This window comes from Neomonachus schauinslandi, chromosome 10 (genome assembly GCF_002201575.2).
Source record: "Neomonachus schauinslandi chromosome 10, ASM220157v2, whole genome shotgun sequence".
NCBI classification, from domain to species: domain Eukaryota; kingdom Metazoa; phylum Chordata; class Mammalia; order Carnivora; family Phocidae; genus Neomonachus; species Neomonachus schauinslandi.
The window spans coordinates 109,657,601-109,728,733 of NC_058412.1; the positions used below are offsets into that span (position 1 = coordinate 109,657,601).

General features: G+C 49.3%; 1 protein-coding gene across 1 annotated transcript; it reads right to left on the minus strand.

Annotated features, from left to right (window-relative positions):
- Window positions 1-12,416: 12,416 nt before the first annotated feature.
- TGM3 (transglutaminase 3) lies at window positions 12,417-51,487 on the minus strand. Its single transcript, XM_021689127.2, has 13 exons — window positions 51,434-51,487; window positions 40,420-40,593; window positions 39,791-40,033; window positions 39,050-39,168; window positions 37,548-37,676; window positions 34,773-34,950; window positions 34,543-34,678; window positions 26,051-26,154; window positions 23,405-23,650; window positions 19,754-20,062; window positions 17,513-17,670; window positions 13,434-13,567; window positions 12,417-13,058 (listed from the first exon to the last, which is right to left on the minus strand). Exons 1-13 carry the CDS (start codon window positions 51,438-51,440, stop codon window positions 12,911-12,913), a joined length of 2,085 nt encoding a protein of 694 aa, XP_021544802.2. The 5' UTR covers window positions 51,441-51,487; the 3' UTR covers window positions 12,417-12,910.
- Between the last annotated feature and the right edge of the window lie 19,646 nt (window positions 51,488-71,133).

Below are 71,133 nucleotides of genomic sequence, written 5' to 3' on the forward strand. Positions count from 1 at the left end.
TCCTAACCCACCGATGTGATGGTAATTGGGAGGTGGAGCTTCTGGGAGGTCATTAGGTCACGGGGACTGAGACATCGTGGATGGGATTAGCGCCCTTATAAAAAGAGAGACCCCAGAGAGCCCCCTGGCCCCTCCTGCCATGTGTGGATGTAATGGGAAGTCAGTAGTCTGCAACCTGAGAGAAGGCCCTTACCCGAACCTGGGCATACTGGTACCCTGATCTCGGACTTCAGTCTCCAGAACTGTGAGAAATGAATTTCTGCTGTTTATAAGTCACCTGGTCTCTGGTACTTTGCTAGAGTGGCCTGAATGGACTAAGACAATTACTAGGGGCGACTGGGGCTTAATCCTGCTGGGCACTTTCTGAAGAACCGTATGGAAAACACCTGAGGACTGTCCCTCCAGAAGATGGTAGGCCTGATCCCAAAGTATGGGCCAAATTACAACCTTTATAGGCCTACTACAGACACCGGTGGTTCTTAAACATGAGTGTTCAAGAGAACCTTCTAGAGTGAAGGTAAGTAAGTATGTCTATTTCTAGGCTTTGCCTACAAAGATCCTGCACTGAAGTAGGCATTACTCTGTCTCCAGTAAGAATGTTTGTCTTAAAGTCTATTTTGTCTAGGGGGCGCCTGGGTGGCTCAGTTGTTAAGCGTCTGCCTTGGGCTCAGGTCATGATCCCAGGGTCCTGGGATCAAGTCCCACATCGGGCTCCCTGCTCATCAGGAAGTCTGCTTCTCCCTCTCCCTCTCCCCCTGCTCGTGTTCCCTCTCTCGCTGTGTCTCTCTCTATCAAATAAATAAATAAAATAAAATAAAATCTTAAAAAAAAGGTCTATTTTGTCTAACATAAGTATAGCCCCTCCAGCTCTCCTTTGGTGGTTGTTTGCATGGTATATATTTGAGCATCCTTTACCTTCAACATTTTTGTGTCTTTGAAGCTGAAGTGGTGTCTTGTAGACAGCATAGAGTTTGGTCATGTTCTTTTACTTACTTATTTTTTATCCATTTTGCCAACCTCTGCCTTTCTGTGGGGGGGAAATCGCAGGGATGGACACTGAGAGCATTTAATGCAATTACCATTAAGATATGATTCACATCTGCCATTTGGCTATTTGTTTTCTGTTTTGTGTCTTCCTTCCTGTATTATTGATTTCTTCTGTGTTGAATAGGTGTTTTCTAGTATACCATTTCCATTCCCTTGTTGTTTCTTTCACTGTAATTTTTAACTTACTTTCTTCATGATTGCCCGGGGGTTACAATTAGTGTCTTAAAACAATCCTGTTTGGATTAATATTGACTTACTGTGAATGGCCTATGGAAACAAGTAGCTTTCTTTCTTTCCTCCTCAGTCCTTTGTGTCACCATTTTTATACATTATGAACACATCAACGTAGTTTTATAATTCTTTCTTCATGAATTTGCTAAAGGTTTGTCAGTTTCATTAATTCTTTTCAATAAACCAATATTTTGCTTTGTTCAGTCTTTCTACTGAGCGTTTTCTTTTTCATTTATTTTTGCTCTTTTTATTCTGTCCTTTATTCTAGGCAGCCTGGTATTGTTTTATGCTGTTGTCTTTTTAAAAAATCCATACTGGATTAATACATGCAGCTATAACAAGCTCCCCTGGTGCTTTTTTTTTTTTTTTTTAAGATTTTATTTATTTTTATTTGACACAGAGACAGAGAGCACAAGCACAAGCAGGGGCAGAGGCAGGCAGAGGGAGAGGGAGAAGCAGACTCCCCGCTGAGCAGGGAGCCTGATGTGGGACTCGATCCCAGGACCCCGGGATCATGACCTGAGTCGAAGGCAGCCGCTTAACCAACTGAGCCACCCAGGCGCGCGCCCCCCCCCCCCCCCCGTGCTTTTGATGCACTCACTCTCTGTGGTGCTGATTCTGTCTTACTGCCCATTGAAACCACCTGGTTTCCTGGGTCCCTCCTTTCCGAGTTGCCGAATTTTGGAGGCCAGTTCCAGTCTAGGGCTCCCTCTGTTGGTTATCCTTAAGATTGCAGCAGGCCATCCCCAGCCCTCATCACCCTTGGGTCTTGCCTTACTATTCAGGGCGCAGCTCTCAGTGTCTATCCCTGTGATCCCCCAGAGAAAGGGGGTCTCTGCTTTATTCTAGGCAAACCCTCAGGCTCTGAGCTGAGCCTCAGCCTGGCCACTCAGCCCTGATTAGACCACCCTGACTGGAGGGGAGGTCAAATCTCCTCCGCTTCAAAAGCCCTCCCGCTTACCTCTAGGCAGAATGATTGTGTCCTCCCTAGTACTCTCAAACCCTAGTGCTCGGATATGGGCGGGGAAGCTTAGGCTAGGATGATGCTTGGACCAATACTTGGCTCTGGCAATAATAAAGCTGCCCTTTCCTGAACATTTACTCTGCCAGGCACCAACCGTTCTAAGAGCTCAGCATGATTAACTCAGCTCTATGAAGCGGGGCACCAATATCATCTTCATTGTACAAATGAAGAAACTGAGGCACAGAGAGTTTAAGTCATTTGCCAAAGTCATATAGTCAGTGAAGAGGCAGAACTGGGATTCCCTAGGCAGTCTGGTGCAATAAATAATAGTATGTATTATTTTAAATAATTTTATTCATTTAATAATTTAAATAATCGGCTTAATGATTAATTTATTATTAATCATTTATTTTGTTGTTTCGGTGTTCCGGGCACTGTGAATTGCTTGATATTCATGACCACATTTAGTTTTGCAGATGAAAAGTCAGAACTCAGAGCGGGAGCCAGAGAATGGAACGGACTTGCATTGCCTGCCCTGAAGCTCCTCTGAGCCGGGTGTCTGTGTGGGCAGAATTCATCAAGGATGCTCAGTGCAGGGCCTAAATCAGATCCATCTGGATGGCACAAAATGTGTATGCCTCACGGTTGTGAGCCAGCGAGTTTGGAGGTTGAGCTGTGAGAATCTGCGTTTAACAAGCACTCCTAGTTGATCCTGATTTAGTATGAAATGTGAGAAACGTTACTGCCCTGCCTCTTCCACCCACTAGAGCACATCCGACCGGTCATCTTAGATGCAAGTGACTTGAGCATGCGTCTCTTTCCCTCGACAACAGTTAAAAGTGTGTTTGCTGCAAGTAATAGAATCTCTGATAACAGTGGCTCAAGTTCTAAAGACCTTTATTGTCTGTTTAATAAAGTGTCCAGAATTAGACATTCTCAAGACTGGTGTAGCAGTTCAGCCAAAGCTTTCTCCTACATTATCTTTGGCTGTTGGCTTTTCTTCTTCTTCACGCTTGTTGTTTCATAGTGACAAGATGGCTGCTGCAGATCCAGGTATCTTGTCCAAAGTCCCCAGACTTTGATGCAGCATGAGCACAGTCACATGACTTAGGCTCAGCCAAGCACATGTTCTCACCTGGAATTTTTAATTGGGAGCTGGTGACGAGAAGTGGGGACAATGAGGACTCCATTCTGGGGGACGATGGTGATGGTTCTGGTGGTCAAAATAGATTCTAGTGCTACCTTATTCTCAGGTCACCAATCGTGTGCTCACTCCACGGGTTGTGTGATGCAATTTTGTCTGTGATGTTCCCCCTGCTTTCTAAGCCTGGTCCTCCGTCTTCTCCACCCAGGTCTGTGAGTTCCCCGACGTCCTTTCGAGATTTCCTCCTCTCCTTGATCCAGCCAGAGCCGGTTTCCATTGCGTGCAGATGGGGCTACCAAGCTTGGCTCCTTCCGGTCTTAGCTGCAAGACAACTCCTCAGAGAGAGCTTCTCTGGCTCGGGGACAAGGCAGCCTGTTATTCCCCAGGGCAACACCATGTCTTTCCTTCATCACACTCATCACAAACTGTATTTTATTTGTTCGCTTGTTCTGTCTGGCTCCGCATGAGGATGTAAAAACTCCACGAGGTCATGGACCATTGTGTTCTGTGTTTGTGGCACAGTGCCAGACACAAAGCAGGTGTTCAAGGGGGTTGTGATGGGCTGAGCAGATGCAGAGATGACAGGTGGATGGTATATTTGGGATGAGGCTGACGTGGGAGGAACCTGATGAGCAGAGTAGCCCCTTACCTCGGATCTCATCCTTCAGCCCCCCACATCTCCCCCTTCGTGAGGAGCAGGCACCTCGTCGACTATGAGAGAGCATCATGAAGAGAAATCCCTGCTCTTCAACAGAATCACAAGGGCTGTCCTTGCCCTGGGTGGGAAGGGTGCCTGCATCCCCGACAAACAGGTACTGGTCAAGCACAATGGGGAACAAAAATAAACTAGTATTTAGATAAAAGGCTATAATTAGCCCTAATGCCTGTGCCTAATGCCTACTTAGACATGGATAACCCTGGAAATGATAGGGAGACATAAATGACCCTAGGAAATTATTCACCGGGCTGACATGTGTTGGAGCTTGTTCCGGTTACTACTGATGAACAACAAACTACCCCCAAACTCAGTGGTGTAAAACATCCATTAATCGTTCTTATGAGTGAGGATTTCGGACAGGGCATCAGGGGGATGGCTCGCCTCTGCTCCATAATGTCTGGGGCCTCAACTGGAAGTCAAGAGAGAGGGGTAACTCAATGTCTGGGGCTGAAGCCACCGAAGGTTCCTTGCCTCATATGGTTGGTAGTTGACACCAGCTGGTGGTAGGAAACCTTAGCTGGCCTTTAGGCTGGCCCGCCTCCGGGGGGCCCCTCCATGTGGCCCTGCCTCACTCCAGAGAGGCTGGGTTCCAAAGGTGAGTGCCCTGAGCGAGAAAGCCAGGCAAAAGCCATGCTGTCTTGTATGATTTATTAGAAGTCAAATAGCATCACTTCTACTGCAATCTGTTCATCAAGACAGTCTCAAAGGACAACCCTTTGAAAGGGAGGAAATTAGACTCCACGTTTTGATTGAGTCTGGAAGAGCATATGGAATTCTAATTAGTATGTGGCCCTTTTTGGAAAATGGAAAATTTAATCTGCCACAGGGCTCCTCCCCCTTCTCGGTCCCCACCAAACTGAAATTGACTCTGGCCAGTCAGGGTCAGGTTCTCCCCAGTCCTTGTCATTCTCACATTTAGCAACACATCCTCCTTCTCTTGTCTCCCCCTGCAGGGATCCCAGGCCCCCTGTCTGAACAAGAGGGAGTCCTAACATCCTTCCAGGTGAGCTCTCCTCTGAGAAGTCTTCCCTGATTGCCCCAGCCTCCCAGCTGGACCTCAAGCCTTCTTCCCCTACCCACCCTGCCCCCAACCCTGCTCCTCCTTCCAGGACTGGCATGGAGCTCTCGGCACCTGGGACCTCGACTGAAAAAGATGCTTCTTGAGCTTAGGAAGGGGTCCCAGCACAGTGGTTAGGGGGTTGGACGCAGAAAGGTGGCCGATGGGGGGCAGGAGTGAGCCTGGAGGGGGAGGTAAAGAACCTCCCACTTCAGTTTCCCAGGGCTCACATGGTGGAGGAAGAGCAAAACAGCTGTCCTCCAGGAAGGTTGGAATCATTGAAAGGTTCGGGTTACCAGAGAATGGTGTTCATGCCTCCTTTCTTCATAGCCCACATCCAATCCCTGGGGATATCTGGTGGGCTCTGCCTTCTTCACCACTTCTCACCCCAGAGCCAGAGAGTTTCTTGAAAAACACAAGTCAGATGCTGTCATTTCTCTGCTCAAAACCATCCTGGGCTCCTCATTCAGTGTAGGAGCCTAAATCCTTACAGTGGCCTTATGGTGTTATCTCTTCCCGCTCCTGCACTGCTCAGTCTCTGTCCTGATTCCTCCCAGCCTCCACTGCTCACTGCAGGAACATTGTTTCTTCTGTGCTCCAGGGATACTCCCCCCTTGGGGTTTTGTCCCACTGTTCCTGGAACTCACTCCTTTAGATCTTCACACGGCTCTCCCTCATAGTCCACGCTGGGTTTCTACCCAAATATCACCTGTCAGAGGGCCTCCCCTACCCACACCCTCCCCAACACATACCCACATCCTGGATTTTATTCATCCATTACACTTCTGTGTTTATTTGATTATTCCTTTGAATACCTATCTCCCCACATTCACCCCTGTACCTCTGCCTCCCCATGATGACAAACTTCCAGAAAGTACAGATCATCTGTGCTGAATCCCTAGAACCTGGTCACAGGAGGGGCTCATTAATCATCTGTGATTCGGTGAGATCTTGGCCATGGAATTTTTAATGGCTTGGTGACCCTGAGAGGTCACATCTTCCGGGATCAGGTGAGTCAGATTGCCAATGTCATACACAAAAATATCAAAATCTCTCTGTAGAGTGATGCCCCCAGTCCCCACAGGCATTTCAAATTTAAACAGAAGGCTAGGCCTTCAGTCTGAAACATGGGCCATCAGCTGTTTTTACAAAAGCCTGCAATTACACAGTGGGACAGTAGGAGGCACCCCACTCTCATCCCTCAAGGGCTCAGAAAAATCTGGAAGGGTGCACTCCAATCTCAAAACTCGCTTGTGCTCTGGGGGAAAAAGTGGACGAGGAGTGGGGAAAGGAAACTGTTTTTTCATTCTTCTGTGCTTTTGCATTTAAGCAATTTTTTGGTGACTATTTGTATAAAAATATATATATATTTTTTAAAGTAGATGAGTTACTGAATCACCTGACTTGTTTTGTTTTTTTTTTAAAGATTTTATTTATTTATTCATGAGAGAGAGAGAGAGGCAGAGCGAGAAGCAGGCTCCCAAGGAGCAGGGAGCCCGATGTGGGACTCGATCCCAGGACCCTGAGATCATGACCTGAGCCGAAGGCAGATGCTTAACCATCTGAGCCACCCAGGCGCCCCGGTATAAAAATATTTTAATAAATGTGTCTGTATGTATTTTAAATTTTTTTATTTTATAAGAGAGAAAGCTAACTTACTACACAGTGGCCATAAACTCAGAAGACATAAGTAATATTATTTTATTTTGTTCCAGATTGAACCCCCTTGATTACATCTTCTGAAACATGCTAAGTGTGGGTTTATCCCATGAAAATCAGAGACATAGATCATCCAAGGCAGCATGCAGGATTAATGGAATCACTGTGTTAACACTCCAACAACAAATTATGCTGTGCAATAATTCGAACACCTTGGATTTATCAGGTAATGTCATCGAACGTATCATATATTCTAATGTGATATCAATACATCATTTTTATGCACATTTGCTTATGTTTCCACCCTGTAGATGGGCAACCATTGACAGATAAATGATTGCAATAAAATATTGTAGGTGATCATAAAGGCATATGAAGGCTAGAATGAGAGCAAAGAATGGAGAGAACTTGCTCTGGCCTCTGTTGGTACACAAGGGTGGGTAAATAATGTCCCTTTTTGAAGGTTGCCAGGAGGAGAAACAACATACCGGGGGAACCCCTCCTACTGGGCAGGCTCCTAGAGATGCTGGTTGAATCCATTGGTCTAAGGCTGACTTCTGAGGCACATATGATCTAGGTCAGGAGGAGGAATGGCTGAGAGCCAGGAGCAGGGCAGATGAAGAGGCTGCTTCTGGGAAAGGGGCCCTCGGGGCCCCTGCTGATGGCACCTCCTCGGTATGGGAATGTCAGAGCCGGTAAATAAGCAGTTGTGGGAAGGTAGGTTGGGAGGAGGCATCCAAGAATGCCTCTCCAGGGTTGGGTGCCACGGCAGAGACATGCTTCCTTGAGTTTCTGTATCATTTACCTCCCTGTCTCTTTGTAAACCTGTGATAGAATTTATCACTGGATACCTTTCGAGAATTTGTGTAGTAACACTGCATAACACCCAGGCTGGGCCCTGGAGCCAGCCTGCCTGGGTACTGCCTTTACTAACTCTCCCGTGACCTAATTAACTGTCCGAGTCTTAGTTGTCTCGTCTGTAAAATGAAGGCAATATTAGTCTTTTCCTCAAAAGATTGTTGGAAGGAGTAAATCCACAAATACCAAAAAATGCTTAGAACAGGTTTCTGGCTTCTGGTCTGGCAAGTACAAAGCTTGAACATCGTCACTCCATCCTAACAGGTACAAAGCTGAACCAACCAACTCTTTTTAGAACCATGAAAGAAGCGAGGTCACAGTGCAAACCCCAAAATTGGAGACACTGATGGGTGAATATAGAGTCATAACTTACAGGAGCAGAAACCCCCTGAGCAGCATCTTCTGTGGACACCAGTGCTGGGGTAGGGAAACCTGTACTGTGGTTGATGAATTGCTGGAGGCTCAGTGTTGACAAGTCTGAGCATTAAAAACTCCAAAGCGTCCTCCAAGGGCACTCCACAACTTTGTGACTTTTACCCCCAGGAGCCCTACTAGATTCTCCCAGTGAAGATCAGAGAAAAATACCCTCATGCTTCAGGAGGAGGAAGGGAACATGAAGAAGGGTTTTGAAATACTTTGAAATATGCCAGAATATTCTGTTCTTCTTAACAAGGTCTGCCCTCAGGAGAAATTGTTTAACCAGAACCTGATCTGTTGGGGTTTTGTCAGCATCTAACTGACCCAGAGGAAGGGAAATACCCAACCTCAGCCCCCTCTCACCTTCCACGTGGGCAAAGGGAAATACACATCTCCAGTACACTCTAGCCATACAGTCCCCCCTGTGGAGGAGGGGCAGGAACTGAGAAGCATGTGTAAAGTTCACAGTTCAGGGGCACAGACTCGTGAAAAAACAGACCTAATCATAGGACTATAGGATGCTTCCCTTCTTCCCACACCTGATCACCACATTACTAAAGGTTATTTTCAGCAGCTCATGTTACCCAGTGCATCATGTCTGGCTCTCGAGAAAAAATTACAAGGCTTACTACAAGGCAAAAACACAGCTTAAAGAGACAGAGCAAGCATTGAAACCAGACCCAGATACAGCAAGGATGTTGGCATTATCAGACCAAGAATTTAAAATAACTATGATTAATAGGCTAAGAGCTCTAATGGATAAAGTAGACAGCATGCAAGAGCAGGTGGGCAATGTAAGCAGAGAGATGGAAAGCCTAAGAAAAAACAAAAAAAGAAATGCAAGAGATCAGAAACACTGTAACAGAAGTTAAGAATGTCTTTGATGGGCTTATTAGAAGACTGGACATGGCTGAAGAGACAACCTCTGAGCTTGAAATAGCTCAATAGAAACCTCCAAAACTGAAAAGCAAAGATAAAAAAAAGACTGGGGGGAAAAAAAAGCAGAACAGAGTATGCAAGAACTGTGGGACAACTCCATATGATGTAACATAGATGTAATGGGAACATCAGAAGGAGAAGAAAGAGAGAAAGGAATAGAAGAAATATCTGAAACAATAATGACTAAGAATTTCCCCCAGTTAATGTCAGACCCCAAGTCACAGATTCAGGAAGTACAGAGAACACCAGGCAGGATAAATGCCAAAAAACCCCTACACCTAGACATATCATTCTCAAACTGCGGGAAATCAAAGATAGAGAAAAAATCCTGAAAGATGAAACCAGAGAGGGAGACAAACCCCACCTTCTCTATCCAGGAGCAAACATAAAAAATCACATCTGACTTCTCAGAAAGCATGCAAACAAGGAGAGAGTGGAGCAGAGTATTTAAAGCGTTGAGACAAAAAACCCATCAGCCTCGTACCCTGTGAAATTATCCTTCAAAAATGAGGAGAAACAGCGACTTTCTCAGGCAAACTGAAACTGAGGGAATTTGTTGCCTGCAAATTCGCCTTGCAAAAAAAAGGTTAAAAGAAGCTCATTTGAGAGAGGAAAAATGAGATAGTTCAGAAACTCAGCTCTACATAAAGAAAGGAAAAGCATCGGAAGGGGCATAAGTGAAGGTAAAATAAAAACTTCTATTTTCTTATTGTTCATTGATCTAAAAGATAGCAGTTTATTCAAAATAATAATAATAATATACCTGAGCTTATATATACATAATTATATATATAGTATATGTGTGTATGTTTATGAATAAGTGAAATGAAGAACAGCAATGATCAAGGAAAACCACAAAAAGGCAGAAAGATAGTGCGAGACAAAAATAGGAACAAAGGACAAGAGGAAGAAATGGAAACGAGTAACAAATATGGTCGATACGAATCCAACTGTGTCTAATTACTTTCGATGTTAATTGTCTAGATACACCCATTAAAAGACAGAGATAGTCAGAATGGATCAAAAAAAGACTCAACTATATTTTGTTTAGAAGAAACCCACTTTAAGTATCAAGACCCCTTAGATTAAAAGTAAGTGAATGGAGAAAGATATACCATGCTAATGGAAAGAAAGTGGGAGTAGCTATATTATTTTCAGACAGCACAGATTTCAGACCAAGGAATGTTCTGGGAGATAAAGAAGGGCATTCCATAACGATAAGGAGGTCAGTTCTCCAAGAAGACATGGCAATCCTTGATGTGTATGGGCCGAAAGACAGAGTGTCAAAATACACCACAACCTCCAACTTCAGTTCTCCCAGAAATCAACGTAGTGCCATGGCTTCTGCCTGCTTTCTTTTGTTCCGTTGCTAAAATTCTCCAGAACCCAAATGGGGTGGAGGGCTTCTATTAGACACAACTCTTACAGGACACGTGTGCCTGGGGTTGGTTAGAAACTCCACACGGACTTTTTTTTTTTTTTTTAAGATTTTATTTATTTATTTGAGAGAGAGAATGAGATAGAGAGAGAGAGCATGAGAGGGGGAGAATCAGAGGGAGAAGCAGACTCCCCGCCGAGCAGGGAGCCCGATGCGGGACTCGATCCCGGGACTCCAGGATCATGACCTGAGCCGAAGGCAGTCGCTTAACCAACTGAGCCACCCAGGCGCCCCTCCACACGGATTTTTTAATGCCACACCTTAAGAGTCCCCTTTGCGGGTGGAAACCCAAGGGCAGGGCTCATGCTGTGGTTGATTTTCCATCTCTCTTGATCCCATGCCCAACAGAAAGCCTGGCCCAAAGTAGGCACTGAGGAAATGCTTGCTGATGAGATGATGCTTAAGGGAATTAAGGTCTGGGGCAGGCCTCACTGGGACGGAGAGAGAGGGAAACCTCTGGATTTCCTTCTTTCTATCAGAAACTGGAGTAGGTGTCTGTCCATTTCACCCTCTCCCTCCTCACTGGGGACTGGTGCAGAATCTCATGAGGAGGAATGGAACACCCCATCTCCAAGGCTCCCAGAACTTGGAGAGAGTGGCAGAGCTTGCAAGAAGAGAGACAAGCCCCTTGCTCCGCAGGGGAAGCCTGCTGCATCCAGGACACCGGAGCTGGGGCCTGGTGAGGGTGCCTTGACCTTGGGAGCACAGGTGGGCGCTGGTTCCGGTGCTGACCGCCCCCAGGGAATTGTGGAGGTGGGAAGCTGAGCCTGGAGCAGCTTGAGATGCAGGAGGAGGAGAGGGGCAGCTGGGACCAGCCAGCTCACCCCCTGTTTGGTGGATCAAGCGCCAGTGGGCCCCACGAAAGGAAAGTGGGCTCAAGCCATCATGAGAGCACTTCCAGTGCAGTTAGCCATAGTGGGGTGAGTCTCCTGGGGCTGAAACTGAGGGCCGTGTTGCCCCATCATGGACCATGTAGGACAGAAAGCCTTCCTTTACACCCCAGTCACACAGAGGACCTCAGCGGCCAAGCTGTTGTGTTCCTCCAACTCCGGTGGATGCAGCAATAGGAGGGGCAGGGGGATGGAAGACAGGAGTGCGTGAGGCCTGAGCTGAGCACAGGGCAGATGCTTCGAGCTGGGTGTGAGGTGGAAGCTTCCGTGTAGCCTGGACTGGTCCCTTAGATTCAGAAAACGAGGCACGATTGCCAAAATGGGATTCGTCAGCACAAGTGACAGGAAAGCTATGGACTCTGCTTGGGGTCATTTCAAGGGGCGAAGACTGGGGAGCCATCAGAGAGCGTGGGAAGGCAGAGAAAGTTCTAGCTGAGTTAGCAGGGCTGTGGCCTCCTGGCTGCAGGAGGGGCAGTGTGGCTCCAGGGGGGAAGAGCCCCGTGGGAGCAGAGGTGGGGTCACCGTGGGGGCCTGCTCTGCAAAAGTGTTCCAGAAAAGATTCTGATGTCCTTTCTCGCTCTGCTACCTGCAGAGTTTGGCCTGCAGCCACACAGAGAGTGCTCGAAGCCTGCCTGGGACAAGATGCTCCCTCTCCAGGCACCCTCCTCATCTATGTTTGGACATCCTATTAGAAAGGTTTCCTAAATTCACTTGAACTGTCTCTCTAGTTCTGCCCCTGGAGCCACACAGGGCAAGCCCGCTCCCTTTGGACGTTGGCATGTGGGAAACAAGGCCCCTTTGGGGTCCCCCTTCTCCCGAAGAACACGGCCCCCACCCCTCTTTCTCCTCCACCTCCTTAGGCAAAGCAGCAGTCTTGGAGACCCCATGCTAATTTCGTTCTTTTTTTTTTTTTTAATTTTTTTAAAAGATTTTATTTCTTTATTTGAGAGAGAGACACAGCGAGAGAGGGAACACAAGCAAGGGGAGTGGGAGAGGGAGAAGCAGGCTTCCCGCTGAGCAGGGAGCCCGATGCGGGGCTCGATCCCAGGACCCTGGGACCATGACCTGAGCCAAAGGCAGATGCTTAACGACTGAGCCACCCAGGCGCCCCTCATTCTTTTTATTTTGAGTGTAAAGACGTGAGCGCCGACCATCCCCCTGCCCCCACGGTGGCCCGAGGGAGGCGTAGGAATGTCCCAGCTGCAGGCTTGGGACGAGCAAAGAGTCTGTCTTCTCCCCCGTATCCATTCAGAGAGTCGCTGGGTCAGGGGCCACTCTGTCCTGCAGCGCTGATGGGCTGGAGGGCCGAGCAGGGCCCTGGGGCTCCTGGAGATGTGCAAAAGTGAGCAAGTCCCAGGCCGGGGTGGGGCCAGCCCAGCCTGGGAGTGAGGGAGAGGGCGTGTGCCCGAGGCTGGGGGTCCAGTCCAGGCCATCTTGGGGGGTATTGTGGGTTTCCTAGGCTGGACAGCGTGGGCAGGGGGCTCACTCCACAGGTGAGCCCTGCCTGCTCCGTGTTACCCAAGTTTGTATGGGGGCCCCTCGCGCCCTTCACTCGGCCACGTCGACGGGCACCATGGCCTTGATCGCGGGGAACTTGTTGCAGGAGAAGTCGGCGAGCAGCTGCTTGGTGCCGCTCCGGGTGGGCAGGATCTCAAAACACACCTGGGACCGCTCCTTGGGGCGCAGGGCCGGCACGCTGGTGGGGGAGGGCATGGGTCAGTGTTGATGCGGAGGCTCACGGGACCTCAGGCAAGGTGGGCCCTCTGTGGCCCTCAAGTCCTGTGCTGGTGAGGTGGCACCCTCTGGCCGCCTCCCTGGGTCATGGACCCCGCGAGCCCTGGGGCCCCTCAGCAGGGGAGGGAGGGAGTTCCGTGATCTCCCACAGACGCTGAGCCCTGAGCACCAGCTCCAAGCTCTGCTGATCTCGACTTCCCGGGAGTTTGAGTCTGGCAAACCCCCAAACCAGAGGCAAATGTGCAACCCCACACACAGGTTCTCCCTGGGGCTGTGGGGAGGCCCCCTGGGACGCCCTCCCGCCATCCCCCACTGGCCCCTCAGGCCCGGGACTCACTCGATCCGGAGGCTGCCCAGCAGCAGGCCGCTGCCCTCCACCATCAGCACGCAGTCTTTCACCGGCTCGTCCAGCGGGTTGGAGAAGAGCATCTGGACGTTCACGGGCTTCCGCACCTGGGCCTGCTCCAGCACCTGCGGGGAGAGGGGTGACCGCGTCGGTGAGAGCCCACCCGGCTGGGCGGGTGACATGGGGATGGGGAGACATCGTGCAGGGGGTTCCTGGGAAACTGCTATCATCCCCACGCTTCGGACGGGACCCCCGGGCTCAGAGGGAGAGGCGGCACATTGTGTGGCTGAAAGCACTTTAGCTTCCCCGCCGGGTTCACAGTCGTCCTGGGGAGGGCAGCCCCGCTTCCCAGGAGAGCCGAGCTCCCTGTGGGCTGCTCAGAGGGCTGGGGACTATTTCATTCTGAACTTAGTGACAGTACTTTCCTTGAGGCTCCTACTCATGGGTCCTGTTTCTCCCCTTCTGGCCTGGAAGTGCCCTCCCCAGGAGGCCTGAGCCTGCTCAGACACCCCCTCTCCTCAGAGCCTCATGCTCTTCTCCACAGGCCATGGCATTGGGCCCCCACCTCAACTCAGGCCACTCTCCTCCCATGACACCCCAGTCTATCGCTGTCCTTCGAAACTTCTGGAGCCCAAAGCTTCCCTGTGTGCCCTGTGGGGTCTGGACAGGGCTCCTGCACCCCCACTGTCTTGGTCAGAGGCCGGAGAAGGCTTGGTTTCCCGTCAGAAAAGCCACCTGGACTATATGTTTGCTGTTGAAGAGAAAGCTGTGCTTCTGCCAAGAAACAGCCGTGACTGAGCAGACACGTCATCTCTCTGGGCCTCAACTCCCTCATCTGATAAAGAGGGCTAATCGTCCTTCCCTGCCCTGCATGGAAGGAACCGAGTGAGGTCATGGATGCAGAAGAAAACGTCTGGGAAATAGAACCTGGCTCGGTGTGGCTACTGGATTTCTTTTCTCCTTCTTTGAGGGATCATCTGTTGTTAGTGTGGTTTTCCTTTTCTTGCCCCTCATCCGCACAGCTACCATTTGGTAGCAATAAAGCTTCAGTTCAGATAAATTCAACAACCAAGGCCTCTCTGGTTCCAGAGCCTTTGCCCTTCTTACCAGGCCCTGGGATATCTACCAATACTTTGTGCATACCATGATCTCTACCGTAATTCTTTCCATGGAACTCACTCATGGCTGGGACGTGATGCTCAGTGTGAAGCTAATTTTATGCCATTGGGATATAACATGGCTACATAAACAGTGCCATATTTTTCACATTGATATTCACTTTGAGATTTTCATGTATTTGTTCTTCACAGTTGCTTACCACTGTGGCCCATTGACCCATATCTGTAAATGCACCCAAAAGAGAGGATAAGAGCCACCAGAAATCTGTGTCTGATCATCAGTGGTTCATGGGCCAACATGAAGGACATCACCCTTTGGAACAAAGTTCAGATTTCATGGTCTGATTCCAATAGAACATCCTCAATGTCTGCTGTCAATCAGTGCCAGATAAGATCATGGGATTTCACCCAAATTGTTATCTTTTCATAGAGATTACCCTCATGAGTTTAAAAATCTGTGCCTTGCTCCGAGTGAGCTATGTGCTGATTCTTTCATCAAGACAAGAATGTGTTGATGCTCTGAAGGCTGAAGTAACGGTGAGGTTGTGTTAGGAGGAAATTCACACAAAGATGTCCAAAAGAAGAATGATCAGATGCCTTTTTTTTTTTAGAGGGGGGAGGGGGGCCGAAGGTGAGGGAGAGAGAGCATCTTAAGCAAGTTCCGTGCACAGCATGGAGCCCAGTCTCACAACCCTGAGATCATGACCTGAGCTGAAATCAAGAGTCGGATGCTTAACCGACTGAGCCATCTAGGCGCCCTCAGATGCCTTTTTTTAAAAAAGATTAAGTAAGAAAGTTCTTGGTGGCACCTTTTCAGCCTGTTTATATTCTGATCTCCTTTCTAAAGATATTATAGTCTCTTTAAAGACAGAGCTGACTTGATATGGAAATGCGAAAGATGTAGAGCAAAAGTGTTGAATAAAAGATAAAGCTATAAGAATGTTTGAGGATAAAGGAGTATAATGGGGAAAAAACTACCTTCCCTTAAACACTCATCATTTTAGCACGGAACGTTTTCCTAACTGAACTGGTTGCTACCCAGGGTCACCTCCCAGCCTCAGCGGGGCATCAGCCCTTGGCTGTCCATCACGTCTGCAGGGACGAGGCACAGTTCTTGGACCTGTCTTAGGAAGCAGGAGAGGCTTCAGCATGCAGAGGACAAGCACGGACTGACAATGACAACTCTTGTGGGTGGGGCAGAATGCACGAGGGCTCGGCTCCAGTCCTGGTTATTTTACAAAATCAGATTAGTTTCCAAGATACCGTACCAGGGATGACAGTGATGGGCCCAGAATGGGGCAGTGCCTCCCCTGTTGGAGCTGACCGTCTGGTAGGAGACCAAGACCAAACAAGTACACGAATAAAGGTATGACTTCCACTAGAACAAAGTGAGAGGACAGAAGGCTCTCAAGGGCATGTAACTGGAGACCATGCCTGATTTGGAGGGGCTGGGAGGGGGCACGTAAGGGAAAGGCTTCTCTGAGGACAGGACACCTGCAAGGAAGTATTTTATTATCCCCGTAACAGCGTTGGGGCACCTGAGACACAGAGATCAAGGGCCACTCAGTGTGGCTGTTGATTCATCGTGGTGATTCAAGGGCTGAACTCGTGCCCTTCTCTGCTTCCCCCTCAAACTGCCTGTCCGGTTACTGGTTCTCCCTCTGAGGTAGGGGACCGGTCCCCATTCTGAAGCACAGACCGGACCAACTGGAACAGCAAAAGAGCTCAGTCCCAGGCTAGCTGCAATGGGAGTGTGCACCCTTGGTCTCTGCCCTCCGAGGTCAAGAATCCCTGCAGCTAGGGTGCAGCTTAGGGAGGGGTGGGACTAGGGCGGCCACAATTAGCTGGCTTCTCTAGAAATCTGGGGCTTGGAATGCTGGTGGCATTGTGATGGGATGGAAAAGGCAAGCATTGTCTTGGCAGCTGGGGCAGACGGTAGATACAGCAGATGTGGGTGGACCCGACCGTGAGGCTCTCCGTGGGACCTCGCAGGAAGAGCCATCTCCTCTGCGCATCCATCCTCCTGCCCTTGCCTGCCAGCACCTCACCCCTCAGATCCGTGCCTTCTGCCTCTGGTGGCCTCTGCCCTGGGCTGACGGGAGGAAAGGGTGAGGACGTCCTAGGTAGGCTGGACAGGAAGGGACGGGCTTGGAGTCAGCGCAAGTACTGGCCTGGTGCTCAGGAAGGGACAGAGTGGTCCCAGGTGCCTCAGTACACCTGCCCCACCCCACACACACACCTGGGCTCCTGGAAGGACCCTGGGAGCCAAGTCACAGCCAAAAGCAAACCCTAAAAGCAGAGACAGAAACATCCTCATCCTCAACCACAGTGAAGATGCTGTTGCTGGCTGTGGACACACCCAGACACCTGGAAAGGGCCCTGGGCTGGGAGTCCCAGGGCCTGAGGTCCAGCCCTGGCTCTGGGCAGGGATGGCAGTTCTCTTTTCTTCTCTGGGCCTCAGTTTACTCATGTGTGAAGCGGCAGGGTTTGGGAGCATGAGAGTGGGCTCCTAAGAGTCCATGATTCTGTAACTCTGGCGTCTTGAATGTGGAGAGAGGCAAGCGAGTGGTGCCCCATTCTCCACCAACACGGCCAGGGGCTGGGCCGTGGGCTCCCTGCGGGCAGGACCCTCCCCTTGTGACTCTTTGTGATTCCTGAGCCTGGCAGAGCCCAGAACACAGCAGGTGCTCAGAGCCGAGTGTGCGAGAGAGCCGAGGAGTCCCTCTAGCTGTGTCTCAGTGGATGCCCCCAGTGCATCTGGGACCAGAACCGAAGAAGCCCATGGGCAAATGTGCCTATTTATCACAAGGAACAAGGATGCTGATCTGAGCAGGAACTCTGGCCAATTCATGTGGCAGAGGCTGGACCCGAGCTAGGCCCAGTTCCCTGCCCCTCTCAGCAGGGAAGGAGATTCCTGGTGGCTTGGGCGTGCACCCCTTCACCCCCCTTTACCTCCAGGGTCAGGCTGGGGTTGTCCAGGATGATGTCCCTTTCTATCAACACCTCAGCCTCGTCAGACACCTGGCACACAGCTGTGGTCCGGATCATGTTATCTGTCTTCAGGTACTTCTCATACTGAGCATATGTAATCTTCAAGGGATGCCGTATTTCTGGAAGGAGAAGCCGGGGAGGGCAGAATGAGAGGGAGGAGGGCTGACTTCTGGAACCTTCAGAGCTGAGGCCAAGCCAAGCAGGCGGGGAGCTGGCCGGGAAGGTCTGCAGCCCCGGGCTTGACTGAGCCCTCTCTGCCTGTTCTGTGGGAAACGTGCCCCCGTTCTGTGCAGCCTCCAGAGCAGAGGCCGGGGAGGCCCTGGGCCTCTGACTGGCTGGGCAGCTTCCCAGGAGAATGGAATGGTAGGGACCAAAGCTTCCTCCCATCCTGGAAAACGTCAGAGGGCAGGAAAGAATACAGAGGCTTACGGATTGCCTCATGATGACAACAAATAATAACTAGGAAGGGAAGCCAGGGATTGGCTCCATATGTGCTTAGGATCCTCCCGGGCCAACTAATAGTCTGGTATTCTGCTGTGACAACACCCCGATCTGTCTCCCCACCTCTGGTCTCTCCCGCTTCCCAGTCACCCCCACAAACCTGGCAGACGCGGCTTCAGAAGGCTCCCCCCCCCACCAACATCATGCTCCTCCTCTTCCTTGTCACTTGAAATTTTCCACGACTCCTCGCTGCCTCAGAAATAAAGTTCAGACCCCTCGATCCGGCCCTGTGTCACTGCAACCTAACTCCCCTCTCCCTTGAAGGAGTCCTCGGTGTTTCCCAATGGTCCTTTGCCAACACAGGTATATGGTCACCTCCGTGTTTGGACATGCATGGTTCCCTCACGTGGAAATGCCTTCCCCGGCTTCTGTCCCTTTACCTGGCTCCCCGCAAGCCTCAGGGCCCCTCTCCCGCCTCTGTGGTCCAGGTCACTCCCACCTCTCTCTCTCGATGGTCATGCTGGGTGGCCTGGGGTGCCCCGGCACCCACAGAGTCATCTGCTTTTCGAGGAGGAAGTAGCCTCTGCCGTTCCCACTCGAGAAATTAGCCTGGCCTGCCCTGAGTGGGCAGATGAATGTGCAGAATGGATTTTTAAAAGAATTTTTTTAACCATTTCCCTCATGTGAACTATTTTTGGCCTGCAAAAAATAGCTCTCCCCTTGGGCTTTGAAGGTAGCTAGCAGCCTGGCGGTTGCTTCTGGTGTGGGGAAGATTTCTGCTACAACTCCGCCAGAAGCCAGGTTGCTAGGGACGCTGCCTTCTGACAGGGGTAAAACATCTCAGTTTCCCTACAGACAGAGCTCTTTCAAGATGGGCTGTCTAATTAATCAGTTTTTATTTATGTGAAGCAAAGAGCCACCCCACCCTTGTTAATCTGCTTTGTAAGGCTCAATTTTTCTTAACAGCGTGGAGGATTTTGCCAGTGTGAGCACACCTGCCTGCTAATCGTGCCAGAGTGCCAGGCTCTTGCTGCTCCACCTCGCTCCTTTCCCAGCAGCCGCGAGTCTCTGTTCCTCCCAAACTCTCAGGCATCACTGCCCTGGGGAATCAGGAGACTCCCCAGCTGGCAGCTATGCGGAGAGGAACACAGGACAAGGGTGTAAGACCCTGCTGTATGTTGCAGCCCTTCCGGGGTCAAGCCTGAAAAGTGATTCATTGTGGGGTGGGGGTGGAGAGTCCCTGGGGCGGGGGTGGCAGAAATAGAATCTAGAAGATGGGGGGTGGGCCTGGATTTAGCATTAGGAAACCCAGGACCAAGACCCTGCTTTCGCCGCTTACTAGCCATGACACTTAATCTCTCAAGCAAGTCACCATCTCTCCAAGCCTCAGTTTCTGCCCCTGTAAAAGGTGATACTGAAATCTGCCCTTTTCAGTAGGTCAAACGAGAGAGGATCTAAGGAAGCACCCTGTGCGCTGAGTGAAGTGGTGTATACCTCTAAGGGATATCGCAGTGGGGCTATTAACTGCCAAAGCCTCCCTCCTTCCTCCCCCCTGGTGTGGAAGGATTCTGGTTGGCGCCACCCTGATTAGCACTGTTCCCCATGACAACTTTCAAGCCTTCAAAACCCACGGCTTAACCACAGTGACGGTGCGCTCCTCCTCTCTTAGCTGAATCCGTTCCAACAGGAACTCTCCAACCCCAAAAGAACATTAGCCATCTTGGATGAGTGGCGTCCCCCACAAACCACAGGACGAGTTACCTTCCTTGGGTCCCAGGGACATTGTGACGGAGTCCTTCCACACCTCGTGTACCAGCTTGCCGTTGTAGACAATGGTCCAGGCTGTCATGTTCAAGGTCACCGTCTTTATGTCACTCGTCAGGTTTTTGAGCAACAAGGCCAAGCTGACGTCTTTGCCCACCTCCAATAGGCCAGTGACCTTGAACCTCCCCGAGATGCTGGGCTCCTTTTCCTCTCCTGCCAAATGTCTCGCAGATGTGGCGCTAAAGGACGCGTGGGGTTTAAGTTTCCCCAAGGCCTTTTCAAACACTTGTCTCTCCTGGCTGGAACCTGCATGGTGGGAAAAGAGGGAAGCTTCTCAGGGACGGGGTGGCAGCCTGGGACTCGTTGGCTCTGCAAGGATTCTGATCCAAGCAAGTGTCCCTGCTCTCGGGGTCTCTCCATTTCATCCTCCTTAGTGCGAGGCTCACTGACCAGCCAGTCTGTGCGCTCTCGCAGTCAGCTCTGCATGTCCAAATGAGCTGTAGGGAAAGCTTTATCAGCACCTGCACGAAGTTACCATATGGCCTGATATTTCTAACTAGGTTAGATTTCGTCTTCCTTTTCTTCGTTTTATCTTTGGAGAAAAGATCTCTTGTGAGAACAAACAGCTCCTTTAAACATAAGTAACAAAACATAAGTAACAAAAACTGAGTGGAAAAAAGATTATAATGAGATTATAAGCAAAAAAACAAAAACAAAAACAAAAGGTTACGGTTTAGAATTTTTTTTTCAAACCACTTTTCCATGTTATTCTGCTTTGTTTCTAAAGGCGCCTCGAGGTCAAAGAGCGGAGCTTCTGCCCTTGTCAAAAAAGAACTCTGCACGGTTCGTTTGGTCCCATGTTATGACTGGTTTAAGTTGTCGAGACACTTCAGGTTTTAAAAACACAAAGGACGGATTTTCTGACTCTGACTCAGATTGTGAGGGCTGTGGAATGTGAGCATGGCCATGGTATACCCTCAAAGTCATGGCTCTTGGGCACTAAGGTGAGTAACCGCTTGCAAGCCTCTGGGCCCGTGGTGGCCACACGGTTCACATAAGCCTCCCTGCCTTGACCCAAAGACAGATCTACTATTAAGGAGAAGGTGTGTTGACCTTCCGGGAACATGGGCAGACATACACAGAGAAGAATTACCGTGTTTATATCTGCAAACCATACTTAGGGCCCCCATCTTCCCCAACTACCGTGAAATTTTGAAGACACCAGATGGCTTATTATAAGCACTTTACAATTTAGCGAGGCCTTTCCATAAGTTCCATGTAACAACTGGCTGAGACCTCAGAGGCCAACTCATCCAAGCCCATCACGTTAAAAGTAAGGTCCTAAGGACAAGAAGCAACTGGTCCAATCGACTGGTCTAATCTTGGAGTTAGAGGCAGAGAGGGGGCAGCCCCCAGGTGTCTACACCCATAGTCCAAGGTTCCCTGCCCCCCAACATCCTCCTGAAAAGGAGGCAGGCAGCCAGATTACCCAAGCTGATAGCTCTTGGTGGGCTGGGTTCTTTCTGGTGCCTTTCCATCCTGTAGCAGAGTTGTAAGTCCACACCCAGGGCTGATGTCTGTGCAGGGAGCTGAGCCTTCTGTGCCCGGGAGACCTCAAAGCAGGCGTGTTTGCACCATGAGGCTCAGAGCCCAGATACCTATATAGGTCACCTGATGGGTTGACTCAAGACTAAGCTTCCTGCTGCTGTTTTCTCCTTTGGTGTTGCCATTGCGAAAATGCTTAGCAACCCACTTTATGAGCTTTTCCTCCCTGGGGCCCTCGCAGACAAGCTGGCATCACTCGGTAAGGAGAACGGGCAACAACAGGCAGGGTGACCAGCTCTGCTGTCACGCAGAGAGGGGCTGGGGCATCGCCAAGAGTCTTGCCGGAACCACCCCCAACATGGCCATGGCCTGGCCCCGCTCCGTGGCTTAGGAGATTTGCCTGGGACAGACAGAGCCCCTCAATAAGCACAATCAAGGTATATCAGTAAAGGAAGGACCCCCACAGGACATCTATCCCAGTAAGCAGTGCACTTCAAAAGGCACCTCGGGAGGTCATTATTCCAGCGACGCCGCAGATGTCTGAGTTGATAAGCATCACCACTATTTCAGAAGTCCTCTCTCGGTGCCGGGCCCTGCACTTGGCACTCTCTGTACACCAGCTCATTTAAATCCTACTGAAGACAGGCATTGCTGTTGTCATTTTACAGGTGAAGAAGCAAGGGGTCCGAGATCCTAAGACTCCTCCTTGGGGTCTCCTGGTGATCAGTGTAGGACTGGGAGTGGACCTCCAGCCCCTGGTTATTTGTTTCCTGGCCCCTACACTCGTTTTTCTATCGTGACAGTGTTGAAAATACTTCTCCTACATCTGTGAGCTCGGGGCGGGGGTGGGGCAGGGGTCGGGCAGGGGCCCCATCTGCCACGTCCCTCATTGCCTCCCCAGAGCCGAGCACGGAGTGGGCACTTGGGTGGGTCTCAGTACGTGTGTATGGACCGAGAGAAGGGCTGTCTGACCCTAGCCATGGGAGGGCCTGCACAGGCAGATTGGGGACCGCCCTGAGGCCACCAATCTCATGACCCTAGGCCCATGCCTCCAAATGTCCACATGTACCACTACCCGGAGGGGTTACCTACCTGGACCTCAGACCTCATCTCCTGAGCTCTTTCTCCAGCTTTTCTCTTTCATGAACTGCGGCTGACACCAACAGCCAGCAGTAGTGAGAGCTTTGGGGTTCACTTTAGAGTGTGTTCTGGGTGCCTTTAGGAGAGCACTTTGCTTGGCCCCTCAGAGCCTGTGTTGTGTGAGGATCAACCAAAGTGTCTATTTCCAAACACACTAGAAAGAGACATGGGACGCGTTACGGAGTGACTGGCTTGCTAGAGCCAGCGGTCATTTACTTTTGGCTGTTTCTACAAATGAACGTCACGTTCACACGTGGAACTTTGCCACTCTGGAGAGTGGCCAGGTTGGGGGTGGTTCTGGCAAGACTCTTGGCGATGCCCCAGCCTCTCTCTGCGTGACAGTCCCCAGCGAAACAGGCTGCTGACTCTGAGAGCAGCTTCCAAACTAGAGTAGCTAATGTAATTTGCGGAGAGGCAGCTTTGTAGAAAAACGAGCCTTCCCCGTGACTCATGTGGGTGCTTCAGGCTTCTTGGGGAGACTCTGATGCATGCATGGCATAAGCCCACCTCTTCAGGGTCTTTGTCCATTTCTTTGTTCAGATAGTGTTTCCTGCCTGTCTTTCTTGGAGGCTCAGAGAGCAGACTGACCGAGAAATTTCTCCTAGAGCCCTGGGCAGTCTTGGGGCGGGGTGGGGGGGAGAGGCATGTTTCTTCCTGTGATGTTCAATCACAGGGCTGTCACCCCAGTTGTGGGAAAGGGACACAGCTGGAGAAGAGCTGGGCTGACAGCTGCTGGGTCCCATGGCAGAATTCCACTGGCACCGCATCTGCTTGTGACAGTTCTGTGCCCACTGGAGATAGCCTGTGGAGTTGGACGTTAGGTGCCAGGGAGCAGTCCTACCATTCAGGCAGAATGCGCAGAGAACACAGGAGGAGTAGGAGGGATTTTCCCTTCTCCACCCGCAAAGCTGTCTTCCTATCGTCAAGCCCCGGGTCGCACAGCCCCACCAGTGCCCTGCCTACCTTCTGGATATTTGTACTTCTCCGTGATGTCCATGCGAGAGTAGCTGCCCACCGCCTTGGTGCTGATGTACTTGCCAACGCTGTGAGTGTCCGAGGCATTCTTCCTCTGAGTGTTGTAGTAGAGGTCATAGATCCAGGTGATGCGGTCGGCGTTTACCTCCGCAAAGACGAAGGGCGTGTCGAAGTCCAGGTTCACATCGCCCTCTCGGACGGCAGCAACGGAAGTGGGGCCGCACTGGAACACCCCTGGTAGTGAGGTGCAGAGACTGCGTGCATGCCAAAGCCAGGTGCCACAGCCCACCCCAGCACCTGTCCCCTAGGAGCCACCCCTAGTGACACCACTCCCCTGCCTCTCCCCCCAAACCCCTTCAGCCCCCGCTGCCTGCCCCCCTTATGTGGCACTCAGCATGGACCCTCCTGTTATCTTCTGCATGGCACCCCACACAGAGTGTCCTTCTGCAGAAGACTGGCCCCATCCTGCCCTCCGCGGGCGCGCGGTGGATGCTGACCTGCCACCCTTGGGCTGTCTCCTTTCTTACCTCTTGTGCTCACGGCTGCCTCTTTTCTATCCCTACAAACCATCCTTCCCAATTCCTCATTCCCTATTCCTGGAAGTATTCCCTAAACCCAGCCCATAGGAGTCTTGCTCCTCTGAGCTCCCAAGCCCTGTCTATCACCTTCCTCTTCTAGCACTTGGCACAGAGAGGTCAGATAGATGGATAGACACGTAGATAGATATGTAGATGTAGAAATAGATACAGAAGATAGAGTTTCATTCACGAAGTGCCCAGGTGAAAAAAGTAAGGTGCAGCAGAATAGAAAGAAGGGGATTATTCTGTTTGTGTTTACAAGACAAATAGACAAAAAAGACACATATGGGGCGCCTGGGTGGCTCATTCAGTTAAGCGTCCAACTCTTGATTTTGGTTTAGGTCATGATCTCGGGGTCGTGAGATCAAGCCTCATGTCAGGCTCCGCACTGAGCATGGAGCCTGCTTAAGATTCTCCCTTTCCCCTCCCTCTCTCTAAAAACAAAACAAAACCCCCCCCAAACCCAAAAAATCACATACATGTATTTTTATATGCCTGGAAGAGTGATTTTCAACCTTTTATTTATTTATTTATTTATTTTTTTGCCATGATCTCTATATTACGGCACATAGACGGTCCTAAGACAAAAGTTTTACAGGACAATACTTGTTCTTATTGTGTCCAATGCACCCTGAGGTTTTTTCTTTTCCTCTAACCCCACTTTCCATGCCATTTCACTTCATTTCTTTTTTTTGTTTCTAAAAGATTTATTTTTAAGTAATTTCCACACCCACTGTGGGGCTCAAACTCACAATCCCGAGATCAAGAGTCACACGCTCTATCGACTGAGCCAGCCAGGCACCCCCATTCTACTTCTTTTTTTTTTTTTTTAAGATTTTATTTATCTGACAGAGAGAGACACAGCAAGAGAGGGAACACAAGCAGGGGGAGTGGGAGAGGGAGAAGCAGGCTTCCCGCCAAGCAGGGAGCCTGATGCGGAGCTTGATCCCAGGACCCTGGGATCATGACCTGAGCCGAAGGCAGACACTTAACAACTGAGCCACCCAGGCACCCCTCTACTTCATTTCTTAAAATGATAGTCACAACTCACTAACTTGATTTTATAACCATTAATGGGTTGCAGTGAAAAGTGTGAAATACAGAGGCCTGGAAAATATCTGGAAGGTTACCCCCCACCCCAAATCTAGTAATGCTTATTGCTTCTGGTAGAGGGGTTGAGTTAGGGTAGGGAGGTATGACTTAGCTTTTATTGTTAATCCTTTTAGAATGGTTTGAAATTTTTTTAACCATGTGCACATATTATTTTTATAATTATTATTATTATTTTTAAAGTAGGCCCCTCACCCAGTGTGGAGCCCAATGCGGGGCTCGAACTCACGGTCCTGAGATCAAGACCTGAGCTGAAATCAAAAGTCAGATGCTTCACTGACTGAGCCACCTAGGTGCCCCATAATTTTTTTTTTTTTAAGTTTGAGAGAAACAATTCAGAATGAAGGTAGTGAACAAGATACGCCCTGGAGGTCAAAAGAAGGGAAAGAAAACTTCCTGGAGTGTCTGGGACCCAAGCTCAGAAGGGAGTGGCCAGAAGTGGGAGCAGAAGCCCTGGGCACAGGAACAGGGACGGGGCCAGACAGCACGAAGGAAGGTTTGGTTTGGCAGAGGGACACCATGGATGGGACAGAGGTGCCGGGAGTCGTGATCATGGAGACCTCCAGCCGAGCGGGGGAATTTGGGCTAAATCCCCGGGCGACGGGGACCACATGGTGTCTGTGCTGGGAGACATAGGCTGCCAGAGGCGGTGTGGGGAAATCACTGTTGGCGGATCGCGGTTTCTTTCCCTTGCTGCCTGGCACGTGCCAGGGCCTCCACAGTGGGGACAACAGTTGTGTGGGAGCGGGGAAGCCACTCATTTAAATAGCAGCCTGAGCCAGGCAAAATTAGGATGAGAAGTCTACTCTGAAAATATTTTTGGTTTAATTCCATCGTGCCTTCCAGAGATGGAGAGCCGCTGTCCACTACTGTAAAGAATCAAGAGGCCAGGACAGAGAGTGAAACCCAGAGAAGGGGGTGGTCAGCGGGGCCAGTAGAGGGTTACCTTGGCTCCTCTCCTGGGGCGTGGCGTCCAGAACCTGCCATCCGCTGTACGAGGGGCCCAGGTCAGTCCGCACAAACCAGCCTTCATTCCAGACGTGGAAATTCCTGCAGACAGAACCAGACTGCAGAGCTTGCCCAGGGCCACACAGCTGGAGGTGACAAAATACCACGTCTCTGGCTGAACAGTGCAGCACCCCCTACTCACCATCGAGTGAGTCTACCCTGCCCCAGCTACAGTGCTAAACCTTGCCGAGCTCTGTCTCTCGCAAGTCCTCACAGCACTGTGAAACAGGTACCATTTTTCTGCCGATCTCATAAAAGGGGAAACCGAGGCTCAGAGAAGTTAAGCAGCTTGTGATGGCAGAGTCAAAGCTTGGACCCAGGTAGGCCTAACCCCCAAACCTGGGTCCTTGACCATGACGTTCTACTGCCTTTCTGAGGAGAAGAACGCCTCCAGGTGAGAGCTGGCAACCAAGCAGGCCAACAAACCCACACGGCTTTCTCGTGTGCGTCCTGCTGGGGAACACCTCTGTGTCTCCCGTCGACTGAGAGTGCATGGGGCTCCAGCGAGGAGGACAGCTCTGGCTAAGAGCCACATGCTTCCGGGCTGAGGTGTGGATCGAAGAATGACATTCACCAGTCCTAAAATGTTCTTCATCAAAGGCGTCCCCTCATCTCCCAATCTGCATGTCTCAGTCACATCTCCGGGGACAGCCGATTAGCCGGTCTTAGGCATTCTGTCCTGTGGTTCTGCCCTCTCGATCTGGTCCTCCTTTGCACACCCCGTGCAACTGCATTAGCCCTGGTTCTGGCAGCTTTGATCCAACCAGAAGCTGTGAGTCCGACATGAACCCAAGTTCCACCCAACGTGAAAACAGATTTTTTTTATACTCAGAAAGTGGAGAAGATAGTTTAACGCAGAGTACCAACTCAGAAACCATAAAGGAAATGACTGATAAATTTGGCTAGGTGAAAATATTAAACTTGCATATACCAAACAACCAACCAAACTGTAATTCTGTTTCCTCTATGGAAGAGTGAGCTCATAACAGATGGTCCCTTCCGCAGATAACAATAAGCTCCGAAACAAAACCAAAAACCAAAAACCAAAAAAAAACCAAGACAACTACTTGAGAGTGAACAAAACAGAAGGATTTTGGAAAGGAATCAAAACATGGAGGAAGGAGCCAGCACGGGGCAAATTGCACTTTTGGTGACTTGGCCCTAAGGACAGGCCACAGTTGGGGTGAAGTGCAGGGCAGTAAAATCTGTAACAGACAATCCATATTTTTCTGACCTGAGGAGCCAAGAAACAGCCCAGGTCAACCGGGGCATCTAGAGCATGAGGGGGAGGCTCTGGAAAGGAAGGAGTCAGAGAAAGGAGATCCCAGATTAGTTCATAAACTCCGCCCGAGTCTCTGAGCGATTCTGACCCATGCATGTATACAGACAAGCAGTCTGGCTGACGATAAAAGAAGCTGAGCGAGATCTGAGTCGTTGCCGGCTCGCAGTCTGGGTCCACCCCAGGCAGGCTGTTGAAATAAACTAACAGAATCCCGACATACCCAATGCCCAGGATACAGACCCAGATGACTCAACATATGAAGAACCAGAAAAATGGGATCTATCCTTCAAGGGAAAAAAGACAACCAACAGAGTAACCTTAAAATAGTACAGATGCTGGAATGATTTGGACAAGGACTTTAAAGAAGCTATTATAACTAAGCTCAATGAAATAAAGGAAAACAGGGCAACGACAAGTGAAAAGAGAGGAACTCTTAGCAGAGCGAGAGAAAAGATGAAAGAAGAACCAAATGGAAATTTTCAACTGGAAAAAAAGACCCCTATCTTAAATGAAATAATTCAGTGGTTGGGCTTAGAACGAGAGGACGGAGGAAAAGTTCTGTCAACCTGAAGATAGACCAGCAGAAATTGCCCAAGCTGAAGAAGAAAGAGAAAAATGATTGAAAAAAAAAATAAAATAGAGAAGATATATATAACATATGCATAGGCAGAGATTTACTGTAATTAATATTATAAAGTACTTACATATCAATAAGAACAACACACAAAAGAACAAGTGAAACACACCAATAAAGGACGATGGCCAGGCAATTTTTATAAGAAATACAAGTGATCCCTGAACATATGAAAATAGTTTTGATCTCACTACCATGAAAAGGAAATTAAAGTGACAAAGAGATACTGTTACACTCATAAGATGACAAAGATGAAAGCCCAGGGTGATACACAGGACTGTGTGATACTCATTTCCAGGTGTGGGAAAACAAGCACAGTCAGAGCCCACTGGTGGGAGTTGAAATTGGTGTGATATTTAGGGAGGGCCTTTTGGTAATGGGTATGAAAAACCTTTAAAAATCTACATTCCCCGGGGCGCGTGGGTAGGGGGAGGGGCTGAGGAAGAGACTCTTCAAGCAGACTCCCTGCTGAGTGTGGAGCCTGCTGTGGGTCTTGATCCCAGGACTCCGAGATCACGACCCAAGCTGAAACCAAGAGTTGGATGCTTAATCGACTGCGCCACCCAGGCACCCCTACTTTTTGTTATTTTATAATCAGGAAAAATGTGTTTTCCTTTTGCGTGTTTGGAAGAAGCTTCATGTGGGGCCAGATTGGATCTATGTACATGGGGGAGTTGTAAACTCTTCAGCTATTGGAGGAGTTGAAAGTGCCCCATAAGTACTTATGGGGTGCAACCTGACCCGGCTAGTCCTTCAGGGAACAAGGGGAGATATAAAAAAGTCAGCTCCGAAACAAGGCAGAAGGGGATTAGGCCCTAAGAGGTGAACAGATGATTAAGAATAATACCAACCAATGGTATGAATGGAGAAAAAGAATACTCTTATTTACTACTAAAATGAAACACAGGTGATCACAATCTTTCTGGAAGGCAGCAGTGATAGCTGTCATAAGCCTTTAAAATGCTCATTCCCTTTAACCCAGGACATACCATTTCTAGGAATCTTTCTTACAGGACTAATTGTGGATGTGTTCAAGATTTGCATATACGAATGCCCATGACTGTGTTATATACAACAGGGAAAAGAAGGGGAATAGGGAACGGTAATAGTAACAGTAGGAAAAGAAATAATGGTTCAACCATACGAGGGAATACGATGCACTTAAAATCTGATTTTTGATGATTATTTAATGACATAGGGAAAATGCTCAAAATATAGTGTTTCGGCAAAAACACATGATTTAAAACTGCAAAGTTGGTTTCCAGGTTGTGGGAAGAAGTAGGATGCACCTATTATATACTTTGTCTTGTACCCATGCCTTGTAAAATGTGTAATCCCAATTCCAGAAACGACAGCAACTGATAGAGAAAAGATTGGCTGGAAAACTATCAAATATTAAAAGTATGTGAACAGTAAGATTACAGATGACTTTATTCCCTATAATTGTGAGGGGGAAGGTCATCATAAAAAATTATCGCTAGCGGGGCTGCCTACGTGGCTCAGTCGGTTAAGCATCGGACTCCTGATTTTGGCTCAGACTTCGGGGTCGTGAGATGGAGCCTGGTGTAGGGCTCTCTCTCCCTCGCCCTCTGCCCCTACCCCACAAACCCCCCTTGTGCACGCTCTCTTTAAAACTATCCCTAGGAAGACCCACAAAATGTCTTTTTGAATGGGTCTTCATGATCAGTGAGAATTCGCCCAGGAGAAAGCATGGAGTGTGAGAACATGATCAAGAGACAAGACAGGGATGAGAGAGCACTTTCATGTTCATCTAGTTCCTGGTAGAGAACCCTAGGGGAAGGGTGGGTTGGTAACAAAACTGGTAAGTAGCTGTGTTTTCATACTTACTTTGGAGGCGGGAATTTAAGATGGAGCAGATAACAGATACTCTTGGTCCCTCCCTCATTTGGAAGCCAGCTTTACTCACAGTTATTTGAGATGCATGTGCTTTTCAAATGTCCAAGGGCGCCACCATGGAAATTCTGGTTGTTTCTGATGGTATGCATGCTCTCTCCCACCTCCCAACCTTGGGCTCTGTTTCTGTCTTGAGGGGTTTCAGGAGGAGGAGCTCAAGAAAAGAATGCACTGTAGGTATCAGAACTACCTGAGGCATTTCCTAAAAGATGTGGATTCCCCTATCTCCCTCCACCTAAGTCAATTCTAATGTAATTTTGGAAGTTTATAAGCCACTGCCCTAGAGACAGCATCTGAGTTATACTTACCTTTGAATTCATGGGGTCAAGAGGCCCTGTCTAGAAAGTGACCTCCAAACTCCTACCCCTTCCACTGGCAAACTATTTGTCCTTCCAAATGCAGCCCAGATACTGCCTCCTCCAAAAAGTCTTTTCCTGCTGGAAGAGTGCCAACCATATGTCTGTGCTATCTCTGAATCCTGCACATCAATGAGTTATTTCACTTTTTCGACTCCATAATTGCCTGTCTTCTTATGCAGCTGTGAACTCCTCTGGCCCAGTTCCTGCATCTCCCCCTGCCCTTGGTGCCCAGTGCCCGGGGCAGGGTCTAGCACACGGTACATACTTAATCATGTTTTCTGGAGCCTGAACCACTCTTGGAGCTGGCTTCCTTGCTGCAGGTCTGAGCGAGGTACACTGGGGTGGCTAAGTAGTAGTGGAGGCTGGTTGCCATGGAGAGATTGCATCAGGAGCCAGGGGCGTCCGCTGGGGTGTGGTTGCCAACAGCTTTTCCCCAGAACTAGCCAACTCCACCTCCCTGTGACAGGGCAGGGCAATCTCCACGTGCCTGCTATGAGCTATAGAAAGTCTACAAGTAGAGTCAGCTCTGTGACTCTAGAAATTGGGGAATCAAGTCAAATGAATTAAGAAAAAAACAAGCCAGAAATGTCAAGGTAAAGATAACCTTGGTCCTACTGTTCCAAATCGTTTGCCTTGCTTAGTGACTGATCAAGGCCCAAGAGTCCTCCTTTACAGTGGCTCAGAAGGGAACCATGGAGAAGCAGCATCCCAAACTAAGGTCCCCGCCCCCACCCCAAAGCAGCCTGATTCTCAAGAAGCGGACACTCCAGAGGCTTGTGCCTCTTAAGCCAAACCACTGGCATGAGCAGAATGGTTAAGAAGAAAATGCACTCCAGTGGATGCAGTGAATGTGATTTAAGGAAAGAAGATCTAGAAGAAATTGCTGAGGTCCCCTGATCTAGCCCTTCATTTTACAGATGGGAAACTGAGGCACAAAGAAGTTAAGAAACTTATATAAAGTCATACACTTATTAGAGAGCCTAAATATCTCTCTAATTTCTCTCCGGGGCTTTGTTTTCTCATTCGTGAGATCAGCAGGTCCCTCCCCAAGTCCTACGGTTGTCTGACTTGGGAGAGTCCTGTTGGCAAGACTCTGCGTCCTAGCCCTAGCTTGGACACGAATTCACAGTTTGACTTTGGTAAGTCATTTCTCCTCACTGAGCCTGTGAGGTAGCATTTAGTTTTACGGAGAAGTGACATCTGCTGCCGAGGTGTGAACCAAAGAGCCCAGCTTCTCCATCTGCGCGGGCTGGACGGCACCCAACCTCACCACAGCTCTGGTTGGTGTCCAGCCAACCTCGAAAATCTCAAGTTAAGCAATGTTCGGTTGCTCAAGGTAACATTAATCAGGAGTAATAACAACGTTCTCTGGCATCTCTCTGGTGCTTTATAGTTTACAAAACTGCCTGGGTTCAAATCCCATCTCCACCATTTGCTGGCTGTGTGCCCTTGGGTGAGTGACTCTGGGCCTCAATTTCCTCAATTGTAAAATGGGATGATGATAATGGTGCCTACCTCATTGTTTCTGAAGAGTAAGTGCCAGGTACACAGCAATTGCTCAGCAAACTATTTGCTCCTGCTGTTATTATCAAGAACTTTCAGATGCTTACTCTCACTTGATCCCTACTTTCTATTACTTAGGCAAATCTGGGCAAGCTTCTAAAAGCTTCCAACATGTGCAACACACAGAGATTCAGATCAAAGTGTTTCTGTCCAGACCCTAACTGTCCTTAAATAATAGGCTGGGGAAGTCACTCCAGGCAGAGAGTGACTCGTGGTTTATCTCCCCCTGGGTGGGATCTATGCAGAAGGGTCTGTAGAGGTCCCCTGGGAAGGGTAGCTCTCATACAAAGAGGAGGGTGGGGATCAAAAAAATAAAGCCAGTAAGAGACTGAAGTGAACACCTAGTTCTGGGCCAACCCTTATATTTCCCTGATGGAGAAACTTGGAACCAGAAAGATGAGGTGGCTTACACAAGCCCTGGAGCAAGATGGTAGTGGGGCTGGAACCAGGACTCAGGACTCCCTGTCCTCATTCCATCCAGTGCTGGTAGGCAGCAACTTGGGGAGGGACCTCTGGTTGCCACTGATTTCACCAGAAAGCCTGGTGGGGGGTGGGGGTGGGGCTGAGAGGGTAAGAGAGGAGGAGACCCCCAGCAAAAATCAGAGCTTTGGGGCCTGACATCCTCCAATGAAGCCAAAAAAATGACAGTGGAGACACCGTGCGCCCATACTCATCCCAAGATAATTATATTTGGAATGAATTATAAAGCTAATGTGGGGTGGTAGTGTGAACCAGTAACCAAGAGATCTGAGTCCTAATTCCAAATTCAGCTTAAAAGCCCTACATTTCTGCTCCCAGGAAGCCTTCCTTGGTGACTCCTTCCCCGAGCTCCCATGGGGCTTACTGTCTGACGCACCTCCCTGGTCACTAAACATCCTCGACTAATGGCTTCCCCATCCCCTGTCTTCCAACAGCACCAGAATGCTTTCAGTAGAGGACTGACTCTCCAGCTTTCTGGTCCCTCTGCGGATCCTAGCACAGAGGATAATCCCAGAAGGGGTACGCCCAAAGGGATCTCCCTTCCCAAATGATGTTGGACAAATCATCACCTCTTGCGAAGGAAACCAAGGCCAGGAATGGCATTACCCCAGCGGTGAAAAACAGGTTGCAGTGATTTGGGACACAACAACAAAAGAAAAAACCAGGGAGGAGGAAAAAAAAAAAAAGACTCATTTATGAGTAGTTGGGAAACAACATCTTGTTAACGCAGCAATGTCATTAGACAGAAAGTTGTATGTGTGCAGATCAGGAAAGAACAGCCTGAAACAAGCCTTCTCTTCCTCATTACACCCTAGAAGCCACGTGACCTCGGGTGAATTACGTAAGCCTTACTCTCCTTCGGAGGTGAGGGGATATTTATCTTACTGAGTTCCCATGTTAGTGTGGGGTTGTTGTTGACTTGTTTTAACAACTTTTTCCGTTCATATTTCTTTTCCTTTGACTTTATTCAATTGGTTACACTAAGCACATTTCAGAAAAGTTGGACCTCCTTATTCTGGGGATATGAAGTAATAGGAAGTCTCTTATACAGACTGTCTCAGAATTGAACATCTGGAAATAAGATGGCAACCGCTATCAGGTTATTTAGCCCTATATGCGTGTGAGTGATTGTGTGTTTGTGTGTGTGTGTGTGTGTGTGAGAGGGGGTATCCTTGGAAATGGATTAAAAACAATAGATTGTTGGCATATATGCACATACTTCTTTGCATATATAGGCACATAGAATCTATATGTACATGCAGATATAGACAGAATCATTTTCGGTTACCACTTGGTAATAACTTGGCATATAGTATGATCTCAAATAGCTATAATAATATTTATTTTAGGGTGCCTGGGTGGTTCAGTCGGTTAAGCGTCTGCCTTCAGCTCAGGTCATGATCCTAGAGTCCCAGGATCGAGTCCTGCATCGGGGTCCCTGCTCAGCGGGAAGTCTGCTTCTCCCTCTGCCTTTCACCCTGCTCTCTCTCTCTCAAATAAATAAATAAAATCTTTAAAAAAATAATATTTATTTTATGTATATATACTACTATATGAAGTTATAGATACATGTCTATAAATTTTATACAACTGACTTCCAGGTACCACCCATTAGACATTACATGTACATATGTGCATAAAGATACATGTGCACGTGGCATATTTATGGTTAGACATATATACGTTCAATTACACACAAGGCTTCTTCTTCTCAGTTGAGATCCAGAATAAACTGACTTTTTATTCTATCAATCAAGGTGCATAAAAAGTCCACATGCACAAGAGAAAATGCACTGCTTTCCTTTAAGCAAGCCTATAAGTCATATGGGTTGCCTGAAACAAGATGAATTTATATTCGGTACTAGAAAATCAAGAGTTTCTAAAGTAGCTTAGGGTCTAGCGGACCCTCTAAATTCAGAGCAGTTGCCCAGAGCCCATGAGCCACTGGTATTGGACCCTTCATCCGAAGGCGAGACAGTGGACTCCCAGACTTCGCAGAGCCCTGGGAAGCATTGTTTTTGGGTCTTACGAGAGGTCTCATCAGCATTGCCAACATTCCCATTCTAAAGCTTGCGCTCACGTGTTACTTGCCTCCCAGCTCCTGTTTGGCCCAGGGTCCCAGGACCTGGGGGACGGGGGGAGGGGGGGGGAGTAAGAAGCCGCTCAGGTTCGATGCTCAGAAAGGGTCAGCTACTCACCACACGCTATCACTGCCTTTGTCTATGGGCCTCCCGTAGCGGTCATAGTACACGTCCACACTGAGGTTGCGGTTTGTGTCATGAGCTGAGTTGAAGTTGGTGACCACCCGGGAGGGAATCCCGAAACACCTCAGCACTGCAAGTCAAGGAACAGTATGAGGACCCGGGCTGCAGCGGAAATGGCACCTTGGGCCCCCCGCCCCCCACGGTTGCCCACCGTCCCCGAGTACCTGTGTTGAGGGTCCCAGCAAAGACCCAGCACTGGCCATATCGGACTGGCCGGAAGCCCCAATTTTTCCATTGCTTGAGGATCTCCACGCTGCCATTCCAGTTCCGTGGGTCCAGGCCACCCCTGTAGTTGCCACTCCAATTCCCAGAGATCAAGCCATTGTCATCATTGCCATTGACCTGAGCAGAGGGAGCCCCAGATCAGCAGAGAGTTCAGGGGACAAGGTGGGGAGATGAGGAGGGAAACCAGGGAGATGTCAAGTGGATTTTATGTGTCTGCCTGGGTGATTTGGGGATGATAATTGTAATAATGATCCTTTGGGGTCTTGAACAATTTATTAATCTAAAAGTGTTTTGCTTAATGGGCCATGATCGATTGCCCCTAACCCATCTATCAATCCCGTGAGCAGGCTCACAGGGTAACCTGAGGCTCCACGGCTTGTCAGGGGCAAGGCAGGGTCCGTAGGCCAGCCTGCTGGTGATTTCTTGCCAGGACTCATGGGCTGTCTTTGATGTCTGACTTGGGAGTCCATGCTTTGAAACTCAATTTGGGGATACTGGTCTTCTGAAAAGGTGCCTTTAGAACTTTAGCAGCTAACTTTTTGGAACGCATGAAGATGGAATATTGCTTTTCATTCATTCATTCATTCATTCACTCACTCACTCATTCGTTCAACTGAAGGCCTAATTCTTGTATAAGCAGCACAGGCAGGATGCAGTGTGAACAGAGCACCAGATTAGGAATCAGGAGACCTGAGTTCCATTGTCTTTTAGAGACACATATTGTAATATTTACAGATGAAATGATATAATGTCTGTGATTTATCGAATACTCTGTGAAGGAGGGGGTCAGCACTGATACCAGACTGGCCTTGAGAAGGGGACCACAAAAGCTGGTGGTGGGTACCTGGGAGATCGTTTTACTGTTTCCTCTATTTTTGTGAAGGTCTGAGCTTTGCCACAATTAAAAGTTAGAAGAGAAAGAAAGGAGAAACCAGGTTTTAAGCCCAACTTTGCCACTTGTCAGCTGGGTGACGGTGGGCAGGTCAGTTCACCTCTCTGGGCCTTTGTTCTTCACCTTCCTTCCCAAATAGGGAAAGTTAGAAACAAATGGGCTTCCAGGAACCGAGTGTTCAGAGTTAATGAAACTTGGACCAGCATTGATTGACCCCAACCGCCCAATGAGAGGTCCTGAGCCCCGCTCCCTGTCTTTGTGGGGCTCCACATGTGGCGAGGCCAATGAGAACAGAGTCTGGACACAGAAGGATCCTTGCCCAGCACAGGCCGGGCCAGCCTTCCCCAGCCCGTCTGCGGGAAGGGTGCACTCCTCCTCCCACTTCCAGCAAGGCCTGGGCTATAATCACAGAATCAGGCAAGATGGGCCTTCTCCACAATGGAAGATTACGTAGCCCATCCCATCTCCTGAGTCAGAGGTGCTCCAGCCACCAAAGTGGTAATCAGCGGGGTCATCTCTGGCTGAAAGCTGAGCATTTCAAAGCCCCATCCATACAGGCCGTAATTAGCTCAAGGCAGAGAGCGCAGGGAGGTGCAGCTGAGGAACTTGGCACTGAAATAACGTGGTTTGTCCCCAGGGTCAGAGTGAGTCAGCAGCTGCTGGAGTCGGCTGGTCTCCCCCACCCTCTCCTGGGCGTATGAGGCTCAGTCTTCCTCAACCTCCGCCCCGGCTCCAACCCACCTCTCCCAGGCCACTCCGTTTCCAAGGGTCAGCCCAGGCCCCACTTCCCTGGTTCTTGCCCGCTGCCTCCGTGGCCCCACATCCCCTGGGCCTCCCCCTCACTCCTTTCCTGCCAGGCTGGTGTCAGCCTCCCTTCCTTCAGGAAGCCCTCTGGTTATTCAGCAGTCAGAAGATTGCCCTGATGTCTAGCAACGCATCGAGCTCATTAACTCAGGTATGTTAAAAGGAAGGAGACGGAGAAAGGCCTAGGCCATTAACAATAACAAAAAAGTTAGACGCTTCTGGGCCATGAGTTTCAGAGGCTTAAAGTTCAAGAACGCTTCAGCTTTCCGCTTTTTAATTTAGAACTTTTGAGCAGGTGGTGACCATGTTTGGACGCTTTCTGAGGGAGGCCTTGTCAACACACTGAGTAGTGAGAGATAGACTCCTCCAGGGCGCAGCGTGTGTGTGTGTGTGTGTGTGTGTGTGTGTTCGGGGAGGGGGCAGGTCTCACGTGGAAGGACTGAGTGACTGCAAGAGGCCCTGGGCAGGCATTTGGAGGACTTGTTCTGGTTTGACTCAGAGACGCTGTGCTGTGAGCCAGTCCCTTCAGCGGCTCGGGGTTCCCCATCTAGGTGCTGAGTGGGCCAGCCTGCTTCGGCCCAGGCTCGGCTGTGGAGGCCAGGGATCAAAGCAAAGGAGGTTAATACCTCAGGCTCACTTGGGAACTTACCCTTTTCCTCAGGAGGCCCAGTGATGGAGCAGAATTTCAGCTTTGTATCCTCCTAGCCTGGGAGACACCAAAAGGGCAAGTTCCCTTATCTTCTGAGAAAGGCCTCAAGATAGAGCGGACAGGGCCTTGAAGCCTGGCAGGCCCGGGTCCAGCTCGGCCTCTGCTGTTCACTCACCAGGGGGTCGGAGGCAAGTGCTTTAATTTAGAGGAGTCTCATGCTCTGTGTGTGCGAAGTGGGATGGTCATAACCACCAACCATATTTTGTGCGGCTTCCATGAGATGACGTACGTAAGGAACACATGTACCTAACCCGTAGTTGAGTTCAATCTACGGTAACAACTGGTTATTATGGTTTTCCTATAACTCACCATTGCACTGAGCACTCGGCCGACGTATTTGGGGTCATTTCTGCGGGCCACATCAGTAGCAGGGTCACGGCGGAAATTCAGGCTGTGATCCAGGATCGAGAGGCAAATGTTCAGAATGCCTTGTTCGAACTGTTCAAAATGGGACCATAGGTGATGGTGAAAGAAATGACATGGACTGTTGGCTAATTAAGGGTACAGGAGCTAAGCGGCCGAAAACCACAGGAACGACCCGGGGCCTTCCACTCTGTGGCCCCCCGGGACAGAGAGCTCCCGAGGAGTAGCCACCCAGCCTCTAACCCGCAAATTCAGCCAGAGCCCTGGCTATCCACCAGGCCCTTTGTCGAGGTCCCTAAACTGAAGGAGACTCCCTCACTATCGTGGCCTTGGGAGCAAATCTCTTAGCCTGCCTGGTCCTCGATTTCTCCATCTGTATAAACAGGGGATCAGGCCAAGCTCATCTCAAAGTTTCCATCTGACTCTATGGTCTTGAGCATATTATTTAGACTTCTGGGAAACTAATCATGAAGATAAAATATCCCACTAAAAGAAGATTTTGAAGCCATTTTCCCAAAATAAGACTTATTTTTAGTCACTGCTTCTCAAATGGAGAAGGCTCCGCTTTCTCTTGCCTTAGGGTCTTTGCATGTGCTGTTCCTTCTGCCTTTGATGCTTTCCCCCAAGACATCTATTTAATTCCCCTGCCCTCCTTCAGGTTTCTGATTAAAAGTTCTGATCGAAAGGGAGGCTCTTCCAGACCACGCCATCAGAATTAGCCTCCCTTCCACCCTGAGGTGCACTGCATGCCCTTACACTTTTTTTTTTCTTTTTTCTTCTTTCCAATGAAACTTGGCCCCAAAATTCCAACATATAAAATATATAGCTGACTTGCTCTGGTTGACTACAGATCGGGATCTGGAGGCCCATGCTCTGCCCATCCCCTCCTGGATATCCAAGGCACCCCACCCACCCTAATATCTTCATTTATATGCTGGAAAGAAGGAGAGGTGGAGGGAATCCCTGAATGTTTTCTAGGAGCTCTGTGGATTCAGATGGGGGGGAGGTTACAGTAACGAAGGACCAGGAGGCTATGGCTTTAAGAGGCCAAATGCTCCTACCAGGGAAGTTCTGTCGTATTCTTACATGGAATGAAAAACAGAAAGTACACTATTATCCCAAGTGGCTCTTCTAGGCCTTATCCTCATCTGTGTATCATGGTACCAATAAAAACCCCATTTGTATTGATTTAGTTATATATTTGTTTTGTCCACTAGAGGGTGAGTCCCTCAAAGAGGAAAATGTGTCTTATCTGTCTTCTGGGTGCAGAAGTGTGCAGCTGGGGCCTGGCACATAGTAGGTGGTCAGTAAATGTCTTCTGAATGAGTAAGTGAATGAATAGAAGGGCAGGCAAATAGAGTTGGGAACTTCCACCTCTCTGCAGGGCCAGCCACAGAGCTTCTTGGGTAATAGGAACAGTATCCCCAACCTCCTTATGACCCTTTTACCTGTCCGAAGTTCCAGCCAACCATGCTGATTCGATTCGTGCTCCCCACATAGATGACGCCGGCATCCTCCTGAACGTACTCCTCTCTCTCAGCGTGGTTACTCATAAAGACATCATCCTCTGTTTGATACAAAAATCAGATGTCATGAACTAGAATCTTACAGAGGACTATAGAAACCAGTCTTCCTCCCATTCCTGAGTACCGGCTTAGTGGCTGGAGCAAACCATACCTGTAGCCCTTCCCTCAACCTCCACTAAGGAATGAAGCCTTGAACTCTAATGCTTCCAACTCATATTGTGGCAACTATGAACTTGAAGAAGCCGGGATGACCTGAGGGTCTGAAAATGAGACCCTAGGAATGAAATACTTGCTCCTTCAGGTGGGAAGCTGTCTCCATGCTATGGAATTGTACTGTGGTCATTGTCCCTTATAGTTATACCATATTATGCACTTTGTAAAAGCTCATGAGATCCCCACAATAGCTCCAGAAGAAATAGCAGGGTTTCCATTTAATGGTAAGGAATTTGAAGCTCAGAAGGATAGACTGCCCAGACTTACAGAGCTGGTTAGGTGGCAGAGCTGGACTCAGATCTATGGCTTCTGACTCCTAGCCTCTATGCTCTTTCCATAGCCCACAAACTTCCCCTAATCAAACTTGAGCCTGTAAAAATCATTCCCTCAGCTCCTTTCCATCAGTACTGCTTAGCCGATGGCCGCGAGTGTGGTTGGTTAGGTGCCTACCTGGCAACCAGGGGTTAAAGAGCAATATGAACATCCCAAGTTTCAGAATGAAGTCTTTGCCCTGGGAGGAGATCTCAGTGCTCAGTGTGTACCATCCTACAGGTGCACTGACAGGACTAGAGATGGAGATGGTCAGAACATTGTCTTGTTCGGACACGAGCTGGGCACTCCAGCCCCCACGACTTGTCCCACTGGAGAGTGGAAACACAGCCTTTGTCCTGGCCGACTCTGAGGGGTACGGCCCTGTAAAAGAAGACAGAGAAAAAAAAAAATAAAAGAAGACAGAGGACAATGGGAACCAAGGAGTGCCAGCCAGACTGTGGGGAAAAATCCAATCCTGATACAACCGCAGGGGCGCTTTGGGGGGACATCATCCACAGAAGTACCACATGATGACACGGGAAGCAACCAGAGAGGCCAGGTAGGCCAAATCTCTCTGGACTTGAATAGTAGGACTCTCGGGCTTATAGACAGGCAGGAACTAGCCCAAGGTCACACCAAGTCAACGGCAGGGCTGGGTTGGAGCCCAGGGCCTAGTGACCCCAATGTCACACCACGACCCCTTGGGTGGACAGCCCCAAGGGCTGCTCCAGTGTGTGTGTTTGTGGGGGGGAGTGGTGAGCAGATACCTGTGGAGACGATAAAGCCCAGGCTTTCTCCATTGTCAAGACTTCGGTTCAAGCTCAATGAGAAACTGAAGGATTGGCCTCTCCGCAAGATGAGTTCCTGGCTGGAGAACCTGTCTGTGTGATGTGCCTGCCGGTTGGAGGTCACCTGCCAGTTAATGCTCTGCGGTTCTAAAGCTGTAAGACAGAGGGGGGAACTGAGGTCCTGGAAGGCAAGGGGTGGTGGCGTGGGGCAATTACCAAAAGGACAGCTTTTGGGTGGGGCTGGTTGGGGAAGAGCCAGACTTCTAGGAAGAAGCACATTAAAATGCAGAGACCTTGACTGAGCATAACAAGCACTTCATAACCTGTTCCCCATGCTGCCTGTCCAGGCAGCTGAACCTCTGCGCACACTACCCCTGAGACTTTCTTCCCCTCCACTTGGTCACCTGTCACTCGGCTTTAAGGCCCCAAGGCCACGTGCTCAGCGTAGCTTCACCCAACCAGCCAGGAGAACCATGCAACCAGTTCTGTGTAAGCACATTCTGTTGCTTCAGCATCACTACTTTGGTGGGGGCGGGGGGATCAGACTGACCCGGGAGGAGGCTGTGTCTCTCAAATCCACCACCCACCAAGGGAAAATCTTGCTTGCTTTTTCCCTTTGCACCTTCCCAGACACCAGGTGCTTTTTACCCACTCCAGGATCCAGCAAGTGCTTATTCATATATTCTTTACTTTCTCTAGCTGTGCACCCCCTGGGTGTGGGATGGGCCTCTTCTGCTGGCTGGTGGTGGCGGGGGGTGGCATGATACTGAGAAGCATTTCTAGGCCAAGAGATGGGGCAGTCACTGACCTGGAGGGGACTTTCAGATGCTCACTGGCAAGAGCGGTATATAGGGACCAGTCAAAGCCCCATGAGACCTTTGGATAAGACCCTGGCGACAAATACCTCGAACCTCCCCCTCCCCGGTCCCAGATTCTTCTTATGTGATTGTGGAGCTAAACTGAGAAGGGTTTATGATGGATGCTGTGATGTATAAGGAGGGTAGCCTAGCTCAACCTTCTGAGAAATGTTATTCCTTCAAGTTGCATTTGAGATGTTCTATCATCCTTCTTCTGCAGACCCAACCGGTTTCTGGCTTTATGATGGGAGTGTGGTGACACGTCCCAATGCCGGGCACAATTTTTTTTTTTATATGTGTCTGCCTCTCTCCATCAGAATGTACCTTCTTGATCTTCATATTTTGATGCCTAGCACATTGCTTGATTGTGTTAGGACAAACAGATAGACAAATGGATGAAGGAATAAATGAACAAATAGAGACTCATCATGCAATGACCATCATGACTACAGCTCAAAATTTAGTCCATAAGGAAAGGTGAGTATGGGGCATTCATTCAATAAACATATATAGAGCATTTTTTGTTTGTAGGACACTACATTAGGTGTTGGAGGTGTAAAACTGTATGAAAAGTGGTTTTAACCCTCAAAGAGCTTCAGCCATGGGTAAGACAAGTGGGAATGAATGATGTAATGAGGTGAGTCCACCGTCCAGAGTAAAAGGTGCCTAGGAGATGCAGGCAGAAAAGAATCCCTCTCAGTTGTAGGGATCAGAAAAAGTTTCATTGAAAATGTCGGGTCTTCGGGGCGCCTGGGTGGCTCAGTCGTTAAGTGTCTGCCTTCGGCTCAGGTCATGATCCCAGGGTCCTGGGATCGAGTCCCACATCGGGGTCCCTGCTCGGTGGGGAGTCTGCTTCTCCCTCTCCCTCTGCCTCTGCTTGTGTGCTCTCTCTCTCCTTCTCTTTCAAATAAATAAATAAAATCTTAAAAAAAAAAAAAAGAAAGAAAATGTCGGGTCTTGAAGAGAATTTTGTTAGATGCAGAGGCAGCAGCCTGCATCCCAGAAGATTCCTGAGGCAGGGCAAGCAGGTGTGTTGTTTGGCTAGCCCAGTGGCTCTGCACGCAAGAGAAAGGTGAGGTGGGAGAGAGTGGGGGTCTAGGGCAGGCCCGGGGCTGGGGGCTCCCACCCAAGCAGTGCAGGAGATGGGCAAAGGCTCCTCATAGATTCTCTCTCAGGAGAAATGCAGACTGTTTGGGGTGGTGAGCCAAAGACTGCTGCTGGAGAGGGGGTTCAGGAAGTGTTCTTGCCACCCACTCAGGGTACGAAAGATTCATTCACTCACATCTGCCATTCACTCATTCATTCATTCATTCAACAGAGAAGTATTGAAAGAATAAAGTGATAAGCTTTTGCACAAACTCAGGGAAATGAAAGCATTCATGCAATCAACAAGTATCTATTGAATAAAGGGAGAGCAGAAAGAAGATGAACGTTCCTGTACATAAATAATGAATGACAGCCCAGATCTGAGACACTCTATACACCCCCGTATAACTGGGCAAACACTGAGCTCTATATGGCTTGTATAGAGCTAGCTTGTCAGTTGCTTGGTCTTTCTAGGGCAATGGTCCCATCGTTTTAAACCCGTTTCCTACCAACTTGCTTACTACCTACCGTGCATCCCCGCCAGCTGCGATCTGGTAGAGCTTTACTCTCTGTCTTGTTTTAGAAAAAAGAAGAGCCTTAAGGAACATGTAGCTTCAGATCATATGAGTCTCCAGAGATTCCTCACCCCCCTCCCAAACCCGAAAGGAAGCATGCCTTTCTCCTCCAGGTGCAGCTCGCTACTTTAGACCATGAACCTTTTGAGAGCAGAACGTATGTCCCCAGATAGCCCTCTACCAAGCACAGGGGTAAGGAAAGAGGGGTTCCATGTCTGTAGCTTGCATCTGCCTCCCCTCCTTCTTTGCGCCACCGGGGGTTATGCACTATTTGCTGAGTCCCTAGTAGGGTTCTCCCTTTCATCTCAGAAACCAATGGCTTGTTTGTAGGGAACATGACAAAGAAAAGGCTGAGCTGCAGGTACTTGGCTGCAGAGATCCCGGAAGGAGATGAGGAGCACTGTGCATGCCCCAGGAGGTGAGGCCTCGCTCAGAGTGACTGTGATGGTCATCTCTGCATTTCCTGACCCCAAGCATGAGCCATGGCACAAAGGAGCCAAGCTCCCCATGAGGGCTTGTGGGATACACAAGGCTTCTCTGAGCTGGAAGGTGAGGGGAAGCAGGCCTCACATTTGACATCAGTCTACTGCATGTCAACTGCTGTTAACAATATACAGAGCACTTTGCATACATCATGGCTGGAATCCTTATACAAATTGGAAACTGATGCTCAAGGAGATAAATGTCTTATTTGAGGTCTACCTAGTAACCGGCAGAGCCAGGTTCTGAACCCAGGTCTTACTGGCACTCTCCTGTTGCTGTGGTCCCCAGTTCTCTGCCTGGAAAGGAGACCCATGTAGGACCTTCAGTCTAGAAGTTACCCAGGTGGTGAGGGGAACTCACTATACATTATCCTCCCTGCTGCCGTTTGTATTCTGACAAAGAGGAGAGAGGGAGCATCTGGAAGAGAAGCGTCTTCCAAAAGGGCGTTCATTCTACGTGGGAGGTGGATAAAAGGGGAGCAGCCTATCCCTGCCTCCCCGAGTGGACCGGTAGGTTGAATGCATGCTCATAAAGCCTCTAGTGTGGTTTCGGAGAAATTTCCCCTTCCACAGCTGTCCCCTTCAGTCACTGTCCTGTCTCTGAACCCTAGGATTGGCTTTGCCAGCCCCCAAATCAAGGATCTGATGATCCTGTCCGTGGATTTCCTAATTTCCTTTGCCCCCCCCCCCACCCCTTGACAGAACATTAATTACAGCCCCCTCTGCCTGAGTATAAGGGAAGGGAAAGGTAGGGAAGGGCAGGGAGAGGGGGAGAACAGGAGAAGTAAGGTTCTTCTCAAGTTTACAACCTCATGGACATTTATGAGGCTCAGAGCTATATTCTGCTCCAGTCTGGAAGGAAGGAAGGGAGGAAGGGAGAGTTGCATGACTCCTACAATTGACTTACGAACCTACACTCTTAAAAAACATCAGAGGGGGGCGCCTGGGTGGCTCAGTTGGTTAAGCAACTGCCTTCGGCTCAGGTCATGGTCCTGGAGTCCCGGAATCGAGTCCCGCATCGGGCTCCCTGCTCGGCGGGGAGTCTGCTTCTCCCTCTGACCCTCCCCCCTCTCATGTACTCTCTCTCATTCTCGCTGTCTCAAATAAATAAATAAATCTTAAAAAAAAAAAAAAAAAACATCAGAGGGAAAAAAACCATGGAGACAGATGATATACTCACACCCTGATTCTGGATGTGAGCACATGGAGGCCCGGAGGGTGGCTTGCCCACAGTGGGACATCTCTGGGACTCTCATCCCAGTGTTGTCACGTTTCCATGCCACCTCCTTGAGTTACTGCTTAACTCCAGGGTCAGGCCTGGGGCAATTCCCCCAATTCTTCTATTCTGAGAATATCAGTGCCACCAGCAGTCCCAACGTGGTAGAGACTACTAAGCGTCTATCTCGATAGTCCCTCGCCCCTTCTTTCTTGGTAATAAAAGCCCCTATATAACTGGGCACTGCATTTTCCAGGCTCCCCTGCAGCTGGCAGCGGGGGTGGGGGGGTGGTCACGTGAATGAGTTCCGGCCAATGGCCTATAGGCAGAAGTTATACAGCTGCCAGGAAACCTCTTTTTTCCCCCTCTTAATTGAGCTGAAATTCACAGAACATACAATTTACCATTTTAGCCATTTTAAAGTGTACAATTCAGTGGTGTGTAGTACGTTCACCATGTTGGGAAACTATCACCATGGTTTGGTTTCAGATCTGCTCATCATGCCCATTAGCAGTCATTCCCCATTCCCCCTTGGCAACCACAAACCTGCTTTCTGTTCCCATGGGTTTGCCTATTCTGGACATTTCATATGGAAGGAGTCACACAGCCCTGTGGCCTTCAGGATTGGTTTCTTTCACTTAGCACAATGTTTTCAAGGTTCATCCATGGGACAGCATTTATCCGGAGCTCATTCCTGCTTATGGCTGCATAATACTGTTATATGGCTGTAGCCTATTTTGTTTACCCATTCATCCACTGAGAGACATCTGGGTTGTTCCTACCTTTTGGCTCTCGTGAAGAGTGTCGCTAGGAATGTGCTTATGCCAATATTCATTTGAATACCTGTTTTTAAATCTCTTTTTAAAAATGGTTGGCAAACCATTAAGAATCTGCTTACCTCCCTCTTCTTCCATCCTGCTGTCTGGAGTGTGGGTGTGATGATCTGAGACCATGCAGCGCCATCCCCTGGGGATGGCAGAGCGGGAGCCTGGACAGAGTCAGGCCGCTGCCTTACCCGCCCAGAAGGGCCCACATCTAGACCTGTTGTTTAAGACAGAAGCAAGCTTCTGTCTTGTTTCTCTAAGCCATTGTTATTTGCGAGTTCACTGTCATTCATAACCAAGCCCAATCCCATATTTCTGAAATGTAACTCCCACCCACTCATTCTGCAGTCCACGTCGGGCAGAGATAACACGAGAAGCACAGAACAGATTCCAGGTCTCTCAATCTTCATCAGCCTGGCTCTGTAGCTGAATCACCGGCCGCAGACCGGGGTTGCCCCCTGTGTGTCTGGGGTTTGCACGTGTCCTGGTTCCAAGAGGACCGCACCATCCGCTGCCGGCAGGTGGGCCGGCATGATAACTGATACTCCAATGGCTGGGTCTTCCCCACCTGCCCAGACCCTAGTCCCCATCTCCCCTCCCTAGACAGACTTTTATCTTACAGGTTTCTAGAGCTATTTGGGGCTGATGGGTATACTAAAAATCATCTAGCCAAGTGTCTTCAAGCGTTTTGTTAGAAACCACATTAAAAAATTAGAGTGTTTAAATACATGGGTCTATAACAGAGTTTCACTGATATTTTCTCTTCTACTTCTTCCTCTTCCTTTTTTTTTTGATCGCTGGTCACAATCCACTAAACTGATTTTACAATCTAACGAATGACAACTGGCAGCTTGAAAAACAGTGATGTAATCCAATATTCCCATACTATAGGAAGAACACTGAACCTCCAAAAGGTTACAGAGTAGTTTGGAAGCAGAGCGTGGCCCAGAAACCAGGTCTGGAATCCTGGTCACTGAGGGGCTGTGAGCCATTCCTAATTCCCCCTCTTCTCCCCACCGCTCCCCTCCGGGCACTTGGGATCCCTAGCTCCTGGCCAGCCCCGCATTGGCCCCAGGCACACAGGGCTTTCCTCTCAGATCTCAGCTCTCTTGAGCCTGGGCAGTTTCCCTTTGTCATTCCCCCACGTTCAGACATGTTTGATCCCTGTGCAGCACGGCCGGGGGGGGGGCGGGTGGGGGAGTAGAGTTTCTTGGCACCCAGGTGGTGGGGAAGACGGGGTTCCATTGGCAGCTGAGTGAGAGCCTAGCAAGGTCCCCTGGCGTCATGAGGAATGAACCCTGGACTGTTGTTCTGAAGGGGTGAGGGGCCTCGGGCGAGCTCTCCACATCTCTGAGCGGTGCTCTCTCCATCTGTAGAAGAGGACAGTGAGACCTGAACGTCCTCCCTGGTAGGGTTATTATCGGGATCCCATCACTAGCGCCTGGGCCCCCAGAGGTGAGGGTGGGGAGGACAAATCCCTTATTATTATCGCACACATAATGCCAATAGCAGCAAAGGATAGAGGAGGGTTTGAGCTTCTTTCCTGGCTGCTACTGAGAACCTCAGACGCACTAGGCACGGTGCATCTTACCTGCATTATGTCCCTCAATAGTGACAAAAACCCTACGATGTCATTATCCCCATGTCTCGGATGAGAGATTTGACAGTCCAGTCAGGTGACGTCACTTGCCAAATAACATGCTCAGGCAGAGCCTGGACCCAAGCCCAGGCTGGAAGCCAGTTTTGCTTGACCACACATGACTCCTAGCTGCCACCCGGTAGCCAGTCAAGGGGACTGTGGAGTCAATGACTTGGGCACAGTTCCAGGAAGCTGTCACAGAGAAGGGGCCACCCGTAGCCTACTCCCTGCCTTGATGTTACATGGTCAGGGGGAGGGGAAAGAAGAAGGACTCCGTGGCCCCTTCACTTCCAAAGAGAGGTCAGAAGCTCCTGAACCAGGGGTTCTCCGCCCTGGCTGCACATAAGAATTGCCTGTAGAGTGTTCTATTGGCCTGAGCTCCTTCCTAGACTGACTCAATTAGCGTCTCAGGCATAGGTCAGCATTGGTGGGTTTTTTTTTTTTTTTTTTTTTTTCTGTTGTTTTAAACTTGCCCGGTGATTCTAACAGGCAGGCGGGACTGAGAATCCCTCCCTTAGACTTATTCACCATTTGGCACACATCAGCACCCTCTCCCACCAACTGTCTTGCCTGAACCACACGGCTGCTCTGGGAGGGAGGTGGGCGGGATCACAGGCTCCTGTTCACGGAGGAGGAAACTAAGCTAAGAGCAGGGAAGGCAGACGCCTTCTGAACCCATCCCTCAGGCCCTAGGAGAAACCGTGGGGCCTTGTTCCCTCCACTCCTAAGCGATAAGGAAAAGAATTTCCTACTTCGCCTCACACCCCAGGCCGGCATGCGGGCCCTGGGGAGCACGATTGCCCCATGTGTGGAGTGCAGCCCAGCAAGGTGGAGACAGATGGAGAGATTATGGGAGGTGAAGCAAAACAGCACACAGACAAGAACTGGGGACTTGAGAGGGGCTGGTGAGGGGGCCGGAGGGGGAGAGGGTCCTGGGAAGTCCTCCTTGATTAAAAAATGGACTTCATCTCATGGGGTTTTCTTCAGACCCCAAGGCAATGAGAGAAGAGGTTCACGAAAGAAGTTTCCAAGTAATAATAAAATATGTGGCCTGAGCACCCATGAAGCGGATACCAAAAGAGCCTCATTTTATTTTATTTTATTTTAGACTTATTTATTTATTTTAGAGAGATCGAGAAATAGCACGAATGGGGGGAGGGGCAGAGGGAGAGAGAGGATCTTGAAGCAGACGCCCCACTAAGGGCGGAGCCCGACACAGGGCTCGATCCCACGATCCTGAGATCATGACCTGAGCCGAAATCAAGAGTCGGACACTTAACTGCCGGAGCCACCCAGGTGCCCCTAAAGCAGCCCCATTTTAGAGATGCGGAACCTGAGACACGGGGTTAAGTAGCCTGCCCACGGCCACTCAGCTGGTAGGGGCACATCTGTGGATGCGCACTTGTAACCCTGGGGCTGTTCTACCTCCGCATGGAATCCTAGGCGGCAAAAGTGGAACCCTGGGCAGCCTCACTGCAGGGGGATGCCGCTGCTGGCCGGTCTGGGTCCAGGGAACAGGGGCCAGGGGCTGCCCCAGGTGACAGGAAGCTGGGCGGGGGGCTGAGCCAGAGAAGGGGCAGCTTATTCTCATTCACCCGCTGAGCCCCTGAGCCCGCAGGGGCGATGTGCCTGCAGAGGGAGCCTAGGTGTCACTCTGGTCCAGGGGGCTGAGACAGGAAGCCAGGGCCCCCCTTCTCGCGAGGCGAGCCCTGCACACTCCTGGGTTTACAGAAGGGGGGCAGGACCCCAGGAGGAATTCCTGGCTGCTTCTATAGCAGAAAGAGCCGCCAGTGTCCCAGCTCCAAGGAAAAATGTGTTGGGGCCGACCCACAGCCCAGAATGGCACGGGTCCTCGGCAGATGGGGCACGAGCCCAGGGAAGCTCTGTGCTCTGCCCAGGAAAGTAGCTGGCAAGAAAAGCTCACCGCCCCAGGGGGACCGAGGGTTAGTCCCCAGAACAGAGGTCCTGGCCGCCCGCAGGTGTGGACCCTGAGGACTCTGCCTCTGACCCAGGGCCCCCAAGTCCTTTGGGGGTGGGGAACAAGGCTCCCCCTCCAGGGTGGGCTCCAGGACGCTGCGCCACTTTGTGCAGAGCACGGCCAGCCAGGCCTTCCTCTGCCACCGTCATCCCCACCACCGTCCCCACCACCGTCCAGGCTCCTCCCTCCAGCGGGAGTGGAATACCTGAGCCCCTGCTGATTCCAACTAGAACCTTAAGTTAGGAGCCGGGCGTGCACCTGGGACCCTGGCTCACACCTGCCGACCCACCCACATTCATTTTCCTGTTCCCTGTGCCCGAAACACTCCTCACCCCACGAGGCTCCTGACCACGCCTAACTCATCATCCGTGACCAAATGCCATCCGCTTCCCAGGGCGTCCCCCAGCCCAAACCCTGGCTGAGCTTAATGTCCTCCTCCCGCCGGCCCCCACAGTGCTGGGTTTGGATTTGCAATGCAGCCTAATGACAGTCCGCCTTGCGGGTCACTTGCCGGTGAACTGGTGTTGCCAAGCACGGTCAGGCTGTGAGCTCACTGAGGGCAGAGACTCCAGCTCCGGTGGCTGGGTCCCCCACTGCACCTGCCGTGCCTCCTTTCCCTGGCTGTCCTACGCGTAAAATTCATTTATTCAAGAAACTTCTTCTGAGCACTGCCTGGCTGAGTGACTTGGTGCTGAGCTAGGAACTGCATGCGTGACAACGTGACAAATCCAAGGGAATGAAGGTATCCACCTGTCTCTCCCCTGCCTTTTGAAAAATTGAATTTTTTTCCTAACTGGCTAGTGTCTACATTCTGTCGTGACCTTAGGACATCTCTGGTTGATTTAGATGTTGAGCTCTTAGAGCTCAGAGTCTCCATGAGTCACGGGCACTGACATGCTGCATGCGGCTGTGGGGTGGTCTCACGGCGGGCGGGCTATTGGGGGGTCCCTGAAGGGCCTGCGGAGTGATGGCCGTGCGCTCGCCCCCTGGGGTGAGCACGTGCCGGGGCCCAGGCTCCCTGCTCCCGGTTTCCTCTCATGGCGAGAGCGGTCAATACCAGAAGGAGCCCGGAGTCTGTCTACTCAGGCCTTGCATCTTGCAAACTGGAACCTGGGGCATGGTGATGTCAAGAAACACAAAGGCAGTTGGGAAGAGAGCTCAAAGGAGAAACCAAGGTCAGTACTGTTTTCCCGCGTCCCAGATGTCACACGTGCTCATCTCTGAGCTCAGCTCTGGTAACAGGACAGAGTGGAAAGGGCACTGTGGGGACCTCATCTGGGCTCTGCTCCCAACTTCCTATGTGACCCCGGCAAGCCTGCCCACCTGGAGGAAGGGAGATGGCCTAGGTCACGCTGACATCCCCTTGTGCTACAGTCTGTAGGGTCCAGAGCTCTTGTTAGCAACCCGGCGTGAATGCATGTTCACAGGAGCAAACGGGGGACAGGGGAAGGGCTCGTGTTTGCAGCCACCCTGCCCTGGGCTTTGGGATTACCCAAGTAACCAGCATTCGCCTTTTGCATCATGCTGAAGGCTTTCTTTGGCAAACCTTCCCGAGGTCCCAACGACCATTCACGATATTTTACAGCTTTGACTCATGCCCTGTTTGGGTTTGGCGTTGCAGTCAACCCCCGAGGCTGAGCACCCCTGACAGGCAATAATTAGCACGCTGCCCAGCAGGGGCACCGACTAACGAGAGCCCAGATCCTCAGCAGTGACCACAGGGCCAAAGAACCCGTACTCTCCGTAGCTCTTTCTCACCCCCTTCCCCGGTGTTGCTGGAAGGCACAGCCTCATGGCACACCTGCTCCTTCTGCCACGGGAGGTTTCAGCTCATCAAGTCACTTTCAAAGAGCCTGCGGTGCTTCCGGATGTGTGGTTTACTTAGGAGCATTCCAGCTGTGCTAATGATTTTTTTTTTAAATCAACTTACATGCTGTCACTCTCGCTCTCCCTTGTAGTGCTGAGATGTGCTTTCCTTTGCCTACGTTCCTGACAGCTGGAACAATTGCACTGAGAAATAGGGGAAGCAGGGCTCAGCCGGCTTGAAAAGGCCAGACGTGTCCATCTGTCTAAGGGACGTGACATCCAGCTGGGTGGAACACCGGCCATTACTCAGGACTACATTCCAAACATGTCCTACCCCCGGAATCGCGCTGGAGGGACGAGGCAGCCCCTGAGAAAGAGGCGCCCGTGAATACACCATCCTTCAGTACTAAGATCTGGCCTTCAGGGCCCCCCGGGGCAGATGTCCCAAGCCAAACACTGGCCTCTCAGGCTGGCCCGGGAGAAGCTTGGGCTTCCGGCAGGGACCTGGAGGGAAGATGCCATGCACTCACCCGTCATGTTCGCCTTCCTCTGCCTCTTCTGTGGGAATGGCACGGACAGATGGACGGAAGGTGTGGGGAGATGGCTGGGGATGTCCTTACCATTTATAGCAGCCTCTCCTACACATCTAATTAGAATTCTAATGAGGTGGGCGAGGCACCAGGTCATTCCTGTAGTGCCTGTAAACGTTTTCCTTACGACATATTTGTCATCCAGGGGAAGGTCATCCTGCTTGTGCAAGACCAGCTTGGGCAGAAGAAGGGAGATAAGAAATGCCAGGGGTTCGCTTTTGTGATATTTTTTCGAAGACGAACTTCCTGGATTGCAGATAATAGGAAATGATGTAATGCTTTTCTCAAAGGACCTTGCCCAGAGCTTGTGCTAAGAAGTCCTCTGGGGGGAGGGAGGGGGGTCAAATGGATGTTTCTACAGAATCCAGGAGCAGAAAACGGCATGGTCCTTTCTCCACATACACAGTGTTGGTGTTTTCTGCTTGCACAGGAGGAAAGAGACGCCCTACACGGCCGGCTTGTTGAGGTTGCAGTGCTGCAGAAAGAGCGCTTGGTTGGGAGCTTGAAGCAGTGGGTTCTGATGCAAGCAGGGCCTTGGGCCATCACTGAACCTCAAAGCCTTGGAAGACCCCCAGTGAACCGGGGAGGGGGGGTCATTGTGTCCACCCTTCTCCGCTCCCTAAGTGCTGGGAACGATCAAATGAGGTGGTACAAGTGTGAAGTGCACGGATGTGGACTGTAGTGGAGTAAATCCAGACCGAGGGGAGACTGTTCTTTCTAAAGAGGCAGCCGGGACAGCCACAGAGCTAGTCGTGGTGACACGGTTTCATCCCGGTTCTGCCCCACGGTATCTGCAGGAAGGAGGGTAGGTCATGGTCGCTCTCTGAGCCCACGTTCTGCAAGGGTTTAAAAAGGGTCGGGGGAGGGGGATGACTCTGGCCGTCTGCATTTTGCATTCGCTGGTTTGTCATTTACACATTTTTCAAAAAATCTTAGTGTGGATATTTACAAGTACCGAGGTTTCCTGTGATCGACAAAGGAGTTTAAAAACATCATAATGCTTCAAGGAGTCATGAGAGAGCAGAGATTGCTCAAGGCGTTCCCCAGGGGTAGAGTGAGAATGAAGACCGAGCATCATGATGACAAGATCGGGTCTCTAGGGAGAAGGTGGGAAGACTGGGCCTCGAAGAAGGCGAGACCGGACAGACAGGTGGGATGGAAAAGAGGAATCAGCATCCTCCGTCTGTTCTCTCGGCTCCCACAGCATTTCGTACCTGGTGCACTTTGGGCCCCTGATGGCCGTATGTGTCTCACTGGGCTGGTTCCTCTGCTTAGGTCTGCCCCATCCCTAGACTGAACTCTTGAATATACAAGCTGTGTACCATTTGCATCTTCTCTGAGCCGAGTGGAGGGCTTGGCGCACAGCAGGAGCCACATGTTTTTGAATAAGTGAATCCATCCATCACCATAAACATGGAAATATTAACTACCATCAATTTAGTGCTCCCCGTGGGCAGGTCAAATACTTCACATCTATTACCTTTTCTCATCTTGAGAGCAATCCCATGACATAGGTACTATTATTGCTATCTTGCAGTGGGGAGAAACGGGTGAACTTGAGTCTCTGCAGCCTGGAGATTCACACCCATTTCTGAGCGACTCCAGAGCCTATTTGAAGTCGGCTGGCCAAGTGCGGTGGGAAAGACTGAGTTCTCTGGAGGGTCCAAGTAAGGTGGCACTGTGCCCATGCCCATGCAGAATGCAACCCCCTCTTGGCTCTGGCGGATGACCGAGAAGAGAGCGGAGGGCAGAGGGGTGTATGGCACGGAGTGTTGGGCCCCAATTGTGGGTCTTGGCCCTTGCCATGGCACTGGCCCTGACTCTGAGCAAAGCCCTCCTTATGCTGGATCAGTCCCGTGGAAACGCGTAGAACTGTGTGCATTGTTTTGGCTGAGGGTCTGAAAGTGCGCTATACACTCTTGAGTGTGGCACCAAGAGGGGTTTGTTTATTATTACTTCTGTTGTTGTTGTTGGCTAGGAGCTGAGAAGAATTGGACCCTGGGCATTCCTTTCAGAACAAGTTGCCCTAAGATGTCTATTTTGGCATGTGGATCGTTTTGAACTGCAAACAACCAAGGCCCACAAGACTCAGGAAGAAACGAAGACTTCCCCACTTCCCCAACTGCCTACAATGTTTTTTTAGAGAGGACCTGCTCCAGGAAGGGAGCTGTCACCACAGATAATGGCAGTATGACATGAACCAGCTTCGGTGGCCAGGGAGGAGGCCGGCAAGGCCCGTCTGATTCAAGTCCTCCCTTTGTCCCGTCTTTCCTGGACGGTCCAGCCAAGATCTGCTCACCAAACCTTTACCCGTCCTGTTCTTCCCGTGCCTGGCCTTCCTTCCCTCTGAAGCCCCAGACCCTTTAGTCCTTAGCCCAGAATGACATAGATACCTCATTTTGCCTGACTGTCTTTGGAATCTCTCACATTTATGTCAGTTTTCTGCATGGATGTAATTAAATTTGATTTTCTCCTGTTAATCTGTCTCGTATCAATTAATTCGCACACCAGCCAGAAGAACCTTGAGGGGCAGAGGAAGACTTTTCTTCCTCAGTAGTTGGCCTAACTGGCAGAATAGACTTCCCCGGCCGGAGACGCTGCAGAGGAGAGATCCTAGGTCGAACCGCCAGCAGAGGTAAGAATTCCTACCCTGTCAGCAGCCCGGACTCTCTTTCTGCGGGGTCTGGTGGAGCCAAAGTGGGGAGAGTCCTTTTTCTCTCTCTAAATTGAGATGAGCAGGGAAAAAATGTTTGTGGAAGTAGTTCTTTGGGTTTAGTGACTCTCGTAAATTTGGGTTTTACGGATCCATTTCCTCTCAGAAAGAGTCACTGCTTTTCTCTGTCTGTGTCTTTCGTGTCATTTGTCGTAAGAAGGAAAAAACTATAGGGTATGAACGCAGGTGTAGGTCCTCTAAGTCTGCAGCTGGAGCAGCCTTACAGACTCGGGGAGCTCATGGTTCTCACCAGACCAGCGTCTGTTTAGACAGATGTGCAGTGGGTCAACGTGCACATGAGGTAAAGGCTGTTGCTAAGGGACATCTTGGAAGCCAAAGTCACAAAATTGGTGGGCACAGATGGAGCACTTACGAGCTGTTAGAGCACTTGCAACCTAACCCCGAGACTCCCTTGTTCGGATAAGTGGGCCACAGAATGGGTTACGGGGACATTAGGTCACCTGACAACCTCAAGGACACTCCCGTGGGTCCAGGTGCTCTGTAAGACAACACACAGTCCGCCACCCCACAGCGCATGCCTCCGAGGGACCGAAGGCTTAGCTAAAGCTGTTAATGTGCATACTAAAAAAAACTGGGTGAGGTTTTTCCTTTCATCTTGTTCTGGGTTCTGAGAGCTTCACTTTATGACCAGCAAGGATACTCTCTCTGGTCTCCATCATCGAGAGGAGCACTTACTAGAAGTGGAAGAGGCTGGTGCTCCAAGATCTCCTCTTTGCCCAGCTGTGCCAGCTCTCAGGGGGAAAAAAAAGACTTTAGGGGCGCCCGGCTGGTTCCGTCGATAGAGCATGAGACTCCTGATCTCAGCATTACGAGTTCGAGCCCCACGTTGGGTGTAGAGATGACTTAAAAATAAAAGCTTAAAAAAAAAAAAAAAAGACTTTAAAGCCACAATTCTTGCTTTTGAAACCTGAATCTTTGGAAAGGCAAAAGCGTGACTCTGAGAGAATGCAAAGCCCATTCCCTATCTGCCTCCAGACAATTGCAGATGTTGCAAGAACCTAGAACATTAAAAGAAAAATTGTGCTGGACTTAAGAAAAAAGGAGAGTTTGGGGCGCCTGGGTGGCTCAGTCATTAAGCGTCTGCCTTCAGCTCAGGTCGTGGTCCCAGGGTTCTGGGATCGAGTCCTGCTTCGGGCTCCCTGCTCAGCGGGAAGCCTGCTTCTCCCTCTCCCACTCCCCCTGCTTGTGTTCCCTCTCTTGCTGTCTCTTTCTCTGTCAAATAAATAAAATCTTTAAAAAAAAAAAAGAAAAAAGAAAAAAGGAGAGTTTAAGAAGCAATTTCCCTAAACTGCATCACCCTCAGAAAGTTCATTTCTTCTCCTCCTCAATTTCCCCTCAAATGACAGGTCAGCTGAACTTCAGCCACACCCCAGAGCCCACCATTAAGCCTAAAATAGAGGATGGGGAACAAGATTTCTTAATTGACACTGGTGTGATTTTCTCCGTCATCTGCTCAGAAGATTTCCCTCCAGCCATCCCCTCCGATTCCATCCAGGTTGTCTGAGTCTCCGGGCAGCACGTTTCATTGCCCACATCCCAGACTGCCCCAGTATCTTAGGCTCTCTTAACACCATTCGTGCCTTTCTAGTTTCTTTCTTTTTTTTTTTTTAATTTTATTTATTTGACACAGAGAGAGAAAGTCCAAGCAGGGGGGAGCGGCAGAGGGGGAGGGAGAAGCAGACTCCCTGCTGAGCAGGGAGCCCGACGTGGGGCTTGAACCCAGGACCCTGAGATCATGACCTGAGCCGACTGAGCCACCCAGGCGCCCCTTGCCTTTCTAGTTTCAAACTGCTCACCAGCAAGCCTTTTTGGTAGAGATGTGTTATGTAAATTTAATGCCACTTTAAACTGTAGTGAAAAGGGCATTTTTAGCTCCCTTCCCTCAGACCAAGCCCCAAATCTCCTATTTCCTTTGCTAGAAACTAATTCTGATTTTAATTCCTCTGAAAATGTCTTTTTTTAAAAAAATTTTATTTATTTATTTGAGAGAGAGAAAGAGCATGAGCAGGGGGAGAGGGGGCAGGAGGAGAAGCAGGCTTCCCGCTGAGTGCAGAGCCCAACGTGGGTCTCGATCCCAGGACCCTGAGATCATGACCTGAGCTGAAGTCAGACGCTTAACTGACTGAGCCAGCCAGGCGCCCCTCAAGAGGATGTGTTTAAAAGACGTTCTAATTAGTTCCTGGGCTACACACGCAAATGGAGTTGGATTGAGTGCCAAGCCTGTGTGCATTGCATTAACTTGGAGAAGGAAAAAACGGATTCCATCAGTAGCTCAATATGGGTTTCTACCACCATAGATAAGTAGAGTGTCCCTATGAAATCTTTCGCAAGCCAAAGGGGCAGAAAATGAAGAAAGCAATTGCTATCAGTTTATGTGGAAAAATATTTTTGAGTGTTCCCAGACCCCAAGTTAACCTCTCTTTAGCTTTGATGATACCTTAGGACACATCTTGCTAACAGATGCACAGAATAAATCAAGACAAAGCACGGATGCTCACAGACACACTTCGAAGCTATGGTGTCTTGATGGTGCGCTGAGATGCTTTGTGCAGGCCCCTGGGAAGGAGCTGGGCGGGGCCGCTCTCAGCGCTGGGGGCGTGTGCGGCCTCTACAAGGGCTCACTGCGCAACAAACGCTGAATGCTATTTTTGCTTCTCGCCTTTTTTCTGTAAAAACGAAAATCCTCTTGGGATTTCTTTCAGTTAGCGAAAGCAGGGAGCAATGTAGGTCTTTCATAAACGCCAAGTGGTGTAACGCAGACTTTTGAAAAGCGGGGGCCACTTGGATCCCCTGTCCAGCCTGGCCGAGCGAGGAGTTGAATCTATAATAGACTTTCTCTTGTAACAGGGTGTACTTTTCCTTACTTCTTCACCCTGGAACACTCCAATCTTGCCAGTAAAGAAAGAAGGTAAATTTGACTGAGACTGGAATCAGATCGATTTGTGCAAGACCTAAGGGCCATAAACCTTTGTTCTTCCTCTGCATCCTGCAGTCCCAGATCTGGCTATTATTCTTAGTTCGATTCCTGCTGAGGCAGCCTGGTTTATAGTAATTGATCTCCGCTCAGCTTTCTTTTCTATCCCATTGCACCCTGACTCACAAATTTCTTTTTGCATCTACATTCAGAGGGAGACAATTAACATGGACTCGCATACTTCAGGAATATTGTGAGTCTCCTTCAGTATTTTCCAAGTACTTAAAGCAGACTTGGATTCTATAGCCTTTACCCAAGGCTCCATGCTTGTTCATTCTGTTTGATCACTTTGTGATCAAACTAAGCTCTTACAGACCCTCATTCTGCTAAAGGCACTAGCTGAACTAAAGGCCAGAGGGTCTCCGGTCCCAACTTCAATGGGTGCAAACAACTATTACCTACTTAGGACATGAGATGATCTTGGGGCATTTGAAAGCTCACCCTAAAATGCCTTGAGTCAATTTTGTCCATCTCTTTTCCCAAAACGAGAAAGCAGTTACAGAAATTTTTAGGGGCAGCTGGCTACTGCTGCCGTGGATCCCTAATTTTGCAACCCTTGCTAAACGTCTGTATGCCCTTCTCCTAGATACCATATACCCTGGCCCTCGGAGACATGGACGTCCTTCGAAGCCTTAGAACCAACATGTCAGCACCCCCAGCTCTTGGCTTGCCAACTTTTAACAAATCTTTTCACTTATACTGCCATAAAAATCGTGGGATTCCTACTGGCATTTTAGGACAATCTTGTGCCTCTCAGATATATCTTATGGCATATTTCTCGTGCCAGTTAGACCTTGCGGCATCAGGGATGGTCCCACGCTTGCATGCAGTAGTGGCTTCTGCCAATGTGACTGACAAATCCAATGCACTTACATTAGGTTTCCACATCCATCTCTGTGTTCCCCATGCGGTGTCTGCTCTCTTTAAAGTTCATAAAACCCAGCACCTCTCTACAGTGACAGACCCCTTGTGAACAAGCTCTTGACTAACCCTTCCATCATCTTAGATGGTTGTCACACTTGAAATCCAGCTACCTTACTGCCCCCCGATGATGGAGAGCCCACTCTATTCCCCATGATTGCCTTACGAGTATAGAAATGGCCTCAAAGCCACAAGAGGATCTCTCAGACATCCCCTGAAACACCCAGACTGACTTCTATTTTGTGATGGCTCCTAGAAATGCTATTTCTGGAGAAACATAATAACTGGGTATGCGATAGTTTCCCCACGTGAACAGTGGAGGCATATTCTTTGCCCATTAAAATCAGCCCACGCGGCTGAACGCCTAGCTCTTACTAGAGCTTGCACGTTGGCAGGAGGGAAAACTGTCACTATTTACGCAGCCTGCAAACATGCTTTTGCTGGTACTCCAGTTGCTAATGGGCATATAACTGTTGGCCTATTACAAGCTATTCACCTCCCTTCTAAAGTCACCGTGGTTCATTTGTTCATTGTTCCCAAATTAAGGAAACGGATGCTATATCTTCAGGAAGGGATAGGACTAACAGAGCTGCTAAATATGCAGCCCCAAATGGACCCCCTTATCTTCTCTCCACCCAATTTGCAAACCTGCCTTTGTCCTTGACAGATATGATTAACTTGCAGGCAGATGCCCCACAATCTGAAAAAGACAGTAGCATACAAATGGGTGCCAAACAATCATCAGATGGATTATATATTTATCAGGTCAAATGGACTTCCTATAGCCCTCCCCCCACCCTTTTTTTTAACCCTTTGGCTTGTACTTTTCTTCCACCAAATGGGACATATGGGCTGGTAGGGGATAGTTAAGGAACTAAAATCCAATTGGTTTTGCCTTGGCATCCACAAAATTCCTGACCAAATTATTTTCCTGTGTACTACTTGTGAATCTCATCAAATTTCTGGAAGAAATCAATATGCCCCAGGAAGTCCTCCTAGGCCCGTGCTGCCCTTTGCGGTACTTCTGATGGATTTTGTACATTTGCCCCCAGCCTTGGGCTATTCTCACTGTTTGGTTATTCTCTTCACATTTAGCAGATGGACTGATGGCCATCCGACTAGACCAGCTCGTGCCACAACAGTGGTAAAGAAGTTAATAATTGAGATTGTTTCTCATTTTGGCATCCCTTTAGGGACTGAATCAGATCAAGGAACTCATTTTACAGCAGAGATAAACCACTTGCTTGCAAAAATTCTGGGGTACTCATTAAGATTTCATACCCTGTATCATCCTCGATCATCAGGGTAAGTGGAACGTAACAATCTAGACAGAGAAAGGACTTCAGGAAACATCTGTCAAGAAACCAGACTTAAATGTCCAGAAGCATTGTCCTTGGCTCTTAGAAAGATCCAGAAGACTCCAAAGAGGGGACATGGATCAACTCCTTTTGAAGTAGCATTTGGGTACCCAATGCCTACCCAATGGGCATCTCTCAAACTTCTGTGGGTTAAGTGAACATTACAGGGACTGAAGTGAACAATTTAATGCCATGACTAGCTATCTGGGGGAATTAACTAGTATACTAGAAGCATATCACCAACAGGTAAAAGAAGCATGGCACACACTGATAGACGAGCCTTGCCATCCCTTCCGACCGGGAGACTGGGCGTGCATCAAGGTCTTTAGAAGCAAACATGTGCTGTTGCCTCGCTGGGACAGACCTTATGAGGTACAGCTAACCACCCACGCTGCTATCAAAATAAAAGAAAAATCCTCCTGGGTTCACGCAAACCACGCCAAAGCAGACCCGGATCACCGCTCTCAAGACCACTGGAGACGAGCCTTACGGGTAACCTTAACGTGAGGCTTTCCGGGGCTAGTTCCCAGGCACCAGAAACGGTCAGCATCACAAAGTAGACAGCTTTTCCTAAGATCACGGAGCAGGCGACTTTGCTTTCACCTATCCCTCCTTTAAAACGAACAAGCAAGCGAACAAACAAAAGCACCCTACATTCACACTCCAACCCAACAACAACGACAAAACCAAACACTCCTTTTCTTATTAAGACTTCATGAACCAGAAAGTTGGCTGGAGAGCACGGGTCTCCATCTGTTCCATTTCCTGTCTCTAAGTGTCCACTCTGGGTGCCTTTTCAATCTGTGTCTTGCCCTTATTAATAAGCGCTCCTTTTCAACAGGTCGCGTTTAGAGCGCACATCCCCTGGGCCAGGTGGCCGCACCCAGCCCCACTGCCGGATGGCCCTGCTCCTGGGACTGGGAGCTGCTCTAAGGAGCCGCGGGGACATGTGTTTCCACTTGTTCTTTCCTGTTTGTCCTCGTTATAATCCTTGTCTTCCCTCCCGTGGCGGCTCCCTCGCCACTCAGCGACTAGCCCATTTTCTCTCTCCACAGTCACAGGCTCAGCTTTTAAGATGTGAAACTTCCAGGGAAGTTTCAGAGGCGGGAACCCTGGAGGTTCAGAACGAGTTGCCCTAAGATGTGCTATTTTGGCATTTGAATCATTTTGAACTGCAAACAACCATGGCCCACAAGACTCAGGAAGAAATGAAGACTTCCCCACTTCCCCAACTGCCTACAATGTTTTTTTAGAGAGGACCTGCTCCAGGAAGGGAGCTGTCACCATAGATAATGGCAGTATGACATGAACCAGGTTCGGTGGCCAGGGAGGAGGCCGGCAAGGCCCGTCTGATTCAAGTCCTCCCTTTGTCCCGTCTTTCCTGGACGGTCCAGCCAAGATCTGCTCACCAAACCTTTACCCGTCCTGTTCTTCCCGTGCCTGGCCTTCCTTCCCTCTGAAGCCCCAGACCCTTTAGTCCTTAGCCCAGAATGACATAGATACCTCATTTTGCCTGACTGTCTTTGGAATCTCTCACATTTATGTCGGTTTTCTGCATGGATGTAATTAAATTTGATTTTCTCCTGTTACTCTGTCTCGTATCAATTTAATTCATAGACCAGCCAGAAGAACCTCGAGGGGCGGGGGACATTTTTCTTCCCCAACACTTTCAATGACCTGGCGAGGCCACTTGCAGAGCTGACAGGGAGGTGGTGCCGTGGAGGTCACATAGATGTGGGTCCATATTCTGGTTCTGCCAAGTCATCTCACTTCTCAGAGCCTCCATTTCCTCATCTGTAAAGTTGAAGTTAAGATGCAGCAAGAATCAAAATAGACAATCAATAAAAAGTGCTTAGCACAGTGTCTGCCTGGCATAGCCCAGTGCAATCCGTTAGTGTGGGCATTATTAGTCTTCTTATTACCCTTATAGAACCCTCCGGTCCTGAGTGGTGCAGATTTTGCCCTGGGACCCACAAGCGTGGACAGTGGTGCCTGCCCACTTGGTCTTCCTTTGCAAAGGTCTATGGCTGATCAGTCTTAACCCTGGTGTGGTAGAAAGAAGCCCAGGTTGGACTCAGAAGACCGATGGAAAGCCGGGCTCTGTGGCATGCCCACTGTGGGAACTTGATGGAATTCTTTTACTTCTCTGAGCCTCAGTTCCCTCACTGGCCTCTCTACACACCTCCCAGGGCTGTAGCAAGGCTCAACGCCATGAAATCCTGAGTATGACACTCCTCTGTAGATAACGTGGTGTTGCAAAGATGTCAGGGCTGGGCTTCCTTCCTCCTCTCCCTGCTGCCCTGGCCAGCTCCCTTGCAACCTGCTGACTGACCAGCATCAGGGCCCTGCCTGTGCCACCCAGAGTCTGCCTTGAGTTGGCCTAATGTTAGCTGCTGGAGGATTGCACCATGGCTGTAGTCACAGGCCCAGTAATTTGCATGCTTATGTCACAATTGCAGCTAAATGACTTTCAGTTCATAGGTGGAGTCACCCAGCTATAAGAGGATGAAATTCCTGCTTGGCCACACTCTGCACCTTGGACTCCAGTTAAGATGGAACATGCACATATGGGCTTTATTTATTTTTTTTTTTGTAAGATTTATTTATTTATTTGAGGGGGGAGGGGCAGAGGGTGAGGGAGAGAATCTCAAGCAGACTACCTGCTAAGCGTGGAGCCAGACATGGGGCTTGATCCCACGACCCTGAGATCATGACCTGAGCCAAAACCAAGAGTCAGACGCTCAACTGACTGTGCCACTCAGACGCCCCCAAGTATGGGCTTTTTAAAAAAGGCAACGCTGGGTGATGGGAATTAAAGAGGGCATGTGGTATTATGAGCACTGGGTGTTATAGTCAACTAATGAGTCATTAAACATTATATCAAAAACTAATAGTACCTTAGCTAATTGAATTTAAATAAAAAAATAAAAACGAAATGAAAATAAAACCGGCAATGTTAATTAATCATTTGCCTTTTTCCTCCCTTCAGTTAAGGGATTTAGGGCAGCTGGAGATTTGCAACCTGTGGAGAGGCACAGAATCTTGTGAGATGTCATCGACTCAGCCTTTCTCCAAGCCCAAGGATCCCCTTTCCTGACAAATTTCTCTTGAAAACTCCAGTGGTGGGGAACTTGCCACTCTCAAAGAGCCCAGCCTCGCACTAGCCCGGTCTGGCTGTACCAGTCATTTCGGGGGGGGGGGGGTGCTTCTTCTGTTCAAGGAGTATCTTCCCCCATTTCATAGGAACTGTATGAGGGCAGGAACTGTCTGCATCCATCACTGGCATCCGTCAGTGCATCCCTGTGCCTGGGGCATGCCGTGAGTTCTCAGTAAACTGGGGTTCAAGTGCGTTGAAAGGACCAGAAAGTTCTTCCTCATTTGAACTGAGAATTTGTCCTCCTGGAGCATCTACCCGGTGATCCTCATTGCTTCCCCTGCAACCCCTCATTGAGCCCACGTAAAAAATAAGTCCGTTCTCCCCTCACCCAGCCATGACCATGTTCTCCCCCAGCATGGGGGCAAGTCTGGCAAACACCTCCCCCACACCCCGCAATAAGTTTTCTCTTTTCCACATTCAACGCCTGTTTCTTCAACCATTCCTGATGAGTCCTGATTTAGAGATCGCTCCCCATCTTGGTGAGATCACGTTACTCGCCTCCTCTGAAACCTTCAGTGGCTCTTCACGGGCTCCTGCAGCCCAAATTCCCTAGTCTGGCATTCAGGGCCCTTCAGTGTATATTCAACCTTAATTCCGTTGTTTTCTCCCCCTCAGCAAAACACATCGAATCCTTTTTCTTAGAACCCGACCTGCTTGTCCCTGCCTCTACACTAAAATGCCCTTGCCGGCAACACCTTCCCCATTCCTTCTGGCTCGAGATCTCTAGATTACCAAGGCCCCAAGCGAGTCCCTCCCTCCCTCCCCATCCTGCCAGTGTATTGTGGAAAGAGGGTTTGCAATGAAACAAGCAAATCTAGGTGTCAGTCTCAGAGACACATTTTCACCGATCATGAGTGTGAGCGTGTATTTTTATAAGCACACCGACCCTGGGCAAATCACTTAAACTCTCTGAACCTAAGGCTCCTCCTTTGAAAAATGTAATGATTCCTGCACCCCTCACCCTTTAGAGCAGTCTGAAGAATCATGAGATGACCTACGGAAAGCCCTTTGTAAATGATAAGACGCATCGACTTCCCCCTACCTTGGCGCCTCTCGGACAAGCTCTGTGCCGTTCACCAGACACTAACAACACACCACCTAGACGTGTCCGTGATGCTTCCTCGGGAGGGGAGGCGGCCAGCCCACATGGCTGGCTGCCATTTCCTCATGCCAGGCTCCGTGCTAAGAGTTTCGTAGCAGTTTCCGTTTAAGCCTCCTGACAACAAGGAGATATTCTTATTCCATTGCATAGATCAGAAACCGGAGGCTGGGAGAAGCTACAGAACTTACCAAGCTTCCACAGTTAACCAGTCGCAGCACCAGGGTCTGAATTCAGGTCTGCCTGGCAGCTGAGGCCTCGTCTCTACCACCCTGTCTCTGACAAATTCTCCAGTTCAGTGAAACCGGGGTCTTGCATTCAGGAGACTATCCCTGATCTTGGTGATGATGGCATTAATAACCCAGGGCTGAACAGGAAGGTGAGCCCATTTCCAGGACTAATATCAAAGCTTCCACTTTAATAAGTTTATGCCCAAATTTTCCAATCCCGCCCAAACAAAACCTTGAAGGAAGAGATCTGTAAAAGTCCTTCTAACTCCTGTTGTTCTCATTTCATCAAATGCCTGCTCGCATGATGTGCAGGGTCAGTGCTAAGGGACGCCCAGCCCCGCCCCCCCCAGAAGATAGATGGGGAACAATGGACTTGTTTTTTAAAAGAGAGAAACTGATAAGAACTAAAAAGGTGTGCATACTGCTGATGGAGAGAGTTCAGAAGGAATGATTTATACCATTGTGGAGATCAGAGTTATTTACCGAAGAGGATGCCTTTGGGGCATACCCTGAAGGTCAAGATTACAGGGAGACATTCCGGGTGGAAGGAAAGTGACTTGGAGGACAGCACACAGCTCTGCCCAGGAAGTCTGCAAATGAGTTTATCGGGAGCGCTTGGCGCCCAAGGACAGTGGGAGGGGACCACAGAGACCCCCCGCTGCACCGGGAAACAGAAGGAAGGCGTGGGGAAGGTAGAGAGGTGGGCAGCCCCGGCTTGCCACGTGTCGGGGGCCTCCTGAGGGACGCGTGGTTTCCTCTGCCCAGCTGTGGCTCGGCTTTGTCTGTGAGCCAGCCTCGGAGAAGCCAGACAGCGGGGAGAGGAGAAGCCACAGCCCATCCTGTGTGGGCTCGCAGGCCCTGACCGGGAAGGCCATGTGGTGGTTTGCATCGGACCAGAGGCACGGAGAACACGCTGGAGGACAGGGCGGTTAGAGAGCAGGTCACCGGGGTTGTGCAAAATCCCAAAAAGGAAACGATCTGAGAGATCATCCAGCCTGACCGGTCATTTTAGAGATGAGGAAACAGGCCTTCAGAGAAAAGACCTGCCCAAGGTTACAAAATTACTGACTGTCCTGCGTCTCAGAGCCAGAAGAGCATTTAGGGGTCAAGTTGTCCACCTTGTCCACTTTTACCGATGAGGACCCCGAAGTCCGAATCACCTGGGACTAGTGCGCGGCCTTTCTGGCCCTCTGCACCTGCTTTCCTCTGCGCAGGCTCAGTCCGTCCCTTCCTTTCCACGGAGAGACCCACTGTAGAAAGGCCTACGGGGTGGCCTGCAAGAGTGGGGAGGGTTTGTCCATGTTATCAATAGCGGCAAATATTATTAACATCTCTAAACACTCGTACAACGGCCACAAAATTTGCTCTGATAGTCACCCTCTCCCCTGATCCTTACCCAGCTCCTAGGAAGCAGCCATGTTACGGGGGAGCAAGTGAGTGCCCGGGGGGACCACAGCATCTTAGAAGAAGCCAGACTCAAATGGGAGACTCTGGATCCCAAATTCTGTACTCTCTCCCCACTTCATGTTAGGGCTAATAATAAGCGGGTTTCAGAAAAATGTAGTTTTGGATCACACCCGTGCTGGCTTCCCATATGACAGAGCATAAGCCGCTTGAGTGTAAATGTGATCCACGAAGAAGCCTAAAGGCTTGGGAAGGGGGTGCAGGGCTGTCCAGGGGAGTGTGGTCAGTGGGAAGGCACAGGCCAAGCTGGGAGTCCGTTGGTGCAGGGAGCCCGCTCTGGCTCCAGCCCTGAGGCTCCCCTACAGGCAGACTGGGAACCAGGCACCCGCTCTCAGGACCCATCTCTGAGGCCACCACCACTGAGATAAGAGAATTGAGGTGGCTCGTTCATGCACGCCCTGCCTTTATTCTGGGTCCTTCCCAGTGGGACTGAAGAATCAGTAGATATTCCTCTGAGGTCTCAAAAGAAAAGAAAAAAGATCTGAGGGAGGGGCAAACAATCGCTTCTGGATTCTATTCATTCATTCCCTCCCCCCCAACATTTATTACGTCCATTGTGCGCGGGGCTCTCTTTTGACATTTTGGGAGATTAAAAAATGAACGTGTTTTATGGAGGGCAATGCCTACCAAAACCTGGAAAAGGGTACATATACAAATACATATAAAACAACAGTTGATGACATTTGTTAATAAAAGGAAATATTTTAGAAAAAATGTGTTCGGTAACAGGAAGCTTATTAAATCGTGGCGGAGCCATACATGCAGATGTTAGAAAGGATGATGTAGATATTTATGTATTTGACATTGAAGGATGTCCATGATATGTTCAGTAAAAGCCAAAATTATGTGCATGAATGAACATAAACAACTGTATACGAATGGGATACATATATACATACTTGCTCTCACAGAAAAGATCTAGTATGTTTAGTATACAGAAGACTGTGCTACCACATAAACAGTCGTCTCTGTGGTGTTATTAAAAAATGACCTTGATAACTTTATAAAATTCTATATTTTCTCAATTTTTATAAATCATATTATAAATCATATCACACATCTTTAAAATCAGAGAAACAAATTTCCATTTAAAAAAATGACCAGGGGCGCCTGGGTGGCTCAGTCAGTTAAGCGTCTGCCTTCAGCTCAGGTCATGATCCCGGGGTGCTGGGATCGAGTCCCACGTCAGGCTCCCTGCTCAGCGAGGAGTCTGCTTCTCCCTCTCCCCTTGCTTGTGCTGTCTCTCTGTCAAATATATAAATACAATCTTTAAAAAAATGACCAGATAACCACAGATGTTAATGATTTATAGAAATATAAAGTAGATTCAAAAACTATGTACGAGATGATCCAATTTTGATGCATCTTTATAACGAATGTAGGAATTTTAAAAACCTAGTATGTCATTCAATAAAATGCAAATGGTTTGTATTCTCGATTTTGCTTTGCTGTATTGTCTGGTGTCTATAATGAATATGCATAAACTACGTAGCAAGAAAGAAAAAGAAGTTTTTATTTTTTGAAGAAAGTATTAATAAAATAGAGTTCCTGCCTTTAAGAGCTGATAATTTAACAGAGGAGGTGAGAGCAGAAAACACCTGACTGAAGTAGGGGCTAGGGTTCCATAAGTTCACCTTCTGTAGGAGTAAGGGCTCAAGAAAAGATTTATGGAAGAGAGAACATTTGGGCCCTGACTTCAAAGGTAGATATGAAGAAACAAAAATCAGAAGAAAGGCATTCTCAGCCAAGAAAATGCTGGGGAGTGGCACACTGGATCAACTCTTCCTTATGAGCCACCTGCCAGGCCCACCTGAGCATCATGCTTCATCATCAAGCTAGCTCATGTTTTTTCAAAGGAGGCAGCTAGGAATGAGCAGTGCCAACGGTCCGCTTTCCACTCTGATCTGATCTTGTTATATCGAACAGCTAAGTAAAAATGGGTTCAGCACTAGATGACTTACTAATGAATTATTTCACAGTTTTAGCTAGATTTGATTGGCAGTTTTGGTCTTCATCAAACTTATCCAACACTGGGACTTCTTGAATGCTTAAGGACAATTAGGAAGAACCCATGCAGCAGATTTAGATCTTGGTTTCATGCACCTATAAAAAAAACCTATAAGGCTTGTCCTGGCGTAGCATGGGCCTTCATAGCAAGGAAGTTAGTAACTTTGCAATGGCAGAGTGACTTGCAAATGATGCTAGAATGCTCTCTTCCGGAAAAGAGTCAAGATAACCAGAAGGGTGGGGGTAAGTTCTGAGAATGCTTTGTTCACCTCTCTGGAATGTAAAGGTCCGGAAAGTCCAAATAAGGCTGGCTCTTAGAGATGTAGGAATATTCCACTAAATCTCAGTAGGAATAGTAGAACCTGTGATGTTTGAGCCATGACCGTCTCCCCTCTGGCTCCATGTGATGAGAGCTCTACTCCCAGGCAGGTGATTCTTCCTCCGTGCCAGTCCATCTGTGTCATGGAACAACTGGGCCCTTGACCTTCGAGAGTCTGGATTTTAGAGGTATTCAGTCCCACACCTTTTGGTTTTGTTTTGTCTTTAATAGCAGAACCCATTTTTAAAGGCAAACTTTGGTTCTTCCAGGACTGTAAAGTCCAGATTCCGCAGTATGGCAGAAAGCAAGGAAACAGGACTAAGAATCAAGATATTTAGTGTCAGGTACTTACTGTTTTCTTGGGCAAGTCACTTCCCCTTTCTGGGTTTCCACTCCTGAAAGAGAGAGAGAGAGAGAGAGAGAGAGAGAAAGCCCATTTAGGAAGACAACTCAGTACTGTCCCAAAGACTCAAAAGTCACGATCAGACTCTACTGTCCCCACAACCTGCCCCTCCTAGGTTGTTCTTCTCTCCTCCATAAGTAACTCTCATGCACTCTCTGTCTCTCTGTCTCTGTCTCTGTTTCTCTCATGTCTGTTACAATGTTTATCTCCTGAAAAGCTCTGGGAGACGTTTTGGAGTGTGTTAGAGATGAGGACTGAGTATAGGTGGTTAGAGCTTCTGATACCTGGAGATATCCAAAGGCTTAAGGCAAAAAGAATGTCCTGATGGGAGAGCTGAGAGCTGGGTCTGGGAGGAAACACAGGTAAGGGAAGCAATTGGTATGTAAAGGGAAACTTGGAGCAGAGAAGAGTGGGGCTGAAGTAGGCTTACAAGTCAAGTAGGCAGGTAAGTAAGTAGGTTTGCTTCCCCCCTCATTCCTCCCTTCCTTTCCTAGTCTCTTTCCCTTCCACTCCCGAAAAAGAAAGGATGAAATGAGCCTCAGTGCTTGCCACGTGCCAGCTGCCATATTTGGTCCTGTATCAACTCCAAGTTCCTCATGCTTCAGCCATTCACATAACATGTTCATGGGTTTTGCTCTATCTACACACCAGCTATACCATCATTTACTTAATATTTCTTTAAATTAACTCTCTTTTCTTTGCCTTACATATCTACTGTAGCCTTGTACCAATCAATAACATCTCTAAAAGGGTTTGGTATGTTAGTTACTTTTCGAATGTACATCTTTTTTTTTTTTTTAATTTTATTTATTTATTTGAGAGAGAGAGAATGAGAGACAGAGAGCATGAGAGGGAGGAGGGTCAGAGGGAGAAGCAGACTCCCCGCCGAGCAGGGAGCCCGATGCGGGACTCGATCCCGGGACTCCAGGGTCATGACCTGGGCCGAAGGCAGTCGCTTAACCAACTGAGCCACCCAGGCGCCCTCTAATGTACATCTAAACCAACATATAACTATTAGAATTTAAAGATGTTTGTCTCCATGTCAGAGTTACATATGCCCCACTTCAGGATACATCTAGATTAGCTCATTTGGTCTTCCCAACTACCCTAGGAAGTAGGGATGATTGCTTGTCCTACACATGAGGAAACTCATACCCAGAAGGATCAAATCACACACCCAATGTCATGAAACTAGCAAAGACAAAGTAAGACTGGAAGCTACTTATGTCTCTAAGGCCCGTGGTCCTTCTCTGAACACTGCCCAACAGTGGGCAGGGAGGAAGAAAAGAGCTGTACAGAAACAGGATCAGTCCAAAGAGATTCCAATGCATTTGATACAACCAGCTTGTTCAGTCTCCATAGAGCCAAGCCCCATCTCCCGTTCTTGCCTCCCTGGCAGAATCCTGGTTTCCTCCTCCACAATCAAGCCCCGTGTCTGGCACAAACCTGGTGCTTGATTTGTGTTTGTCAAGTGGTGGCTTCTTTCCAAGGGCAGATCCCACAATGAATGTCCTGGTGCCAAAGCTCCTAGAAGCCACCCCGAACCCTGCTCTTTGTGCTTGCCATCACTCAGATCATGACTTTTGTTTCAGTTTCTTGCCCAGGCAAACAAGCCAAGGCTCTGCCCTCAAGTTGGGGCTTGGGAAGAGTTTGCTATTTTAGGTAGCCCATTTATGACAGTGGGTGTTCATTCTGGAACAGTTTGAAAGCGTTCTTTCATCTTCTCTTTTTACTGACAGCATCTAGCTGCCTGGAACAAACACCTTGTTTGGCAAAGAAGGGCAAGATCCTCTGCCACCTCCCCCTTAGCCCCTTCACCTTGGTCCTTTTGGGGTGTAGTTCTTCCGTGAAACTAAGAGAACATGGTCAGGGTCATGTGAGGAAGATCTGGACTCGACATACCCCTCTGCTACATTCTCTGCCCTACCAGTGGCTGGCTCTGGTTTGGGGGGCATGGGGGAAAGAGGCAGAAGAAGAGTGTCAAGAATAACAGAGCAAAGGAACTGGTATTTCTTACAGGCCTATTATGTCTCAAACAGTGTACTAGATACTTGATGTCTGTTATCTCATTTGATAGTTGGTTTAAATAAAATTAAATAAATGTCTGTAGGACTTTTAGAATCTTCAATATTCTGTGTGCATGAATCTCCAAGAGGGAGCTATAGTGTGCAACAAATGACCCGAGGAGACTCTTTATTTTCCTACCAAATAACCAAGAAACCAGTATTTTACTGGTCTCCCAGTCATTGGGTCCAACATGGTGTGCCCACTCTCTTTGTGAGCCCATGATTTCTGTGTAGTATGATACCTAAGCTCTTTGAGGTGGGAAATCAGAACATAGTGCTTGTGAGTCTGCATTCCATCTGTGCAAAATGGGTGAAGGAAGGGAAGCGCTCAGATCAAGTGCCCTCCTACAAGGGAGCCTTCATGGTCGATCCTAGAAAACAAGAGTGGCTGCTCTAGGTTCTAGGAGGTGGGTTTTGGGTCCAGCCTCTGCCTCTGCATCACTATTTGCCCTTGGGTGGGTATCACTTCCCCTCTCTGGATCTGTTGCCTCATCTACGAGAAGGAGGAAGTTGGGTTTGTGATGTTTCTTTTAGCTCTAGAGTTCTGTGAATGTTCCACGGGAAGGAGCTTCATGTCAAAGGCCAAAGCATGGCTGACACCTGATTGCCTCTCAATGTCCCTGCTCTATGGTCTCACCCCTTTAATCTCTGGACATTTACTGGGCACATTTTCTCACTTGAGATTATAGAACCTGTGTATGAGAGACCCAAGGCCTGAGATAGGCAGGCTGTGCGGCGGGCAGAATATAAATGACAAGTAACTTGCCGTGGCAAGAGTGGCCTGATAAGCCTGCTGCCTGAGCTGCAGGGAGGGAGGGTCCACCTACCCCTGAGGGATCTTCTGGAGAATGCGGTCCCACCCCTCTGCTGGGCCCACAGCCACTGGCTTCAGCCAAGGCCAAGCCTTG

What these genes read in the sequence shown, in the direction of transcription:
- TGM3 (XM_021689127.2), bottom strand. An exon ending in GGGCTTTATCGTCTCCACAG is followed by an intron (nt 40,034 to 40,419) that starts GTATCTGCTCAC and finishes CTTCTTTTACAG; the next exon opens with GGCCGTACCCCTCAGAGTCG. An exon ending in GCCCCAGGAGAGGAGCCAAG is followed by an intron (nt 23,651 to 26,050) that starts GTAACCCTCTAC and finishes CCTCACTACCAG; the next exon opens with GGGTGTTCCAGTGCGGCCCC.